Source organism: Nicotiana tomentosiformis, chromosome 10 (assembly GCF_000390325.3).
Source record: "Nicotiana tomentosiformis chromosome 10, ASM39032v3, whole genome shotgun sequence".
NCBI lineage: Eukaryota > Viridiplantae > Streptophyta > Magnoliopsida > Solanales > Solanaceae > Nicotiana > Nicotiana tomentosiformis.
In genome coordinates, this window is record NC_090821.1 from 12586637 (window position 1) to 12658725 (window position 72089).

Here is a 72089-nt window from a genome sequence, read left to right on the forward strand (position 1 = left end):
ATCCCACACACCACAACAGACCCTATATATACCCAAATCCTCCCAGAAGGACCTACTCATCAAAAACATGGCGGAGGAACTCAAGAAACTTACTGGCATAGTTCAAAGTGTCGAAGGGAGCAAAGGTCATTGAGGGTTTGAATTATGAAGATTTGTGTATTCAACCAGATGTAGAACTGCCAGAGGTTTACAAACCTCCTAAGTTCGAAATGTTCGACGGGACTGGTGATCCGAAGGTGCATTTGAGAATGTATTGTGACAAGCTTGTAGGGGTTGGCAAGGATGAAAGAATCCGCATGAAGTTGTTCATGAGAAGCCTCACTGGAAATGCCCTGTCTTGGTCCATCGGTCAGAACCCAAAGAAATGGGTTAATTGGGTGAGCATGGCATCAGATTTCATGGATTGGTTCAGGTTTAACACAGAAAACGCACCAGACGTTTTCTACATTTAGAATCTCAAGAAGAAGCCAACGGAAACTTTTCGCGAGTGTGCTACTCGGTGGAGTTCGGAAGCTGCGAAAGTAAGGCCAGTAGTGGAAGAAGAACAGATGAATAAGTTCTTCGTCAGAGCTCAGGATCCGCAATACTATGAAAGACTTATGGTTATTGAAAACCATAAATTTTCTGACATCTTCAAATTGGGAGAGAGAATAGAAGAAGGGATCAAAAGCGGAATGGTGACAAATTTCGAAGCACTCCAAGCCACAAATAAAGCCTTACAGTCAGGAGGTATCTCCAAGAAGAAAGAAGTAGGTGTGGTGATGGTAGCCCAAGGTCCAAACTCTTCTCTTACATACCAAACACCTTCACCCACATATCAGCCTTCACCTCCCAGATACCAACAACCTACCGCCACTCACAATACCTATAACACCTAACCAGCATACTACCACTCACCACTAGCCCGCCAAAACTACCAAAAATCTAGACCAAATTTTGATCGAAGACCACCCAGACAGTACACCCCAATTGCTGAACCTATAGACCAGTTGTATGAGAGACTGAAGGTTGCCGGTTATATCACTCCCATTCCCGTTGTTGCTATGAAAAACTCTTCCCAGTGGATTAACCCAAATAAGACATGTGCCTATCACTCAGGCATGAAAGGTCATACTATTGATGAGTGTCGTACTCTGAAGGATAAGATTCAGACACTAATTGACACCAAAGTTATACAAGTAAAGGAGACTGCACCCAATGTCCGTAACAATCCTCTCCCAGATCATAGGGGCGGAGGGGTAAATGTGATGGAGACCGATGAAGAATGGGACTCAGAGAGATCAATTGGGCTCATTCGAGAAGGGGATAATCCTTCTCTAGTCACTCTCACACCTATCACGGTACAAACTCAAGCACCAATTGAAGTTGAGGTAGCTGCACCATTTCCATTTGAGGTTGAAGTAACAACACCCTTCACCGTGATGGTAGCACCTACGACGTCTTATAAGTCTAATGATAAACCATGGGATTATGTTGTAGAAGCAAGAAGGAAAGGAAAGGCAAAAATGGAAGAAACAGGTGCAGCGCAAGGCATGACCAGAACTGGTAGAATTTATACACCCGAGCATTTGGGAGGAACGAGCAAAGAAGCAGCCTCTAAACCGCCTGTCATTGAGACTATCCCAGATGATCTTTGGAGAAAGGTGCATGAAAAAGAGTATTATGTGGTTGATCATCTGAACAAAACCCCTGCTCAAATATCCATTTTATCACTGCTGCAAAACTCTGAGGCACATAGGAATGCCCTGATGAAGGTGTTGAATGAAGCCTATGCACCCAACAACATCACCAGTGGATAGATGGCCAACATGGTAGGGCAAGTGTTAGAAAGCCACAGGATCACTTTTCATGAAGACGAGCTGCCACCAGAAGGACTAAGTCACAAGAGGGCACTGCATATCACAGTGCAGTTTGAGGACAAGTTCATTGCCAGAGTCCTGATAGATGGGGGCTCGAGTCTTAATATATTGTCCACTAACTACTCTGAAAAGATTGGATAAAGGCCTGCACGAGATACGAGCAGGAAGTATGGATGTGAAAGGATTTGATGGGTCTCAAAGGGCCACAATTGGGAAAACCAACCTTAGCCTACAGATGGGCCCAACTTGGTTTGATGTTGAGTTTCAAGTGTTGGACATATCTGCTACCTACAACCTATTATTAGGACGACCTTGGATACATGTCGCTGGGGCCGTAGCTTCTACTCTACATCAGGTCATGAAGTTTGAGTGGAATCATCAGGAAGTGATCATCCATGGGGATGGAAGTAATCCCATTTACACCAGACAAATTGTTTCGGTCATCGAGAACAGAAGGAAGTTGGGTGGAGAAACATACCATCGCATCAAGTGCGCCAACGCAATTGAAAAGGACAAATAGTGGAGCAGTAAGATAGAAGGCATATTGGCATAGACAGGGTATGGGCCCGACAAAGATCTTGGTAAGAATCTCTAGTGAATCACCAAACTGATACAGCTAAAGCGTCACGGCACAACCTTTTGGCTTGGGTACGAATACACCTGGCACGAGTATCAGAATTGGTCGCCACCATGGCGTGGTCCTTATTACCCTCTAAAGCAACCAGTACCATATTTGAGCCAGTCATTTCATCAAGCCGACATGATATGGGAGTCTGAAGAAGATGAAGTTCTAGCTAGCATAAGGAATCTATTTATGGATGATGAAGACATGGATTGCGACGCGATAGTTGAGGAGAAGGAGGAGGAGGAAGGCCTTATTATTCAGGCCATGGAGAAGGGAGCTATTCTTAAGAACTGGACTGTTGCACCATCAAGGGCCCGTCGAGTTCCTGGGTAGCCTGGCAATTAGCACCATTTATTTTGAAAGCAATTTTATGAGCATCTAAGACATTTTCAGTATTTTGTTTTAAGCATATTTTGTTTTGAAAAAGTTGCTTGAGTCATCGAGCCATACTTGTTTGGCGTTTTCAAGGTTTAGCTAATGCATTGTTATTTTAGTATTTATTACTATTCTTTACATTTTGTCTCTACAACATTATTATTACCTATCCCGATGAACTTATGACTGTGACATGTAATGAGACAACGCAACATAAGAATAATGATTCAGAGGATCTGGAAGAGGATATAATACTCAAGGAAATTGTCAGATAAGTGGAAACTTTGAAAACAAGCCTAAGTTCAATTTTGATGACACTGAAACAGTTAATTTGGGAGACTCTGAAACAGTCAAGGAAATGCGTGTAAGCATTCACCTATCACCGTCAGAGAAGGCAGAGTACGTCCTGTTCTTGAAGGAGTATGAGGATATTTTTGTATGGTCCTATGATGATATACTGGTTTGAGCACGTCCATACTGGCTCATAAACTACCTACCAACCATATGTGTCCGCCTGTAAAGCAGAAGCTCAGAAAGTTTGAACCAGATATGAGTCTGAAAATAAAGGAGGAAGTCACCAAGAAGATCAAAGCCAAGTTTCTCAGAGTGGTTGAATATCCAACCTGGTTGGCTAATATCGTGCCGGTTCCAAAGAAAGATGGGAAAGTTAGAGTGTGTGTCGACTATCGGGACTTAAATAGAGCAAGTCCCAAAGATGATTTCTCATTGCCCAATATACACATACTGATCAACGACTGTGCCAAGCATGAACTCCAATCCTTTGTGGATTGTTTCGCGGGATATCATCAGATCTGGATGGATGAAGAGGATGCTGAAAAGACAGCCTTTATTACACCATGTGGAGTGTATTGCTACAAAATGATGTCGTTTGGCCTAAAGAATGCTAGAGCCACTTATATGAGGGCCATGACAACCATTTTCCAAGACATAATATACAAGGAGATAGAGGTGTACGTGGATGACATCATCATCAAATCCAAAAAAAGTACAGATCATATAGCAGATTTGAGGAAATTCTTTGATCGACTTCGAAGGTACAACCTGAAACTGAACCCCGCAAAGTGTGCCTTCGGGGTCCTCACTGGAAAGCTTCTAGGGTTCATCATCAACCGTCGAGGAATTGAGCTAGACCCGTCAAAGGTCAAGGCTATCCAAGATTTGTCACCTCCGAAGAACAAGAAAGATGTGATGAGTTTCTTGGGGTGTCTCAATTACATCACCCGTTTCATAGCACAATTAACTGTGATTTGTGAACCAATTTTCAAAATGTTAAAGCAAGACGCTGCGACAAGTTGGACTGAAGAATGCCAGAAAGCCTTTGACAAAATCAAGGAATATTTGTCCACACCACCTGTTCTGGTCTCACCAGAACCTGGGAGACCTTTGCTACTCTATTTATCTGTAATGGATGGGGCTTTCGGCTGTGTCTTGGGACAACACGACGAGACGGGAAGAAAGGAACAAGCCATATGCTATCTAAGTAAGAAGTTCACACCCTATGACGCACTGTATTCTTTGCTAGAGCGCACTTGCTGCGCTTTGACGTGGATAGCTCAGAAGTTGAGGCACTATTTCTATGCCTACACCACATATCTCATATCAAGAATGGATCCATTAAAATATATCTTCCAGAAACCCACGCCTATGGGAAAGTTGGAAAAATGGCAGATACTACTGAGTGAGTTCGACATCATTTATGTAACTCAAAAGGCGGTCAAGGGGCAAGCGTTGGCAGATCACTTGGCAGAAAATCCTGTGGGTGGAGAATACGAACCACTGAAAAAATATTTTCCCGATGAAGAGGTATCATTCGTAGAAGAAGATATCACTGAAACCTATGACGGTTGGAGAATGTTCTTCGATGGAGCTGCAAACTTCAAAGGAGTAGGAATTGGAGCAGTTTTAGTTTCAGAACCAGGTCAACACTATCCAGTATCCGCAAAGCTCAGGTTTTCATGTACCAATAATATGGCAGAATATGAGGCCTGCATCTTGGGGCTCAAGTTGGCCATTGACATGAACGTTCAGGAATTTCTAATAATTGGAGATTCAGACCTTTTGGTACATCAGGTTCTAGGAGAATGGGCTACAAAGAATACCAAAATATTTCCATATTTGTACTACGTACAAGAGTTGATGAAGAGGTTCACAAAAATAGATTTCAAACATGTTCCGAGAATCCAGAATGAGTTCGCAGATGCGTTGGCCACTCTATCTTCCATGATACAACATCCAAACAAGAATTTCATCGATCCTATTTTAGTAGGAATACATAATCAGCCAACTTATTGTGCTCATGTTGAAGAAGAAACTGATGGGAATCCATGGTTTCATGGCATCAAAGAATACCTGGCAAAAGGAGAGTACCCGGAGCACGCAAATCATACTCAGAAACGCACACTCCGAAGATTGTCCAACCATTTCTTCCAAAGTGGAGGAAACAGAAGGACTCCAAACCTAGGATTATTACAGTGTGTTGATGCCAAGGAAGCTTCCAAACTGCTCGAAGAGATACATGCCGGAGCTTGCAGACCACACATGAACGGTTTTGTTTTAGCCAAGAAGATATTAAGAGCATGATATTTTTGGACGACTATAGAAACAGACTGCATCAGGTATGTTCAAAGGTGTCATCAGTGCCAAATACATGCAGATATGATACGAGTTCCACCCAATGAACTCAATGCAACAAGTGCACCTTGGCCTTTCTCCGCTTGGGGGATGGATGTCATCGGTCCAATCGAACCCGCCGCTTCAAATGGGCATAGGTTCATTCTAGTGGCCATAGATTATTTCACAAAAATGGGTTGAAGCCACATCTTACAAGGCTATAACTAAAAAGGTCGTCGCAGATTTCGTTAAGGATCGTATTGTTTGTCGATTCGGGGCACTGGAATCAATTATCACCGACAATGCCGCCAACCTTAATAGTGATTTGATGAAATCCATGTATGAAACCTTCAAGATCAAGCATAAGAATTCCACAGCATACAGGCCACAAATGAATGGAACTGTGGAAGCCGCCAATAAGAACATCAAGAAAATATTAAGGAAGATGGTAGATAATCACAAACAATGGCACGAGAAATTACCATTTGACCTACTTGGATATTGTACCACGGTTCGCACATCAATTGGGGAAACTCCTTATTTGCTGGTCTATGGCACTGAAGCCGTCATTCCCGCCAAAGTAGAAATTCCTTCTTTGAGAGTCATATAAGAGGCTGAATTCAGTGATGCAGAATGGATTCGAAGTCGTTATGAACAATTGGCTCTCATTCACGGAAAAAGAATGAACGCAGTATGTCACAGGCAACTTTACCAGAACAGAATGTCCAGAGCTTTCAACAAAAGGGTCAGGCCTAGACAATTCACGTCAGGGCAGTTGGTGCTAAAGCAGATCTTCCTGCATCAAGATGAAGCCAAAGAAAATTTTTCACCCAATTGGCAAGGGCCCTACATGGTTCACAGAGTGCTAACAGGAGGAGCACTCATACTTGCAGAAATGGATGGAGAAAATTTGGCCAAAACCTATCAACTCAAACGCAGTCAAGAGATACTACGTTTAGATTATTTACATTTCTTTATCTGATGTAACTGAACTACGTTGGACCTGATTCCCGTTTAAGAAAGGATACGTAGGCAGCCCTGTGGGTTTGGTCACATCTTAATAAAATCTTCATTTTGCCATGGTCAGAAACTGGGGCAGAATTTTGAGGAGGAGCAAGTCCAGCCAACTTCGTCATACATAGAACAGTTAAAGAATTTCTTTTAAACTGGGGCAGAATTTTGAGGATGACCCTCAAAATTCTAAAGCAAGGAGGTCGCAATGTCTCTAAAATATGTCACGGTCATTGGTTCATCTAACTTAATTGATATTGCATACTAATATATTTAAATAACTACATTCATCAAATGCACGCATTTCTTTCAAAAAACTTTATTTCTATAAACAACCAGATGTTACCCAGGGTTACTCAAATAGGATGTCAAGACAAGAGCACAGGCAAAGCAGAAGACAAAAGCGTGGACCAACCTTCCCCTACAAAAGTCACAATTTTTCTTTGGATGCAGGAATAGTAAAACAATAATATCTGCAGACACATCAGGTCACTACCTTCAAGATAGAAGATTATCTATCCCAAGCATCTCCAACTAAGAAACACTCTACTATCACTCATCATTTTCTTTGCATGAGGCTAAGCCATGCCTCCTAACTGCATAAGACTAAGCATTGCCTTCCTTTGCAAAAAATAACTAAACATTGTCTCCTAATTGCATGAGACTAAGCATTGTCTCTAATTTTGCATGAGGCTAAGCCCTGCCTCCTTAACTGCACAAGGCTAAGCACTGCCTTTTCTTACATCGAGACTAAGCATTGTCTCCTATTTTGAATGAGGCTAAGACTGCCTCCCTAATTGCATAAGGCTAAGCACTGCCTTTCCTTGCATGAGACTATGCATTGTCTCCTTTCTTTGCATCAAGACTAAGCATTGTCTCCTATTTTGCATGAGGCTAAGCCCTGCCTCCCTAATTGCATAAGGCTAAGCACTGTCTTTCCTTGAATGAGACTAAGCATTGTCTCCTTTATTTTCATCGAGACTAAGCATTGTCTCCTATTTGCATGAGGCTAAGCAGTGTCTCCTATTTTGCATGAGGCTAAGCCCTGCCTCCCTAATTGCATAAGGCTAAGCACCGCCTTTCCTTGCATGAGACTAAGCATTGTCTCATTTCTTTGCATTGAGACTAAGCATTGTCTCCTATTTGCATGAGGCTAAGCCCTGCCTCCTTAACTGCACAAGGCTAAGCACTGACTTCCTTTGCAAAAGACTAAGCATTGTCTCCTATTTGCATGAGGCTAAGCCCTGCCTCCTTAAGCGCATAAGGCTAAGCACTGCCTTCTTTGCATGAGACTAATCATTATCTCCTATTTTTCATGAGGCTAAGCCCTGCCTCCCCTTTTTGCATAAGGCTAAGCACTGCCTTTTCCTCATGACTAAATGCTATCTTCATTACGCCATCTAAAACCTAGCATTATCCTCTACTCACCCAGGGCTAAGCACTGCCCTCGCCTTACCCAAGACTAAACTTTGTCTTGTCGTATCTTCGCATATGACCAAACATCGTGTCTTTGCATTCCATGGGCTGAAACATTGCCATTTTGTCCAAAAGTGTCATAGTCCGAAGGCATCATCCTCATAGCCGGAAGACACCATTCCATGGCCCGAGGATCTCTCAAAAGTGCATGTCATTATTCAAAGGCGTCATAGTTCAGAGGCATCATTCTCATGGACCGAGGACATCATTTCATGGCCTGCGAATACCTTATCACATGATTCATGGCCCAGGACGTCATGGTCTAAGGAGATCATCCTTACCATCCAAAGACAACTCTCATGGTCCAAAGGGAATTTGCATCATGTTTAAATTCTTGCCATAATCTATATATTTGCATGCAACGTGTTTTAAGTTTTGCAGGTAATCCAGGAGGTAACTGTTCTCCTAACGGGAGCAATCCTCGCTCCGGTTTCCGTTCACAATGTTCACATCATGCAATCATTTCAAACGTAACCAATCACCATCAGTTACACACGTTTACTCGATAACCGTTCAGATATTCATTTTAAGATACATCCATAACGTTTAAGACTCACATTTATGATTTCGTATAAACTCATTTGATACTGTCCTACCCTAAAAGAACCCTTTTCAAAACATACAACAATTCCTATAACAACTCCATCGGTCTCGTTCACCGTTGGATCCAGAACTGCACACGGCCTGATTCCCGTAACACCATGGATGGAAACTCAGGAACCAGGGTCCCCCCCCCCCCCATTGTTTTCCAAATCACATCATCCCTCACTCAATTCGGCCAAAATTGGTCATCATATTCTTTACTCGACAACTCTTTCATCATTCCCGGGTAAAGATGGGCAGCTGTTAATACCCAATTTTGCCCTCATATTTTTCAAAATATATACATGCCTTCAAAATAGCATTTTATGCATCATTATTTAGTTTACATATCTATACAAGCATTTCCTATTATTTTCCATATTTTTAGAGCCCTTAAATTAATTTACTTGCATTTAAATTACATAAATATTTATTAATTTTCCCTTTAAATTATTTTGTGATGACTTAGCTGCCTAAATTATTATTTTGCACCTATAATATATGTCTCAAATATTTTATTTCATTTCATATAGTTACATTAGCATTTTAAAGCTATTTATCTAATTTTGTAATAATGACCTATATTCATACACAATTGCTCTTTATTTTTATATTATTTGTGTCAAAATAACATCTTTATATTTTTATAATACAAAGTTATTATTTTAATAATGTTAGTTCATAAATAATATTTTCATTTATTTATTAAACATTTTTTATAAATTATTTTGATAAATTTTGGGGTATTTAAATAATAGCCCAATTTTAACTTATTTTCGGACCCAAATTAACCTAGCAGCTTAGCCCAATTACCCTAAGTCCAAAACCAAACTACCCTTTAAAATTGATCCGATCGGTACCCGTTTCAATCGACCCGCCTCGTTCATTTTAAATCCCAGCCGTTGATCTTTCAAGATCAACGATCCTCGTTCGTCCCCCCACTTTTAATTACCTCCCCACATAAACCCTAGAGACCCATTTTGTCTCCTTGCAGCCGCCTTCACACCCTCTTCTCCTCTCCATAGAAACCCTAGCCTCTTAATCCCACAAATAATGGGATTCAATCTTTGTTTGTTTACCATATATGGATCCTTTGGGTACTAGTTACGCGACTTTGGTATTACTTAGGTATTTGCCTAATTTTTGTAAATACCACCTCTATATCGGATGAGAATCGACTCAATCTTGAAGATTTGGATTATATCCCATCCATATACACGAAATGAACTGGATTCTTTATACCAGTTGGCCGATTTTGAGTTTAAAACCCTAACTAGGGTTTGGAGTTTGAAACTTTTCCTTTCCTGTTACTCTACTGACTTACATGCAAGATTTTTCACTTTTTTCGTCCATGTTTACTTGATTTCCTTCCTTATCTACGTTCAATCAGTTATTTTCCTTGTTTGTTCATCCAATTTTACTACTATATAAACCCATCGATATTCCCCTTTAAGACAGACTTTGGAGTCACTATAATCTCACTAAAATTTGAGGCTTGTTCTGTTGATTCCTTCATTATCCTGTTCTGTGTTTTGTGTTGACCGGCTGAAAGCCAAGGCCACTAAGAGTCTACTATTCAAACTTTCTATTGGTGCGAGCATTGCCCATGGTTTTTTTTAAGCTCTTGGGAACTTTGACGCATCGATATTTCTAGGTTCTTGTGGATCTTTTGTTCTTTATTGTTGTCCGTTTAACTGGTAAGCTACTTGACTTTGCAATTTCATCCCTATGTGTCTTTGATTCACATGTGTTCTCACCTCTGAAATGCATAGCTTAATGTATTTTTTAGATTATTTTGTGCGCGATTCTGTTAAATCTACTGTATTCTATGTCTCTTTAGAATCTAACCTCCTCCTAATGCTGCTAGTTTTGAGATTGCCTAAGTCTAATTTGGATGATCTGATTCTCTTAAGTTCGTTTAACCAGTGTATTGTTGCCTGAACATTCCATAAAACTTACATACTTGTCTTGTCCTTAATCTCTATAATGAATGCTTCACACTTGTGCCAGAACTTCCTATGTTAATTATAACATGTTCCCCTGCTATTGTGTCACTCAACATGAGCTCCTACCTCATTAGTGATTGACTAGGATCTTGACAGTTATATCAACTTGATATTTCTACCTTGTTTGAACCATTTTTGCTTTATGACATAACTTAGATCTTCTCTAGTAGATTAGTCTATTATATCAATCCCAGAATACCTACATGTGTTTGCTATCACACACTGTCCTGAATCTCTGCAATGTCTGTCTTACATGTACAATGTGTTGCAATTTGTATTAAAACCATTTCTATCGACTATGATCTTGCTTCCATGCTAATATGTTTTTCAGTCTGTCTTTTATTCATTTGATACCTTGTTTCTTCCAGTGTCTAAATACTGATTAATATGACCCTAAGATGCATGTTTAGCTTAATCCGAACCCTTTAGGTCTCAATTGGTTTAATGTCATGAATGATAATCTATGTACATCTTGCAAACCTATTTCTTCCCCAATTTCTTTCAATATGAGGCTATCTATGTAGTGCTTTGCTGTCTTGTTGAACCTACTGGCCTGCTTGATTAGTTTTTATGTATGCTCAACTTGGTGTAGTACTTAATTCCTGTCCCTCAATCACTATCCACTCTTCTTACTCGTTACTCATACTATTCTGAATTCTCATTCTTAGCCGGCTGAAAGCCAAGACTATCTAGGTTCTATTGTTGGCCTATCTAGTGTGAGCACTGCTCGGGGTCCAATTGAGACCCTTGTGAACTCTGACACACTAGGGCTTGGTCCTTAGTCACTCTCTAAATCTAAAAATTGTCCTTATTCTCTCTACTTCCCCTATTATGCGTTGTGTACCTGAATTGGTTGGTTCAAGTGATGCAACACTTGGTGTTGTGGCTCATTGAATTGGTATGCGCTCTTCTATGGACCCGTGATCATGTATTGAACGTGGCTCTTTGTTGAAGACCCAGTAAGGCTGGGTGTTTAGTTATTTTATTCGGGCCTACTGTGGGCCTGTTCACTGTTATGTAATATTATTATTTTACTCATTATTGGGCCGTAATAATTTTTGTATAAACAATTGGGGTTATTAGTAAAAAAGGAATGGGTAGAATTCAATATCTACATGCAAAGTGGGTAGATAACATGCCTATAGGACTTGACAATGTGTTTGCTATGTGTTGTTCGATTACATGAGCACTGTAGAAACCATGATATTAGGAGAAGCACACACATAGACACTACTTGTTTACTATTAATCATGAGTTCAGATGCTACGTTTACTGTTGCGTGTTTATACCATGCCTATAGGAAGTAATCACCTTGCATGACTACTTTCAAAATGCATTAGAAGCATGCCTATAGGAAGCGAGCACTCCTTCAATTTGCATGACTAATTTCAAATGCATTAGAAACCTGCCTATAGGAATAAATGGTAACCAGCTTTCTTTCAATTCATTTCAGTTATTCACTAGAAATCATGCCTATAGGATTTTGATCACTTCATTCATTATTGTATCGCATTGATCACTAGAAATCATGTTTATAGGACTAAGTATAAAAACAAATGAGTTCTAATCATCAACTATTAGAGATCCTGCCTATAGGAAACAATTGCTTGTTAATTGGTTAATATTAGACAACTTAAACATTGTTCCTAAGCGACACTGTTAGGAAAATCTGGATAATTCTGGGACTCTCCCCAACAGGTTCTGTTATACCCAACTGCGTAGACCACTTAGGTATCACACATTTAGGATTGGTAACTTAAAACTTTCAATAACCGGCACGTCATACCAGCATAATTCCGTTTCTAAACTATATCCCGTGTCTGAAATTTACCTGCATATCTTGATCGCCTAGAAAGCATGTCTATAGGATTCTGCAGATTCCTAGTTGGCATATGTGTTTGCGTGCATTTACTACTTAAGTGCGGAGGCAAACTTGGGCCCTTAATTGCCATATTTGAAGTCCAATATGTTTTGTATGTCGCTTAGTTTTAATATTTCTGAGCAGCCTAAGTGAGGTCTAGAACCACCCAAAATAGAGGTCCAATACCTCCTGGACCATAGGTATGGGACGGGTAATGCACGCATAAGGTATGACTTATAATTGAATTAGTGCGCTTTAGGTAATAACTTAAAGATAGTAATCGGGTAGTAGGAGATGATAGTCTGTGCCCGCTGAATAATACGAGTAACACCCCATCTTGAGGGAGTTACGAAGTATTATTTACGTTGCACGGGATGATCTTTTAGGCTAAAAAACTTAGGACCCCCCATCTTATTCCCTTTTTATATTTGAATCAAGTGTTTGTATTTCCTCAAAGTATTTTAATAATAAAATTTCTCAAACTTCTTGCTTCTAGGTCTTTGTTTATCCGACTAATTCATATAATTCAAGTTCAGTCGAGACCCACAATTGTGGACCTCGAAGAGTGCCTAACACCTTCTCTTCGAGGTAATTTCGAGCCCTTACCCGATCTCTGGTGATGTAAACTAGTCAAACCTGAGTCATATGCAAATAGGTGCCCTAACGCACCTTAAACCATTAGGTGGCGACTCTCCTCTTTTAATACACATTCCTTTAAAAGAGTTGCCACACGTCTAGGCTCAATTTTTGCGAGAAAAAATGGGACGCGACAATGCTAACTATTTTTAACAATGTAGTTGAGCAGACATCCGGATAAATCACCCTCCTAGTGTTAGCCGATGACATGACTTTGAAAATGACATTTCACATCATGGACCAAGACACCGCATATAACGCCATAGTGGGACGACCATGGATACACCCCATGTAGGTTGTCACATCCAGCTTATACCAAGTCGTCAAATTTCTAACTCCATGGGGAGTGATCAGCATACGAGGAGATAAGCGTACGTCCCGGAAGTGCTACCGCATTTCATTAGACAGCACCACCACTCAACAAAGGAAGGACAAGGAAAAAGAGGCATAACAATCAACAAGATCGAGGTCAAGGCACTACGAGATCAAGGAAGGCATCAAAGAGCCCGACATAGTTGAGGCTGCAGGATCGACCATAGAAGACCTCGGCCCCGTTCATTTATATCCCCGCGACTGTAGAAAAAAGGCTTATATCGGTTGCAAACTCCAGGACCTAGGTAAAATCAGTCAATTCTTAAAAGCTAACGCGGATTTGTTTCCTTTTACCCATGCAGATATGTCGGGCATCCCAAAGGAAATCACCACGTTCAAATTAAACGTCAACCCTTTCCACGCCCCGGTGAGGCAAGTCAGACGTAAATTCAACGATGCAGTACGCGAAGAAGTGGAAAAACTACAGGAAAATGATTCCATAAGGGAGTCAAAGTACCCCAAATGGGTTGTCAATAAAATAATAGTTAAAAAGAAGAATAAGAAATGGCGGATGTGCGTGGACTTCAGATACTTGAACAAAGCACATCTAAAGGACTCGTTCCCGCTGCCTCACATCGACCAACTCATCGACGAACGACCGGACATGAACTGCTAAGCTTTTTAGATGCTTACTCAGGCTATAATCAGATCATCATGGAAGAGGAAGATCAGGAAAAAACCACCTCCATCACCAACCAAGGAACATACTGCTACAGGGTCATGCCCTTTGGACTATAGAACGCGGGGGTGACTTATCAAAGGTTGGTAATGCGGATGTTCAAGGGTCAGCTCGGTAAGACAATAGAAGTATATATAGATGACATGCTGGTCAACTCCAAAAGGGGAGAATATTACATCGATCACTTAAAAGAAGCTGTCGACATACTCAAACGGTATGGAATGAAACTGAACCCAGAGAAGTGTGTGTTCGGTGTGGCCTCGTGAAAGTTTCTAGGTTACCTCGTATCACAACGAGGGATCGAGGTCAACCCTGACCAAATCAAAGCTATTGGGGGGTTTCCAAACTCCTGACCGCTAAAAACATAGGTCCAAAGGTTGATTGGCCGTATCGCCGCCCTATCAAGGTTCATCGTCAGATAGGTGCCATAATTCTTTGGCGTACTTCAGAAAGATAACAGCCTCTAATGGACTTCGGAGTGCGTCCAAGTTCTGAGGGAACTAAAGGCATACCTGTCGTTTCCACCCTTGCTTTCTAAACTAGAGCCGGGGAGCGTCTCCTCGTATATCTATCTGTATCCGAGGTAGGAGTGAGCTCAATCCTAATTTGAGAAAACAAAGGTACGCAATCTCTCATCTATTACATTAGAAAAACACTAGTCTATGTCAAGAGCAGGTACCCGTACTTCGAGAAATCGCTTTTGGCCTTAGTCGTAGCTTCACGGAAGCTTAGACCGTATTTCCAATGTCACCCCATTTCGTCGTCACGACTTTCCCCCTAAGAAGCATTTTACATAAACCCGAGCTTTCGGGAAGGCTGTCCAAATAGGTCTTCGAGCTAAGCGAGCACGATATTACGTACCAGCCGCGAATAGCAATAAAGTCACAAGTGCTTGCTGACTTCGTCGTCGTGTTCAGCGAAAAAATAATGCCTGAAGTCGAAAGGGAAGCCGTCCAAACTTCCCCTCAAACACAAGACCTCTTGGACCTAAACACCAACGGTGCGTCCAACGCATCGGGGTCCGGACTGGGACTCGTACTCGAAGTCCCAACAGGCGAAGTAATTCGCTAGTCCATAAGGTGCCCGGACATGACTAACAACGAGGCTAAGTATGAGGCTATCATTGCAGGTTTGAGACTAGCGCTCAAGTATGGGGCAAAATGGTTAAAACTATACTATGATTCCCAGCTCATAGTCAACCAAGTTATAGGGACTTTCCAAATCAAGGAACAAAGATTGCAAAAATACCAGACCGAAATATGCAAGTTGCTACCCGAGTTCGACGAATGTTAGCTTGACCAAATTCTACGAGTACAGAATGCCGAGGCAGATGGCCTCGCTAAACTAGTCGTAGCCTCCAAAAGTATCACAACAAGAGACAAAAAAGGTGTCCATATCCTCAACTTATCGCTAGACCAAGTCGAGGTAAGAACCATTAACTTAACTTGGGATTGGCGCAATCGTATTATCGCATACTTTCAGGACGACACACTCCCAGGCGATAAAGAAGAAGCCAAGAAACTGAGAATGCAAGCGGCCAGATACAGAATCCTCCACAATGACCTGTACAAAAGAACTTATGGCATCCCTTTAGCAAAGTGCTTGGGCCCAAACCAAACTCGGCGCGTCCTTGAAGAAATCCATGAAGGCCATTGCGGGGTGCATTCCGGGAACCGAGCACTAGTCTGATGCCTCATATGGGAGGGATATTGTTGGCCCACCATGAAAAATAAAGCCACAGATTTCATGAAAATATACGAACAATGCCATAGGTACGCCCCAATGATTCACCAGGCGGTCGAACACCTCTACTCGGTCACCTCACCTTGGCCATTCATCAAATGGGGAATGGACATCGTAGGCCCCCTCCCGGCAGGACGAGGTAATGTACGATTTATTTTTGTTTTAACTGACTATTTCTCTAAGTAGGTGGAAGCAGAAGTCTTCTCCCAAATATGGGAACAGGAAGTAATCACCTTTATATGGAGAAATATCATATGTCGGTTCGGCCTTCCCAAAGAAATCAGTTGTGATAACAGACCCCAATTCACGGGAAAGAAAACCGCCAAATTTTCGAGCAATGGCATATCAAAAGAATGATCTCAACCCCGTAGCACCCTGCGTGCAATGGGCAAGCAGAGTCCTACAACAAATTGATACTAAAAATCATGAAAAAGAAGCTTGGGGACGCCAAGGGACTGTGGTCGGAAGTCCTACCAGAAGTATTGTGGGCATACCGAACAACTCCAAAAATGAGCACAGGAGAGATGCCCTACTCTTTGGTCTATGGGACTGAGGCGGTAATACCAGTCAAGGTCGCAGCCTTAGTGTGACAATCTAGAACAGCATGACATAGAGACAACCAATCCATACTCAATATCACATCAAAATCGACCATTCTGAGAAGCAAAAGATCCAATCTGGTCTCCAGACCCCCAATAGTCACCACACATGACCGATATATGCGTTCCACAATAATAGTATGGCCCACAGGAGTAGATACATGAACAGATGAAACTAAAGACTCACAGTGCATATCCAAAAAATGAGCGAAATACGAGAAAACATATGAATAAGTGGAACCATGGTCAAATAATACTGAGGCATTTATGTGGAAAACTTTTGCAATACCGGGGTTGCTGAGGGTTGAGTGGAGTGGTTCAATAGACTATATTCCCAGTAGAGTGATTTCACACTTGAAGGCTCAGTGGATGGTTGAGAAGGGTTGTCTATCCTATTTGGCTTTTGTGAGGGATGTTAGTGCAGAGACTCCTGCCATTGATTCTATTCCGGTGGTGCGTGATTTTCCGGATGTGTTTCCTGCAGACCTACCGGGCATGCTGCCTGACAGGGATATCGACTTCAGTATTGAATTAGTGCCAGGCACTCAGCCCATTTCTATTCCACTGTATCGTATGGCACCGACGGAGTTGAAGGAGTTAAAGGAGCAGCTTCGGGAACTCCTTGATAAGGGGTTTATTCGGCCTAGCGTGTCACCTTGGGGTGCACTAGTTCTATTTGTGAAGAAGAAGGATGGTACTATGAGAATGTGAATTGATTACAGACAGTTGAACAAGGTCACATTCAAGAACAAGTATCCTTTGTCACGTATCGATGATCTATTTGACCAGCTTCAGGGGGCGAGGGTATTCTCCAAGATCAATTTAAGGTCAGGATATCACCAGCTGAAGATTCGGGATTCAGATATTCTTAAGACGGCTTTCAAAACCTGATATGGCCATTATGAGTTCCTTGTGATGTCTTTTGGGTTGACTAACACCCCAGCAGCGTTCATGCATTTGATGAACAATGTGTTTCAACCTTATTTGGACTCGTTCGTTATTGTATTCATTGATGATATCCTGGTGTACTCTCGTAGCCAGGAGGAGTATGCCCAATATTTGAGGATTGTGTTATAGAGATTGAGGGAGGAGAAGTTTTATGCAAAGTTCTCCAAGTGTGAGTTTTGGCTCGGTTCAATGGTGTTCTTGGGGCACATGGTGTCCAGAGAGGGTATTCAGGTGGATCCGAAGAAGATAGAGGTGGTGCAGAGTTGGCTCAAACCGTCTTCAGCCACGGAGATTGGGAGCTTTTTTGGTTTGGCGGGCTATTACTATCGTTTTGTGGAGGGTTTTTCATCTATTGCATCGCCATTGACCAAATTGACCCAAAAGGGTGCTCCCTTCAGGTGGTCGGATGAGTGCGAGGAGAGCTTTCAGAAACTCAAGACTGCTTTGACCACAACTCCAGTTCTAGTTCTGACATTAGCTTCTGGTTCTTACATAGTGTATTATGATGCCTCACGGATCGGTATTGGGTGTGTTATGATACAGTAGGGTAGAGTGATTGCTTATGCTTCGGGCCAATTGAAGACCCATGCGAAGAACTATCATGTCCATGACCTTGAGTTACCAGCTATTGTTCACACCTTGAAGATTTTGCGGCACTATTTGTACGGTGTCCATTGTGAGATTTACACTAATCATCGGAGGTTGCAGCATCTGTTCAAACAGAAGGATCTTAACTTGTGACAGCGGAGGTGGTTGGAGCTTCTTAAGGACTACGATATCACTATTTTGTACCATCTCGGGAAGGCTAATGTAGTGGATGATGCCTGGACTCACCGGACGAAGAGTTTGGGGAGTTTAGCATATCTTCCAGCAGCAGAGAGACTCTTGGCATTGGATGTTCAGGCCTTAGCTAGCCAGCTTGTCAGATTGGATATTTCGGAGCCTAGTCGGGTATTGGCTTGTGTGGTCTCTAGGTCTTCTCTTTATGATCGTATTAGGGAGCGTCAGTATGATGACCCCCATCTGCTCGTCTTCCAGGACAGGGTTCATCGAGGTGATACTAGAGATGTGACTATTGGTGATCATGGCGTGTTGATGATGCAGGGCCAAATATGTGTGCCCAACGTAGATGGGCTTCGGGAGTTGATTCTTGAGGAGGCCCATAGCTCGCGGTATTCCATTCATCCGGGTGCCGCGAAGATGTACCAGGAGAGCCCAGTCTAAGCTACTCCCACAAGAGCAGCACAAGCAACGATGAGGGCCGAAGGCAGGAACCCGACGAAGTTGACGAACAAAGAAATATGGCTTATGTAATAATGATCGCCCAAAAGCAGCAAGTAGAGCGCTATTATAACAAGAAAGCAAAGGTCAGGCCGCTCAAAGTCGAGGACTATATACTGAAAGCTAAAACCCAAGCGAACAAAGATCCCAGGGAAGGTAAGCTGGGAACAAATTGGGATGGTCCATACAAAATCACAGCAAAAATAAATAATGAATCATTTCAACTAGAAACAATGGAAGGAAAGCTACTACCAAACAACTAGAATATCAGGCACCTCAAATACTTCAACATCTAAAAGAAAAAGTGTCCCCCAAGTCGTACTCTTTTTTCCCTCACTTGAGTTTTGTCCCAGTTGGTTTTCTCAAGGAGGTTTTTAACGAGGCGACTAAGGGAACACTCCAAGTCAAAGTATGCAAAGGCGAGGCCCTGGTTACTATTCCATTGCTCGACCTCTCACTACTCTCCATATCGACCAATGAAGGGACAAGATAGATCGGGACTGGAACACTAGCTAACACCCAAAGTCTATAAATTTCTCCAAATATGTAACAAATGCAACAATGTCAAGGCAATAAACTTTACACTTACCAACACATTTCTCTTAAATTCAGGTTATGTTCGACCTTGTTCGAACTAACACCTACCGGCCCTCGACCACGATTAAATTCAGGTTATGTTCGACCTCGTTCGAACTAACACCTACCGGCGCTCGGCCACGATTAAATTCAGGTTATGTTCGACCTCGCTCGAACTAACACCTACCGGCCCTCAGCCATAATTAAATACAGGTTATGTTCGACCTTGCTCGAACTAACACCTACCGGCCCTCTACTATAATTAAATGCAGGTTATGTTCGACCTTGCTAGAACTAACACCTACCGATCCTCGGCCATAAGTAAATATAGGTTATGCTCGATCTTGCTCGAACTAACATATACCGTTCCTTGGCCATAATTAAATGCAGGTTATGTTCGACCTTGCTCGAACTAACACCTACCAGCCCTCGACCATAATTAAATACAGTCTATGTTCGACCTTGCTCGAACTAACACCTATGGGCCCTTGGCCGCAATATTAAACGAAAAGTTATGTTCAATCTCGTTTGAATAAACACATACCAGCCCTCGGGCGCAATCTAAAGAAAGATCACAACCAAACAAGTCGACGACCTCGGCTACGTTCCGATGCACAAGCAACAGAAGAAAAAAAACATACAAGTACAAAAAGAAAACCACAAGAAAAGAAACAGATGCAGAGAACAAATTTGGAATTTCATACTTAAAATATTTCTTACAAAGGCTCATGAAGATGCCTCCAAAAATGCAAAAAATCTTACAAAAAAGAGAAAGAGAAAAGACTACTGAGCACCACCACCATGATCCTCTGCTCCGTCACCGCCTTGGCCACAAACACCCTTGCCACCGTCGCCTTCGCCCTCCGGGTATGCGGTATCGTACCATGCAACCTCCTTAAGTTGATCCACACCTTTGTCATCACCGTCGCCGACCTCAGGTGTTGCAGGATCATACCCAAAAGCAAGCCGGGCCTCGCGAGCCTTCACACAAATGCCTTCAAGGACCTCATTAGAAATGGACCTCGCCGCATGCAGATCTTAAAAGATATCTAACTGGGCCTCAGCGTGAATCCACTCATCATATAAGTCCTGAGGAATGTTGGAAAAATCTGAGATACGAGAAGAGGACGGTTGTGCCAGCAATTGGGCATTCTCGGCCTCCAAGGAGACCACTCGGTCGTTAAGAACATAGTCCTCTTTTTCCAACTCCCCCACCCTTTCATCGAGCCGTTCTTCCTTAAGCCTGGTCCTCACTAGGTCATTATCCCGCTCAGAACGGAGAGTTAGAATCACCACCTCAAGGGACTCCGCCTTATTCAGAGCCTCTGACCGCGCCGCCTCAGCTTTCTCCAACTCTCTCACTTTCTCAGTGATTTCTCCAGTAAGGAACTCCACCTAAAGCCGACAATCCTCTAATTGCCTACGCAGCTCGACCACTTGCGTCTGAAGGTCGCCACATTGGGCCTCTATGGATCTGCTGACTTCGAGCTCTTCTTCCCTACTTCTCAACGTCCTCTCAAGGGCACTACACTTCTCGATGACTCTCACCAGCTCGTCATCCTACTCCTTCAATTCATCACGATGGGCCTGCAAATTGCCTCCCTCACCAAACCGCCTGTGAAACTCCCGGTATTTGCCGCGGTACTCGAAATATTTGCGTTTCAACCTTAAAATATTTCCTTACGGTTCTCCTCCCTTCGGGCACTTTCAATCTCCAAAATCATGGTCTGCAGTAACAAAAAGAAAAAGAAGGAAAGCAGAAATGAGAATGCCTCTACTTACAAAGGCAAAACACTAAACACAAAAAACAGACAGAAAGACGAAGCCATAAAATACTCACCCTGAGAGCAAGGCCGACTATGATCCTCGACAAGGTAACATCGTCCAGCTCTTTGAGGGTTTCACCCTCTATGTCGGAGCAAAGAGGGCCGAGGGCAGGAATTATGTTCTCCGTATTTTTCAACAGATCACGATCCATGGGGATAGCAATGGTCCTCGTAGACCCCTCCAGCTTCACCTCGAGCTGGGTAAACCCTTCCTCCATCATATTCAGGTCAGCAACATCAATGTTTTAACCCGTCTCATAGCCTTCTTTGGCAACGCTTTTGCCTCTCCCATTGGCCGGCAAAGAAGTATCATCAGATGGCTGCTATTTCGACAACTCCTCTTGCCGTGAAGTGTCAGAAGCCCTAGTGGTCGGCCCTTCAACTGCCGTCATCGTAGAAGGGAGAGACACACCCTCGTCGGCCTCTGCCGACCTCGGAATCTCAGACTACGGCCCTACATCAACTTCATTGATAATAGTCGCTGTCTCACGAAGTGTAAAATCACCCATCACCGAGCCAACGGCCCGGGCAACCCCGTCGCCAACGTCCTCTGATCTCCTTTTATGGGGCATCAAGTCCCCATCACTGGAAATGACTCCTCTTTCTCATCTATGAGACGGTGCAAGGGAGAAGTCGAAGACTCCGCAACCGAAGTCTCCGTAGATAAAGAAGGAATTGATGCTGAAGCAATAGCGGGCGGGACCGAGGAGAGAGCAGAATAAGTCGCGGTCATAGAAAGGGTAGGAGTCGAAGAGGCAGCTGCTTTCCTCCTACGGAATGTAGGTGCGGGAGCCCTTGACCTCCTCGAGGACCCCCTAGCTCAAATTAAGATAAGTACAAAGGGATAAGAAAGTCAGCCAAAACAAACCACAAAAGAGAAATAACTAACATGACAAAGACGAGAGTAACTTACCAGTCAAGGGGGGAGCCGGCCCAAATCTCTTAAAGAAGCCCAGCCAATCACGAATTCCTGCGATGTGAGGGAGAAGCCGACCGACCCAACCATAAATGTCCTTGACCAAAGGAGGAGGCGCGGTCTTGGCTGCGTAAGAAAAGAACGAGAGGTTAGAATCCACAAATAAGTAAAATAAACCAAGTACCTACACGCAAGGGAGTGAGGTGCTTACGAGTGCAATTCCATGGTTCAGGGAAGCCATTGACGTTGGCCACCACGTCCTTAGTTCTAACGAAGCAAAAAGTTGAGCAAGAACTGGCGATTAGCCTTGTCGTCCATCTTCACCACTAGGCACGTGCCTCCTTGGTGGCGAAGGTTGAATATCGCTCCCTTATACAAGCTAGGGGTGAACAGGTGCATCAGGTGTCGAATTGTGATCTCGACCCCGGCTAACTCCGCAAACTTGGTAAGCATCCTTATGAGCTTGTAGACATACGTTGCGAGTTGAGCCGATAAAATGCCGTAGAAGCGACAGAATTCTTCCGCAGTGGGAGGAGAAGAGGAGTGTAGCCGACGTGAAAGGAATAGGCGTAGAATGCGCAATACCCAAGACGGTGGTACTGCACTGCATCCCACCTGGTAGGGATCAATTCGATGTGATCAGGAAGGCCGTATTTCACCTTGAGCTCTAACAAATCATCTTCCTTCATCGCCGACTTAAAGGTGCCGGGTTCGGCTTCAGGCGGTTTCGAAAAATCAGACCTAACATCGGGGTTATGAGGAACTATCTCTTCCAAAGTCGAAAAGCTTCCGTCCTCAACAACAGTGGGAACGTTCTCAGCATGAGAAGGAAGAAGAATCGCTAGAGGGACCTGGTCACTTCCCTCATTGGACCTAAAAGGTACCTTAGACATATTTTTAGTGAAAGAGGGGAAGGAATCAAACAACGGGGTGTTAAAAACGATAAGAATTGCGGGAACAAAACGAAAAGATGCACAACAATGGAAAAGGAAGAAGCAGATATAGGGTTTCGATATACAGGAAAGTTATAAAATTTGGGATTACACCCTCACATCCCTATTTATAAGAATTCGGGCATCAAAATTGAGAAATTGGCTCATCATTACATGGCATCGAAATCGAAGCGGTAGGACCAATTAGGAGACCCACGCAAAATAATGCGACGCATCGGGAATACGCGTCATGATGACGCATGAGGTCGTGACGTCACCTTGATTCATGAACGGCACAACTCTAAATTTTGCGGCTCATGAAGGGCCATGTTGCCAGCTCGCCTTAGTCATCACGACCTGATCAACTCGTCCAATTGTTTTGGCCGCAATGAACATAATCCGCTCATCAAGCCCGCCTAAGGCCGACCTCAATAAGCGGAGGGACTAACTATATGGGTCAAAATCTGCCCTAAAATATTTAAGATAAGATAACGCTAAAGAAAGAATTCGCGAGCCGTCGTTAGTCGAGGTAGACCAGGAAGCAACGAGACTCATAGTCGAAGAGTTGACGAGAGCCGTGGTTGAAATGTCAATAGTGGTCGAGGTCGAGCACCATTGATGAAGCTATAACGGCTAGTTTTCGAAATAGGATATTAAAGAGAATATTCTAGTAAATATTCTATGCACTTGTACTATTAGGGTTTATTAGAAAAATGTCTCATGTAAATAGAAAAAGAGACAATGATACGGGTCATGCGATACTCATTTGTAAGAACCGACTTTGACAAAAGATTCTCTCTCTTGCTAAGATACTAACACTACATTTTAATCAAGATTCCTGTCTATATTATTCCATACTTTCCATCATATTCGAGAAGAATTCGAACATTAAAAGTTTTGTCTGTCACTCATCATTGTTAGGAGGAACAACCATCTAGCTCATCCTTTATTGGGTAAATCACTCCTCATATTTACTTAAATGTCATTTATTATTATTAAATAATACATTATAGCTCATACTTTTTGGAATAGTTATTGCATACTGTTATAATTTTTCTACCAGATCTATTCGATGCTAATCACGCTTTCGGAAGTCACATCTAGAAATATTATTATTAACTAGGTTTAAACTATTATCACATAAATTTAATTATTTAAACCAAAAGTTATATTTTTTGGTCTAACATGTGTCACGTTCCTTTGTCAATCTTCCATATAATTCTATTTTCCGTGCCGAGAAAATCTCAGTACAGTCACCCAAACCCGCAAACAAACCAAGATGGGATCATATTTGAAATCTGAATCATATTGTTAATTAATTGCTGATGTATTGAAGATAGAGAGAAAATGTTTGTAGTGAATGACGGATGAATTGGTATTGGAGTATGACTTTTTTAGTTTTGTGTCTTGAGGCTGTTGATTCTCTTTTTAACCTTTATCTTGAATTACAATCATAATTTATCGTTATACTGTAAGGTGGTGAAACAAATTATTACTGCCTCATCTCGATACAAATTATCAAAAGGGGGTTCTTCATTTGTTGCAATTGATGATAAACTAGAAGTTGAAAGATGTCATGGTTTCAGAAATTTGAAATATTACATTTCACAAATGATCTCAAGCGTGGTCACAGACCTTATTACAAGCAGAATCCACACGACTGACGCTGTGGCTGGGAATTATTTAGAATAGTATTTAATTGAACTGCGGTTACCACTAACACGCAGTTGGTGCAGATTCAATAATTCTCACTATTCCCCTCCCCCTATGTAACAATAAAAAAAACAGTAGACATGTTTCACAAGTATTTCTTCCAGAAAATCAGTAGCTCAGCGGGTGGTGGATTTTAAGGCATTTTGCCTATAGATTTTGAGCTTTGACACAAGCATATCATGAGGAGAACAAATTTGTTTCACCAGTGTCAACTCGTTTAAACTTGTGACACATGAATAAAGTAGTGGGGTGTTTTCTGGAACCAAAATCTTCACACCAAGGACCTCTTCATATGCTTTATGAGATCCAAATGTTGTAACCAGCAAGATTTGTAAGATCCCCAATTCATTTCCATGGATTTCAGGATTTCCCTCTTCCACAATTCTTATTTTTTCCAACACTTCCTCTTGAGCCTTCTCTTGTTCTTCTCCACTTGACTTCCACAGCTTAGCCGTGCTGGCTATAAGATGCTGTATATATTAGAGCAAAGTTAGGAAACAAATTGTATGTATCTGTAAGTATGAAGTGGTCAAATAGTTCAACATGACTAACCTGATCAATGTAATTAGCCCAGAAACGAACTATGGCTCTTTCATAGGGATCTTCTGGCAAGATTCTAGGTCCGGTCTTCCAGGTTTCATCGATGTATTCAAGAATGACGAGCGACTCTGAAACAGGTTTACCATTGTGAACAAGTACAGGGACCTTCTTGAGAACAGGATTGTACTTGAGCAGCTGGGGACTCTTGTTGCTCAAATCTTCTTCAACATACTCATAAGGTATGCCTTTGATTTTGAGAGCCAGTTCTACTCTCTTAACAAAAAGGCTACCCCATGTTCCATGTAGAATTACTTTGTTTTCCTCAGCCATTTTTCTTAATATTATTATTCATTCAGCTGTTAATTTTCTGCTTGTAGTTGGTCCTTTAAGTAGAGTCCCAACTCCCAAGTAAACTTTATGTTAATTAAGACTTTTCTTGCATCAGCAGATATCGAACATCGGAGTTTCCACACTTTCCATCCCAATTTCAAGAGTCAAAAGAATTTTTTTTTAATTGCAATTTGATCGTATGCCTTTTAAATATTTTAAATTGTTAAATTTGGAGTATAATTTATAGTACTTGTTGTGTAGTATTTTTTTTTTTTTCCAAAAAATATAAAGATTTTATGTCTGTATTTACGGTCAAAATTAAAAAGTTTGGCTCTTGAAATTCGAATACGGCCGCAGAAATTTGGACACGGGGAGTATATTACAAAAGTAAAGTTTAGTTATCTTTAGAATTCAAACAGAAAAATGATTAGTAGGTGGCACATTTCGACGCCATTTCTTGGGGCTCAAGAGTCAAGATCCCTTTACTTTTTAATTCCTTGTGCGCCCACCAAAGCCATTACAGTCAAGAAGTTACAAATTTAAAATGGAGTAGGTTCGGAATCAACAGCAACGGAATAATAAATTACTAACTACTTGTTTAGGCGTCGCTTTCTTGGAGATAAAAGTAGGATTTAGTTGGTCTACACCTGAAGAGAGGCACGTTAAAATTGCAGAAGTACATGAAGTTACTTCTGGTATTTTAAATGGTTTCAACGTCAAGTAAGTGGCCGTCAATCCGGGGAGGAGCTAGAGCTTTGTTAATAGATTCGGCCGAACCTAGTAGCATTAGTGCAAACTGTATATTTATCTTAAAAAATTCATTGAATACGTATAAATTTTTACTTTGAAACCCAATAACATAAAAGACTAGAATATCGAACCCTAATAACTTTAAATATTGGCACCACCTCTGTTGTCAAATAGCTAAAATGACAATGTTGTGAACTAAGACTGAGAATTCCAATAGAAGCAGCACTTGGTGAATTAATCATTTTTCTAATCTTTGACGGGCAAAGTTACCTGACGTCCAATGTTGATACGACGTAGTATGCTCGTAAATTAATTGACATGCGGCTTGTTAGAGCAATAGCTGACCTAGATGACATCATTATAGAGAGAAAAAAATGAATTTAAGCAAATTACTAAATTCTAATTAGTCAAGTATCCGGTGACCACAAAAACATAATTTAAACTAATAGAAATTTGCACTAAAAATTAGTGATTAAAGAATGATCACGTCCAACTCTAGTTCTAAAAAGCATAAGCGGTCGCTGCAAATATAATCCGGTCTAAAAGTCCGGAATCGAATCCCACAGAGAACTAAGATTTTATTATAATTGTTCAATATCACTAAAAAGACAAGTTCAAACAATTTCAAAGTTATAAATATTAAGATTCTTATGTCTAACTAATTAACTAACAAATTAAAGTACTAAATTAATAAATATGGATATTAAGAGTTGGAGACAAAATTGGGAAAGCCGAGAGTTATGATTTTCCCAATTGTCGGAATCCTTCCCGCTACATCTCCTACAATTTCGCCTAAGTATTCTCTACTGATCATGAGCACTCGACTTATCGTAATTCTCTCTCGAGCAACTACAATAATTTACTAGTCATATTCTCTCGAATTACGCTAGCTCGTACTTTGTCACCGCTCACTTTGATCACGTCAATATTTTGTTATCTCTAATCCAGCTTTTAAACTCGCTGTATTGATCTCTCATATACCTTGGGAATGATGTTGTTCGACAATAACCTAAATATGCACTCTTTCTCAAGCAATACATAATAAATAGACATAGTCAATTGATGGACATTCAATCAACAACGATAAACACGTAGTTGAACAAGTAGGGATATTCAAAGGCAAAATTATATTAAAACTTAACAAGAATTCATCATTCAATAGGTTCCATTAAACACTACATTAGAGAGTTTAGCTACTCATAATTGTATAAACAATCATAGTAATATTCAAAAGCATTAAACTACAAATTAAAGAAGAACGGAGAGAAAAACTCTTGTGATTCGTGCTCCAGAGTATTCAGTAGTCTTTTGCCTCTCCAATAATGCCTTACCCTAGAAAAACTAACTTTAAGAGGTATTTATAGGGTTGGGGAAGAACTATACATGTCCAAAAATAGTGAGGAAATATAATTGGCTCGGATAGCAGTGTCAGCGCGAGGCACTGTCAGAGGCACCAATGTTTCTGCGCGGGGCACTGTCTGGGGCGCCAATGTTTCTGCGCGAGGCACTGTGTGGGGTGCCAATGATAGTGCCCTGGACAATGTCTTGCACTATCTATGGCCATGACTTTTCATCGCTTTGCACGTCTTCTTTTATTACTCCATTTTGAGGCTCTGAGGTACCATTTCGTGCAACTTTCCTCCAATTCATGTCCAAACATTCCTACACGTGAAATAAGCTTTATTAAGCTCAATTGCCGCACAAATTAGCATCCAAACAATAAGAAAGTAGGGCAAATAACGTCTAAATATATGAAATTATAGCACGACATCAACACCCCACACTTAAAATGTTGCTCGCCCTCGAGTCAACCAACTAAACACTTCCTCTTCAAGGACCCAACAACCCACACATTCATAACACACTACACCTATGACCATGGTTGATAGCAACAATTAAACTTTAGCATATGCATTCAAAATACACTTTCCGTACTTATGCCCAATTTCAAAATGTCAAACATAGGAACAACATGGCTATAACAATCCTACCATCGATAACTAACTCAATGTCACAATGCAACCAAGGCTTGAATACTTAATATAATAGAGAAGTCTAATAATGTTACCTATCCTTTGTGAAACCATGTGCCCTCACACTAAAACAAATGAATAAGCAGTTCACACATCCAAATCACATGATCAAATATAATTTAAGGACTCACACATATGAAGAAAAAGAACTCACTTTCTCAAAGAAGTGATAGCATCAAGGACAAGGATAGAGTTTTGGAAGCTCAAAGGCCATTTACAATATCTCAAGCTAAAGAGTTGCAGACTAAGATTGCCAGACTTCAATGGAAAATAAACAAACTTTTAATTGTAGAGGAAGAGCTCAAGCCCAAAGTAGGTGAATTATCCAAGTTTTACAATTATTTGGTGATCCAAATTGAAGTTCAAGAGGAGGAAGATTGGGCCACCAAATTAGCCCTTGAAGTCTACCAAAGGGGCTCAAAATGAGCTTAAAAGAGGTCCAAAAGGGGGTATTTCAAAAGGATCCCAATTAGAGTCCAAACCAATGGCTCAAACTAGTAGTTTTAAGGTCCAAATCTGTCCCAAAGGGATTTGGCCACCCCTAGCTAATTTTAATGACTTTTCTTACTTCTTAGCAACCACCCTACCTAATTGTAATGACTTTTTATGCCTTAGCAGCCATCCTACCTAATTTTAAGTACTTTTTATGCCTTAGTACTCCTATAAATAAGGAGTTCTTCTCATTCATTGAGACACTTCATTATTGATTAAGTATATCATACTTTGAGAGTTCTTTTTAACCGTTGTTACTTGTGCTTTGAGATTTATCTTTCAACCTTTACTAGTTCATAGTTCAAGGTAGTAAGATTACTTCCTATTGTGATATCCTTAATTTCTTTGTAGTATTCTTAGAAGGCGATTAATACTAGTTATTAATTGTTGTCTCAAGTTACTCGTAAAGCGGTTAAGATCTGAATCTATTATTTTGATTTGCTTTTAAGTAAAGGCGTTTGAGTTCTTCAATAAATCAAGACGTTGTTGCTTTGATCTTGTCAAGGCTATAGAACTTGCGTTCTTGGAAGTTCTTGAAATTCATTCCTTGAATTTTTCCATATCCTTTATTCTCTGCCCTCTAGTTCTAGTTGTTCAATTTCTTATTGTTATTACTTCCGTATTTACTTTTCAAATTCTTACTCTAGTTTGGATTCCCGACCTAGTCGTTATCAAGAAGTCACATATACAAAAAGGTACCATAAGCTTGCCCATTACGTAAACCTCTACTAATGTAGACCCGCTCGATCCGAAATCAACTAGGACTTTCTATGATTGTAATATGGGCTAAGGGACAGGTAGGATATATTTGGGATATAGTAGCTAACCCTCCTAAGCACTTTAATACATGGCGTATTCAATTTTAAGCGTAATTCATTCAATCCACTTCAATCATCACAAGATAGCTCACCCCAGAATATTTTTCCTTCTTCTTTACGTACTACTTCATATCACATCCACTAGCAAAAATAAGAAACCTTTATTTATTCAATTCTTCTTCTTTTGTTTTTCTTTTTTTTGTTTGTATTTTTGCCTTGCCGCTAGTGGATTTTATTTTAAGCACAAGTGCATATTTCTTCCTTCTATTGGTTCTACTCAAAAGCTACCCCAAGTTTCCTCATTACTTCTTTCTAGCGCTTTCTTTGTAATTCAAGTGCTTTAAGAGGTCTAAGGATCAAAATGATTCAATTAAGAATAAAAGGGGATAGACTTGTAATGCGGGTGCCAAAAGAAAGGTTTATAGGCTCAAAAGGGTAACTAGGGGTGATTTTATTTGTGATAAGCAACAAAACTCAAAAAGATCAAGGAAAGCCTAACATCACTTTTCAAACTAAGCAACACCTAGAATTTGGTTTTAATTCATATTTCGCAAGTTCTAGACTCAAATGCAATAACATGGACTATACAAAGAACTCACTTCACACATAGCACATGACACACTAAGGACATTTTCATTTGGACTCTCACTCAAACAAGTATTCACAAAGCCAAGAGATATATTAAGCATAAAGTACAAAGTGAACACAAGTCAAGTAACCGAGACATAGGAGTTATACCACATGCTATTCATTTTTACCAAGGCATCATCATATATTAAAACTAAGGGAACGTGAAACGCATGCCAGAACCTAAGTATGCAACCATCAAACAAGTCAAAGGATGCAAATCACATCAGTTCTTCTCTTTTATTTCCTACATACTACTCTAAAAGTAAAAATAAAAAAAACTACTACCCAGCTCAAGTTACATCCCATGAAAAATAACCGAGGCACTAAGAAAAACCACGGGGGATTATTACTACCTAAGGAAAATAAAAGACATGTTTTTGTATTTTTTTCTAATTTTTTTGTATTTTTTGTTTAGACTTAAATCCCTCAAGAAAACTATCTAAGAGATCCATCGTTGGGAAAAGTCCAAATTATTTTTTTAAAAAAAATTATCAATTAAACTAACACAGCTAAAATAGCATAGAAAGTCACCCAGACAATCTCCTCACCCCACACTTAAAATTGTGCATTGTCCCCAATGCACAATATAAATAATAAGAGGGTAAAAGAAACTTTCTGGTAGGCCAAAGGCTGAGGCACTAGCAGCTCATGGGGTACTCAGACTTCTCCCGAGTATTTTTCTTTGTATGGGCACCCCACACTTAGTTCTAACTATCTAACTTGTTGTTGCATCCTTCCAAAAGCTATATTTCCCATGATCCTAAAAAATCAAAAATGACACTACAAAAGTAATACAATAAGAAAATAATTAAAAAAAAACTAAAAATAAAAGACAACAGTAAAGTTGGGTTACCTCCAAACAAGCGCCTGATTTAACGTCGCGGCACGACATGAACCACTTTCTGCCTCCACCTTGAGCTTATGAATTTAACCTCAAGTTTTGATTGAAGCTTATGATTATACTCCTGGGGTGGTATAAATTCTTGTGAACCAAATATTAAGTAAATTCTCATGCACCTTTTGGCTCTCGACCAAGGAGTGTCACCTTGCCTACATGACCTTGAATATTTCAAAATACAAGGCTCATATACCTCTTCCCGTGACTCCTTTTTATGCTCATAAGGATCAATTCTCATTTCACCATCCGAACATAATGTAGAGAAGTGTTTGGAATGAGGTCTGACGCGCTCAAATACCTGAACTTTAAGATTTTTAGCCTTCTCAACATAAATTATACTAGAGTCAACTAAATTTGTATCATCAATGTCCTTACCTGACTCTAGTATTATTTCTTCAACATTGACATCATCAAATTCTAGTTGGTTAAAGTGTTGGTGTTCTACTCTGGACTCCTCCATTGGCACCTCCATTTCTGTCTCTAATGCACACTACTCCTGGCTACTATCCATACTATTAACTTGTTGAGCATTAAAAGCTTCAACTATTTGACTCACTTGAGCCTCCAAGTTGCGAATAGTTGCCTCTTGCCTTTGTATCTGCAGTTGTATCTCATTATTATTTTCCACAAGGTACCTTAGCATATCCTTGATCTCCTTCAGGTCATCATCCCCGGGTCCTTTGTTCCTATTTACTTCACAAGAAAAAGTAGAACCATCATAGTAAGGGGTTGGGGGAGGATAAGAAATATAAGCACAACCATGAAAGTAATCATTTTGACCACCACACACATCACACACATTCCATAAATAAAATTGAGTTGGTGCACATAACTCGCTTTCAGGAACGTTTTGAAAATTTTGCCACAAGTGATTTCTTTTACAATATGTATACGGATCAAAAGTAAAATTACCAACACCTAAACTTCCATAATTCCAAGATGTCATATTTCTCAAATCAACAAGTAAAATAAAATAAAATTAAAAAAATAAAACAAACAAAATAAAATAAAAGTTCAAACTTGAAACCTAGCAATATATATATAGCAACAACTACACCGTTAGTTCCCCGGCAATGGCACCAAAATTTGATCACGTCCAACTCTAGTCTTAAAAAGGATAAGCAGTCGCTGCAAATATAATCCGGTCTAAAAGTCCGGAGTCAAATCCCACAGAGAACTAAGATTTCACTATAATTGTTCAATATTACTAAAAAGATAAGTTCGAACAATTTCAAAGTTATAAATTTTAAGATTCTTATGTCTAACTAATTAACTAACAAATTAAAGTAGTAAATTAATAAATATGGATATTAAGGGTTGGAGACAAAATTGAAAAAGCCTAGAGTTATGATTTCCCCAATTGTCGGAATCCTTACCGCGACGTCTCCTACAATTTCACCTAAGTATTCTCTACTGATCATGAGCACTCGACTTATCGTAATTCTCTCTCGAGCAACTACAATAATTTACTAAGTCATATCCTCTCGAATTACGCTAGCTCGCACTTTGTCACCGCTCACTTTGATTACGTCAAAGCTTTGTTATCTCTAATCCCGCTTTTAAACCCGTCGTATTGATCTCTCATATACCTTGGGAGTGACGTTGTTCAACAACAACCTAAATATGCACTCTTTCTCAAGAAATACATAATAAATAAGCATAGTCAATTGATGGTCATTCAATCAACAACAATATATACGTAGTTGAACAAGTAGGGATACTCAAAGGCAAAATTATATTAAAACGTAACAAGAATTCATCGTTCAATAGGTTCCATCAAACCCTAGATTAGAGAGTTTAGCTACTCATAATTGTATAAACAATCATAATAATATTCAAAAGCATTAAACTATAGATTAAAGAAGAACGGAGAGAAAAACTCTTGTGATTCGTGCTCCAGGGTATTTCGTAGTCTTTTGCCTCTCCAATAATGTCTTACCCTAGAAAAACTAACTTTAAGAGGTATTTATAGAGTTGGGGCAGAAGTATACATGTCCAAAAATAGTGAGGAAATAACATTGGCTTGGATAGCAGCGTCAGCGCGAGACACTGTCAGAGGCACCAATGTTTCTGTGCGAGGCACTGTTTGGGGCACCAATGTTTCTGTGCGAGGCATTGTCTGGTGCGCCAATGACAGTGCCCTGGACAATGTCTTGCACTGTCTATGGCCATGACTTTTCATTGCCTTGCACGTCTTCTTTTATTGCTCCATTTTGAGGCTCTGAGGTACCATTTCGTTCAACTTTTCTCCAATTCATGTTCAATCATTCCTACACGTGAAATAAGCTCTATTAAGCTCAATTGTCGCACAAATTAGCATCCAAACAACAAGCAAGTAGGATAAATAATGTAAAAATATATGGAAATATAGCACGACATCAAAGTATACGGTGACAACTTATTTGCATCCACATATACCAACACATTTTACAAAATTAATTACTAGCTCTGTGGGTAATTTGAAGCCACTTTGTCTGAAGACGTTTGTTAAGAAACATAACCATCATAAGGAGGAACTTCTTTCAACACCGGCAACTCTGTTAAAAATTAAAATTGTTACCCGCAAATGAATAGAAGTTACTAACTTTTAGCCAATAAATGCTGCATACTTTTTATGGAGAAATTCAACTTGATAATTGAACTATAATGACAACCTAATCTGATAAGTAACACGGCCCCCAATTAAGTTCCAGCTCTTCAGATTCATTTCTCTCAAAAAATAAATAGAGCACTATATTTTCATAAAGCACTATATTTTGGAACCTAATTACCACACGTAACTATAATTTGTCTAATTATTATTTGTAGCTAATGCATTAATATCCTGTATCAACGCATACAATCGCACAATTTGTGTCAACTGTATATGTTCGCGCATATGGTTGTATCAATGAATACAATTTTAATGGAAAAGTTGTATCAACCTATATTCATTCGCGCATAATGGTTGTGTCAATGAATATAGTTGTGATGAAAAAGCTATATCAACTATATTTTTCAGGCATAATGGATATATCATTGAATACAGTCGCGCTTAATGACTGTATCAGTGAAGCTAAAAATGGAATTTGAGGAAGAATAAGGTGTAGTAATGGCTAATGATTTCTTTTGGTCATACACAGATGAGCCTCATGCTTCTCATAGAAGGCAAATCCTCTCTCAGTATCCTCAAATTGTTGTATTGATGGTGTTGCTTAATGGGTCGTTTTAGATATGGATTATAAATCTGGGCTCCAAATGCTTGAATCTTTTTAATCATTTTGGTGCGAATTTTATTCAAGAATCTTTTGTTGAAATATTGGGGTTTTATTATAAGAAATATCAAATTATGGTGGATGTCTACTCTTCCTCTATGATATTCATCTCAAATGCTTAATGACATATTCAATGATATATTTTTTATGTTTAATGACATATTCAATGACATATTTTCTTCACTTTTCATGCCTATATAAAGGCCTTATAATAGATAGGAAAATACACACAATTGAAGAAGAAATAAGAATCTCTCCTCTCTTTCTCTCTATATCCCTTAGCTTATTTTTTCTTGTTTCATATTGTTACTTTGAGTTATATTTTATAAAACGTTATCAGCACGAGACTCTACCGTCTCAAGAAGCGCTTTGAGAAGACTATGGTATAACTTTTCTCCTCTTTTAATTATGACTGATATTATGAAAAGAAAGTTCGTTGCCCTTGAAATTTCGGGCAAGAACTATATGACATGGGTGTTGGATGCTGAAATCCATTTAGATGCAATGGGTCTTGGAGACGCCATTAAAGACAAAAATAAAGCATTTACCCAAGACTGTGCTAAGACCTTGATCGCCATCACCTTGATGAAGGGTTGAAGATAAAATATCTCACAGTCAAAGATCCACTTGTTTTGTGGAATGGATTAAAGGAAAGATATGACAACTTAAAGTTGGTCACTCTTCCACAAGCACGATATGATTGGGCTCATCTGAGGCTCCAAGACTTTAAGTCTGTTTCTAAATATAATTTTACGATGTTCAGAATTACTTCTAAATTGAAACTTTATGGAGATACTATCACTGACTATGATATGCTTGAAAAAACGTTCACAATGTTTCATGCCTCCAATATGGTCTTGCAACAGCAGTACCGAGAGAAAGGTTTCAAGAAGTATTCTGAGTTGATTTCTCTTCTCCTTGTGGCTGAACGAAACAATGATTTGCTCATGAGAAATTACGAAAATCGACCCATTGGGTCTACACCATTGCCTGAAGTGAATGAGGTGTATTCCCATTATTCTAAGCGTGGAAAAGGTCGTGGTCGTGGCCAAGGAAGAAATTTTTCTGGTGTTAATCACCCCCCAAAGAAAAATAACCACCAAAAGTGGAAAAGGCCAAAGGCAAATGGTTCAGAAACTAAATGTTATCGTTGCGGTGGAAAAGGGCATTGGGCAAATATTTGTCGCATACCAAAATATTTGGTTGAGCTTTATCAAGCATCTCTAAAGAATAACGCCTTGAAGCTAATTTTATCTATGACAATAAATTTTACATCACCCACTTGGATGTGGCAGATGTTTTTGAGCACCCTGATGGAAAAATAAACCACTCGATCGGTGATGGATCTGTGGTTAAAGATGATTGAGTAATTTGATTTTTATGTTTTCCTATTCGTAATATCTAATGAATAAACATCTTGTAATTTTTATTGCACTTAATAATACTTATTATGTAGTTCTTAAAAATATATTTATTTCCGAAATTTCATAAATTTTACAAACAAGGAGTAATATCTAAGTAATTAGTGTCTTAGTCTCAGTGATCTTTTAACGCCTTTTGATTTTCCTTTACGTTACTTTAATTCTCTTTAAGAAAATATTTACAAGCACCCTGGAACAACTTTTGTTACTTCACCCTCAATATTTTTTCATGTACATGGATGAAATATTATGAATAAAAACAAAAAGCAGCTTAGTATGTTCTTTTTCTTATACGGATCAATTGTTTTTCATACAATGTGTAGGAAAATTCAAATAACTTATACATGTAAATAAATTTATTGTAGTTGTATTAATTATATGCGTAATGTACTTATAATTGTATTATTTTTGTTGCGTAATTATTTGTATAATAATTAGAATTTGCCAGAAAATGCATTAAAATGTCACTATTGAATTATTGGTTTAACTTTATTTCTTTTCCTTTTTCTCTAAATATACTAATATTTATTCATATACTTCTTTTGTATGTCAAACCATGGGAAGAAAATATGGATATCTTTCAAAGCAAACTTGGATCAAAGTTCAATTGTAAAAATATTTGCTTAATTGATTCATGTACAACACATACAATATTCAAAGAGAAGAAATATTTCTCTCATTTAAGTATGTGTAAGACAGATATTACTACAATTTCTGGTAGTAGTAATCTAATTGAAGGCTCTGGAAGAGCTAATATAACTTTGCCTAAGGAAATAATACTTATCATAGAGAATGCAATGTTCTCCTCCAAGTCCAAGAGGAACTTGTTGAGTTTTAAAGATATCCGTCGAAATGGATTTCATATTGAGACAATAGATGAGAATAATCTCGAATATCTCATCGTTACCAAGAATGTCTCTGGCCAGAAAAGGGTTATTGAGAAGTTCTCATCTTTATCTTGTGGCCTGTATTAGACAAGAATTAGCGCAATTGAGGCACATTCTATCGTAAATCAAAAGGTTTCTAATTCCAATACTTTTGTGCTTTGGCATGATCGATTGGGACATCCTGGATCAATTATGATGAGACAAATTATAGAGAACTCAAATGGGCATCCATTAAATAATTTAAAGATTCTTTTAAATAATGAGTTTTCTTGCACTTCTTGTTATCAAGGCAAGTTGATTATTAGACCATCACCAACAAAGGTTGGGATTGAGTCCCCTACGTTTTTGGAACGTATACAAGGGGATATTTATGGACCTATTCACCCACCTAGTGGGTTGTTTAGATATTTTACGATCTTAATATATGCATCTTCTAGATGGTCTCATGTGTGCCTATTGTCATCTCGCAACCTGGCGTTTGCAAAATTAATGGCACAAATAATTCAATTACGGGCACAGTTTCCCGATAATCCAATTAAGTCTGTTCGACTTGATAATGCTGCTGAGTTTTTATCCCAAGCATTTAATAATTATTGCTTATCAATTGGGATATAAGTAGAACATCTTGTAGCTCATATTCACACTCAAAATGGTCTTGCAAAGTCTTTGATTAAACATCTGCAATTGATAGTAAGACCGCTACTCATAAAAACAAAATTATCCACTTCTGTTTGGGGCCATGCCATTTTGCATGCAGCAATGCTAATTCGTCTCAGACCGATAAATTATCATAAATATTTTCCGTTGTAATTAGTTTTGGGTCATGAACCTAATATATCCCATCTAAGAATTTTTGGATGCGCTGTATATATGCCTGCAGCACTGCCATATCGCACCAAGATGGGTCCCCAAAGAAGGTTTGGAATATATGTTGGGTTTGAATCGCCCTCCATTATTCGCTATCTCGAAACATTAACGGGAGATTTATTCACTGCTCGATTTGCAGATTGTCGATTCGATGAGGCATTTTCCCCAAAATTAGGGGGAGAAATTGGTGAAATCAAACGGAAAATTTTGTGAAAAAATCCATCATTGTCTCATCTTGATCCACGTGCCTCTATTTGTGAAAAAAGGTGCAAAAGATTATCCATTTATAGAAAATAGCAAATCAAATGCCGGATGCATTTACAGATCTGAAAAGGATAACGAAATCACATATCCCTGCAGAGAATGTTCCAATCCGTATTGATGTCCCTGTTGGACAATCTTCTAGTGTCATAGCTAATGAGTCAAAAGCACGCCTAAAGCGTGGCAGACCATTGGGTTCTAAGAATCGAAATCTTAGAAAAAGGAAAATAAATGATCAAGATGACACTACGAAAGAGTCTCATAAAGAAACCTATGATTTAACCAATCCTGAGATTCATAAGGATATCGATGAGCCTGAGACTCAAGAAAATAAGGAGCTATCAATAAATCCAATCGATATTGAGACAAATTTAAATCGATTGAATATAGTGGTGGATTATGTCTTTGCATACAATGTTTCATCTAGCATTATGCAAGATAATGAGGATCTTGAACCTCAATTTGTTGGAGAATGTTGACAAAGACGTGATTGGCCAAAATGGCAAGAAGCAATCCAATCTGAGTTGGATTCACTTGCGAAACATGAAGTTTTTGGGTCTATAGTCTAAACACCTAATGGTGTTAAACTTGTTGGCTATAAATGGGTCTTTGTACGTAAAAGGAATGAGAAAAATGAGGTACAAAGATATAAGGCATGCCTTGTTGCACAAAGATTTTCATAAAGGCCTGATGTCGATTATAAAGAGACGTATTCTCTTGTTATGGATGTTATAACGTTCCGTTATCTCATTAGTCTTGCTGTCCATGAAAAGCTTGACATGCATTTAATGGATGTGGTTACAGCCTACCTTTACGGCTCACATGATAATGAGATATACATGAAAATCCCAAGGGATTTAAAATGCATGACGCACATAATTCAAAGTCTAGGGAAATGTTTTCAATTAAATTGCAAAGATCTTTGTATGGTCTAAAGAAATCAGGAAGAATGTGGTATAACCACCTTAGTGAATATTTATTAAAATGAAGGTTATATAAATAATTTCATTTGTCCATGTATTTTTATAAAGAAAACAACATCGGAGTTTGTTTTACTTGCCGTATATGTTGATGACATAAACCTTATTGGAACTCTTACAGAATTTCAAAAGGCAATTGATTATTTAAAGAAGGAATTCGAGATGAAAGATCTCGGAAAGACAAAATTATATCTCGGTTTGCAAATTGAACATTTGGCAAACGGAATTTTTGTTCATCAATCTGCCTACATAGAAAAGGTATTGAAACGGTTTTACATGGATGGAGCACATCCATTAAGTACTCTGATAGCTGTTCGATCACTTGATGTGAATAAGAACTCGTTCCGACCTCAAGAAAAGAATGAAAAGTTTCTTGGTCCTGAAATACGATATCTTAGTGCAATTGGTGCACTAATGTATCTTGCTAACACGACAAGGCCTGACATAAATTTTTCAGTTAATGTCTTAGCAAGATATAACTCTGCTTCTACAAGGAGACATTGGAATGTAATCAAACACATATTGCGGTATCTAAAAGGGACTACCGATATGGGCTTATTTTATGGAATTGATTGCAGTCCCGATCTTGTTGGTTATGCCGATGATGGGTATTTATCTGACTCACACAAAGTTCGATCTCAAACAGGCTATGTGTTTACATGTGGAGGCACTGCAATTTCTTGGCGATCGACTAAGCAATCAATCGTGGCTACTTCATCTAATCATGTTGAGATAATTGATATTCATGAAGCAAGTCGAGAATGTGTATAGTTGAGGTCTGTAATACACCTTATTCGAGACAAATGTGGTTTGAAGTGTGATAAACTACCCACAATATTGAATGAGGACAATGCAACATGCATAGCTCAATTGAAGGGAGGATTCATAAAACAAGATAGAACAAAGCACATTTCACCAAAGTTATTTTTCACACATGATCTTCAAAAGAATGGTGATATCAGTGTGCAACAGATCCGTTCAAGTGATAATATGGCTGATTTGTTCATCAAATCTCTACCGACATCAACGTTCAAGAAACTAGTGTACAAGATTGGGATGTGAAGACTGAAGGATGTGAATTGATGCTCTTATCAGGGGGAGTTAATACGCGATGTACTCTTTTTCCCTTACAAGGTTTTGTCCCACTCGGTTTTCCTTGCAAGGTTTTTAATGAGGCAACCAAAAGGCGTATTCCTAAACCTGTGTACTCTTTTTTCTTCACTAGGATTTTTTTTTCTAATAAGGTTTTAATGAGGCACATTATCTATGGACATCCAAGGGGGAGTATTATAAGAAATATCAAATTATGGTGGATATCTACTCTTCCTCCATGATCTTCATCTCAAATGCTTAATGACATATTCAATGACATATTTTCTATGTTTAATGACATATTCAATGACATATTTTCTTCACTTTTCATGCCTATATAAAGGCCTTGTAATAGATAGGAAAATACACACAATTGAAGAAGAAATAAGAATCTCTCCTCTCTTTCTCTCTATATCTCTTAGCTTGTTTTTTCTTGTTCCATATTGTTACTTTGAGTTATATTTTATAACAGTTTTTCATCTTTCAGAATTTTCTTAATAAAGAAGGGGACAACTGCACAGAGGTGAGAAGGGGAGAGATTGCGGCTAGGGTTAGAAATTCCCATAGAGAAGGTATTTGTTATAAAACCCAAAGTGTAGCTTTGTATTATAGTTATTTTAAAGCGTATTTATTTATTTATTGTAAATATAGTATATAAGTTAGTTATACCCTGTAATCTTTTCAAAAAAAAAAAATATATGAGATGATAAAGGTAAATAAACAAAAAAGGATAGACTGAAAACCCAGAGTCAAAGATCGTCTCAATATTACTATAACTACAGATGTGCCGTAAATCCATAATAAATGGTCTGTGATTGTTATGAAAGAAATTTTTTGAAAATAAGTGATTTTCTTACTTACTAGTATTTATAAGTAAACATAAAATATTATTCTAATAACATTTTTATATAGTCTAGACAAATACTAGGAAAAATAGTCATATTTATCTTTCTACTTTCGAATATTGTCTATATTTACCCTCTATTATACTATGCAGCTAAATTTATCCCTACCATTATACTATCCAGTCATATTTACCCTTACTTCTAGCAAACTTTTAAAATTATCCCGAGTCCTGACGGTTATCCACAAAATCCAACAATTCTTTTATTTTAGGCATTTATTCTTCTCCTTTATCCATCATTTTTGGAGTAGGAAGAGGAAAAAGAGAAGCAGGAGACGTACTTTATTAAATATATAACCAATATCTTTAGTTATTATAAAAAAGTGAGAGAATCCCAAAATTATAAATCTTCATACTAACTAATCACATCACAATATGTAGTCCCCGGTAATATCGACCAACTTAATTCATATCTCTACATTATGCATTGTCAGATCTTGAACTACTTTATGCATATCAAAATATTATAGACTGTATTTTGATAAACACCTAGGGGAGGATCCACGTGGAGGGGCATGGGACACGTGAACACATGCTCCCTTCCTTAGATTGTGTATTACAGTGATATTTATCGGATAAAGTACTTATAAATTCATGTCGGAACCCATGCTCAAAACAACATTTGGTTTAGTGGTGGCTTCGCGCACCTTTGGCCCCTAGGTCCAGTGTTCGAATCCTGTTCCGTATAACCCCAAAAGCCAGTTTTCTATTTCTTTTTTTCTTTCTTTTCTGTTTCAACTGAAATCCACCCTATCTTTCTTTTCTGTTTCCTTTTTTATCCGTGCGTTCTTCTGTTTTTTGGTTCACTCTATGACATATCTTTTAATTAAATTTTTGATTTTTTTGGGATTCTCTTTCATTTCCTTTTTCTTCTTTTGTGTTTTCTTCATTTTCTTTTTTGGTTCAATCATTGAGTTTCAAAAACTAAAAAAAAATGAATTAATTTGAATCTTTTCAATGTCAAGTTCCCTCTTTTTTCAATTACCATTCTCTTTTTGAATAGTTATTTAATTTTAATATATCGAGCTCAATATTTGTAACTATAAATAATGATGCTATCATTGAGGTAGGGAAACTATTTAGACATTTGTCTATGGAATGATAAATTTTTGTAATAACAATATTGATTGTTATTTACTTGTCAAGTTATTGTCATGGCAAAATTTTAAAGGACCAAATCAAACGGTGATCGAATAGTGGTGCACCAATCCTCCTGAAATCCTCGATCTGTCTCTATAAACACTTATACAAAAGAAACAACCAAAGAATCATATGATTGCTTTTGAAGTTTACTTTGAAAATATTACCTAATTAGTAGTATTTCATAGGGATAGACAATATTATTTGCGAACTTGGATTCTCCCACACTTTCGAGTTGTATATATGCATTTTGGTCTTTCATCTTTGAAATATCAACATTGGTTATGGTCCGCAAGTTTAATAAACGTGCAAAAGATAGAACCTCGTGTATTCAAAGTCAATTATGGTCCATTAGGATGACATTTAGAATTTAATACTGATTTTATGCTCTTTCATCTTTAAAAGATCGAGTATTTTCTTTTATTAGTTTGGCTTCTCTCGATCTCTAACGTTTTATGGAGCTATCAACGTTATACTACTTTTCTTTCAAAAATTAATGAATGAAGGATAACAATAAGTCTTAAATAAAAGAATATGGGAAATTGTAGATAACTTTTAAAAGTTTGCTAGAGTTAGAGGTATATTTAAATATAATTATAGGGATAAATTTGGTTTCGGAGGTTAAATTTAGTTGAATAGTATAATATTCTCTTCACATTCTCATTACCGCGCTTTTCAACATTCTCATTACCCCTCCACTCCCTGCATATTTGCCATGATCCAATTTCACTAATGAACTCTGTCAGCTGCCACCAACTAGAGCAGAAATTCTCAGCTTTTGGGCGCAAATTCATCTCTTCCATTGCCTTAGTTGATGGCACATCTAATTTCTCAGACCAGCACCCTATTCAGCTCCTCAATGCACGCACCAACCCCAGAAATATTGTTCACTCAAAACCCGAAATTGCGCATTCCCATCTCATAAAGACCCAGAATCTTGAATCCAATGTATATGCTGCAAACTCTTTGCTTGATGCTTACCGTAAATCAAGAATGGACAATGCGGCGAAGCTGCTTGATGAAATGCCTAACCCAAATACATTTTCCTGGAATCTTATGATTTCAAATTCTAATAAAGCGTTATTGTACGAGGATGCTTGGAGGTTATTTTGTAGGATGCACATGTTGGGGTTTGATATGAATATGTTTACATATGGTAGTGTTCTCTCTACTTGTGGTGCTTTAACATCTACATTGTGGGGTGAGCAGGTTTATGGGCTTGTGATGAAAAATGGGTTTTTCTCTGATGGATATGTAAGATGTGGGATGATTGAGTTGTTTTCAAGAAGTTGTAGGTTTCGTGATGCTTTAAGGGTGTTTTATGATTGTTTGTGTGATAATGTGGTTTGTTGGAATGCTATTATAGCAGGAGCGATAAAAAATAGGATGTATTGGGTTGGTTTGGATATTTTTAGCCGAATGTGGGGTGGGTTTTTAAAGCCTAACGAATTTACAATTCCTAGTGTATTGAATGCTTGTGTTGCACTCTTGGAACTTCGGCTTGGCAAAACGGTTCATGGAGCGGTGATAAAATGCGGCCTGGAAAAAGATGTTTTCGTGGGGACTGCTATTGTTGATTTGTATGCAAAATGTGGGGTTATGGATGAAGCATTTAAGGAATTCATGCAGATGCCAGTCAGCAATGTTGTTTCTTGGACTGCCATGCTAAATGGTTTCGTCCAGAATGGTGATCCTCTTTCTGCAGTTGGAATCTTTGCGGAAATGAGGAATAAAGAGGTCGAGATAAACAGCTACACTGTCACTAGTGTACTTACTGCATGTGCTAATCCTGCTATGGCAAAGGAAGCAATCCAAATCCATTCTTGGATCTATAAGACTGGGTTTTATCAGGATCCAGTTGTTCAAAATTCTTTGATCAATATGTACTCGAAGATAGGGGAAGTTTCCCTCTCTGAGGCAGTCTTTGCAGAGGCTGAAAATCTGCAGCACCTAGGTTTATGGTCTAACATGATTTCTGTTCTTGCCCAGAATAGTAATTCTGACAAGGTAATTCATCTATTTCAAAGAATATTTCAGGAGGACTTGAAACCTGATAAGTTCTGTTGTTCTAGTGTCTTGGGAGTTGTAGACTGTCTAGACTTGGGTAGACAGATACATAGCTACACTCTTAAATCGGGTTTAATCTCTAATGTTAATGTGAGCAGTTCTCTTTTCACAATGTACTCGAAATGTGGTAATATAGAGGAATCATATATCATATTTGAGCTGATTGAGGATAAGGATATTGTCTCATGGGCCTCAATGATTGCTGGTCTTGTGGAACACGGTTTTTCAGATAAAGCTGTTGAATTGTTCAGAGAGATGTCCGTGGAGGAAGTCACTCCTGACGAAATGACATTAACTGCTATCCTTAACGCATGTAGTTCTCTTCAGACCGTGAAAACTGGCAAAGAAATTCATGGCTTCATTCTTCGGCATGGTGTTGGTGAGCTCGGCATTGCCAATGGTGCCATTGTGAATATGTATACAAAGTGTAGTGATCTAGTTTCGGCGAGAAGGTTCTTTGATATGTTACCCCTTAAAGATAAGTTTTCTTGTACTTCCATTGTCACCGGGTATGCTCAAAGGGGTTATGTGGAAGATACGCTTCAGCTATTCAAGCAAATGCTGATGGCTGATTTAGATATTTGTTCCTTTACAATTTCTTCCATTCTTGGGGTTCTTGCTCTTTCTAACAGATCTGGCATTGGCATCCAAGTGCATGCATATTGTATGAAAATGGGATCACAATCAGAAGCATCGACAGGAGGTTCACTGGTTATGATGTACTCAAAATGTGGAAGTGTTGATGATTGCTGCAAAGCATTTGAAGAAATCTTGGCACCTGATTTGGTGAGCTGGACTGCTATGATTGTAAGCTATGCTCAAAATGGAAAAGGGGGAGATGCTTTGCAAGTTTATGAGTTAATGAGGAATTCAGGAATCACGCCTGATTCAGTGACTTTTATTGGTGTTCTTTCTGCTTGTAGCCATGCTGGTTTGGTTGAAGAAGGGTATTTCTTTCTAACTTCAATGATGAAAGACTACGGAATTGAGCCTGGTTACCGTCATTATGCCTGTATGGTGGATCTTCTCGGTCGCTCTGGTAGATTAACTGAGGCTGAGAGGATCATAAGTGAGATGCCAATGAAACCTGATGCTTTGGTCTGGGGAACACTACTTGCTGCTTGTAAAGTGCATGGCGACGTTGAGCTAGGAAAACTGGCAGCAAAAAAGATCATAGAGTTGGAGCCAAGTGAAGTTGGTGCATATATCTCATTGTCAAATATCTGGGCCAGTGTCGGCCAATGGGAAGAAGTCTTGAAAATAAGAAGTTCAATGCAAGGAACTGGGATAGCGAAGGAGCCCGGATGGAGTTCTTTGTGAAATACATTCAGTACAAATAAGTCTTTGCATGTCGCTCTTTGCTGGTTAGCATATTTTTTGTCAAGGTGGAGAACTTTCAAAATAACTGGGGGAGCTACTGACACAGAAATAAAATGGATGAAGATTTGTACTGTGCATATCCTTAGAGATATAGCATCATATGTACCAATCCTTGGACCTCTTCTACACGGTGTCCCTACCATCCAGTTGGATAATTTACCAAAATTTTGGTCATAGGGTGTCGAACCTTCAGTTTGCCTCTCCTGGAAAGGTTTCCTTACATCATATGCTGTAGTTTAGGAGTTGAGGAAGAAGAAAATGTTTGACCACACTTACCATTGGATATGTGGAGTGCATATCCAATGGTGAGTCGGATATGTGGAGTAACCGACTCCCCCCCAACCCTCCACTTTTTCTTACGTATTCCTCTTTCAATCATGCAAACTCCAGTTCAACCCAAATGGCTATCTTACTGGTGTGCAAGAGCGGAAGGTTGCAGCAAAGAGTAATTGCCCTGCTTCTGGCATAGTCCTAGCTATGAGTTTCTCCTAGAGCTGATACCCTGAGAGACTTTGGTGTTCCGCATGGTCTCTAAACAGCCCTGTTCTCTCCTTTCATCATCTGTCTGCTCGCCCTAAAGTCAAAACCTAAGAAGAGTCTCCATACCAATGGTGAGACAAGTGCCTCCACCCACCCCCTTCCCTCGTGCAAAGAATGTTATTTTCCTTCACATTATGGCGTATCTTCCAGTTGCCTTTCTATTTAGTTTAAGATAGTAGTATATGTTTCATTCCCTGTTCCTTCAATTTTCTTGGTTCCATGGCGTCCCCTGTGATTTATGCCATATCAAGAGATTTATTAACTTCAGGAGAAATTTATGCTGCAGATCACGGAACTGAAGCGATCCTGGACTGGACAATTTACTTTACTCAACTCAGGTTTCATTGCTTGCCTCTCTACTTCTTTTCAGTTTTATCATGGATACTTCATTTTTCATTCTGAACAATTACTGGAGCTTATTTTTCCCTAACGGGGATGGATTCGAGGAGCAATGGGCATTTAAATGCAAGATCAATCTTCAATTTCCTTATCTCGTCTAGAATGTACCTTCTTTTTCCCAATCTTGCCATTTCTCACACCATTCGGTTAGTACTAGCACTAACCGGAAGGTCCAAAACGTTCAGTGGACTGTAATAAACCTGCCTTTCTTGCCTCTTTTACTTAGATCACAGATTGATCATTGAAGAAACCACTGAAAGTATGCTTTAAGTTCTCTCCACGGAGTATCCTTCTTTTTTTCCTTTTTTCTCTTATTTTTTAAGGTGGAGGAATCAAAGTTCAATTTACCAATTATCAGGGAGGAGCCGAAGGAAAACACAAATAATTAAGTTACCCCTGTGCTAGCTCAGAAGCTTGCAAGTATATATTGATTATATCAAATAAAACTTCTGTTTCATTTTGCATCGGTGCTCCAGCACATACATGGAAAGCCAACTTCTCAATCACTTCTTTCTTGTTGCAAAATGAATGAACATAAGGAGATTTAGATTTTAGTTCTGAACAATGTCAAAATTCTTATGATTCTATAATTAGATAGTATACTGAATTTTATGACTTCATACTTTTAAGTATTGAAGGTAACAAGTTTCAGTTAATGAGTGGTCTATACCAACGAATTGTTTTTTTTTTCTTTTTTCAGATGTCGCTCATTAGTTTCTCTTGAGGACAGTACTGACAGAAGTTACAAGAAGAACATTAGGGGATGCCGATCGTGGTAGTCGTTCTTGTGTACACACTCAATTACAAGCAAGCTAGGTTCTGCTATGGGACTCCTCACAGTCCATGTCACTCCATTAAAGCCCGTCTCAGTCCAGTAACTCTTATGTACCCACAGCAGGGGCGGCCCGACGTATTTTGGAGCCTAAAGCCAAACTTTAATAAGGAGTCTTATTGTTTTAATTTTCTTTTTATTATTTGAAGTCAATTTTTCTAGCTTTTTTAGATGCAAAGTTACTAATAATTTTCTTATAATCAATTTCTCCTAATAAATTTTTCTCAATTGACAATATAGCTAACCCATTTAATCTCTCTTGAAACATTGTTGATCTTAGGTAAGATTTTATCAATTTTAATTTTGAAAAGCTTCTTTCCACTGAAGCAACGGTAATTGGAATTGTTAACAATATTCTATAAGCAATATAGGCATTTGGAAAGAATCAAGTCTCTTTATTTGATTGAGTATATCAATTAAACTATTATCTTCTACTTGTACTATTTTCCTTAATACTTTCAACTCAGAAAATAAATCTAAACCATCAATATTGGATTGATTATTATGCTTTAAGAAAAATTCAAGATTAAGGCAATGTGTTTTTAAATTTTCATCATTTAGTGATCTTAGTTTTTTTACCACTAAATCGAAAATCAAAAATATTTTCATATGCTTCAAATTGTTCAAATCTATTTTGAATTGAAAAAATAGCCTTGTCTACTATGTATAAAATGTAATCAACTCTAAAGGATTCTTCAAGAGACTTTGAGATTTCATTATCAACATTCTCATCAAATTTTTTCTTCCTAGATATCACACGTTTCTTACGAAATTCGGGTTCGATATTCATTTCAAATGCAATTTCTTTGGTAGAAATCATAGCAGTTGCAAATCTTTCTTCTCTATATTTGTTTTAAAAAAAAATCAAACCTTTTAATTGATTTATGGCAACATCAATATGCATATCTTTTGACTGCATACTTTTGCTAACTAAATCAACAACAAATAATATACCATACCAAATAGTCATACCCAATAAAAATTCAAAATTTTCGAGTTCATATGTTACTAAGCAATTAGCTTCACTTTTAGTTTTTGGATCATCACTAATTTCTACTAATTTCAATAAAGCATCTCTTATTTGTGGAGTTTGAAATCTTATTGCTTTAATACTTTCAATACGACTTTCCCAACGAGTTTGTGACAATGGTTTAAGAGTTAGACTAGGTACACTATCCTTTAATACTTTCCATCGCGTAGTAGAAGATGAAAATAGTTAATATATATGTTGTACCACTCCAAAAAATGATATAACTTTTGTACAAGAATTAGCCATATCACAAAGTAACAAATTTAGATTATGACAACCACATGGTGTATGAAATGATCTAGGATTTACATCAACAAGTCTTTTTTGCACTCCTTGATATTTTTCCTTCATATTGGATCCATTATCATATCCTTGGCTTCTTAAATTATCAATATCAAGTCCAATATTTTTTATTTCATCTATAATAACTTCAAGAAGACCTTTTTTCGCTTGTATCATCAACTTTTAAAAATTCTAAAAAATATTCATGAATTTTTATTGGAGTTGCTGAAATATCCACACTCCGCAGTATAAAAAATATTTGTTCTTGATGACTTGTATCTGGAGTGCAATCAAGTATGATCGAGAAATGTTTTGCTTCTATAATTTTATTCTTAATTTCACTTGTCAATAAGTTTATCAATTCATTTTATATTCTATGCCCAAGGTAATGACTATGAATTTCATCATGCTTAATTCGTCGAATATGTTCTTGCATGACGAGGTCAAATTCTGCAATCATTTTAATTAAAATTAAAAAAATTCCATTATTCTCTTGATATATCGTTTCATTTTTTCCTCTAAATGCTAAATTATATTTTCCAAGAGTTTTGATCACGACAATAATTCTTGACAATACATTTTTACAATGCTCTCTATCTCTATTGATTTGTTCTTGAACATCTTTATCGATTGTTTTATCTTTTTGCAGTCTTATTTCTAAATCAATCCATGCAGACATGTTAATGATATCTTCATTTGTTGTTTCATGAGTTTTGAGCTTAGTACTAATATTTCTCTAATCATTACTACCTTCGCTAGCTAGTTTACTACTACAAGTTCCGAAACTCGAACTAAACAACTTCCAAAAAAAAAACAAAATACTTTATCTAAGTCTTTAGAATAAACTAACCATCTTCTATCATGTCTTTCACCATTCATCAATTTTTGAATATAATGTGTAGTAGAAAAATGTCTTAAAAATTTATCATTCGGAAAATTTGCGTCAATTATTCTAATCAGCCCCTTTTCTACTAATAGATCTCTCAACTTTGTATCTACATTAGTCCATTGACTAGGATCACACACACACACACACACACATATATATATATATATATATATATATATATATATATATATATATATATATACTTGTTCTTTTTCTACTTGAATATTATTAAATTTAGAATTATCTAACTCAACCGAATTACTAACTTTCTCATCTAGAGAACACTTTCCCAAATTTTCTGATTCAAGATTTTTATTATTCAATAAACATTTGTCAAGAGCAGCTTTTTAAGATTGAATTAGATTTTGAATTCTTCTTCTTTTCTTGAGTTTTTCATAACCAGATTCACACTTTCTATTTGACATACTTATCTTCTAATAGATAATCTAAAAATGCACTAAATAGCAAAATATTAAATTTTATATGCGAAAATAATAAAAAGATTGAATAAATAGCAAAATAATAAATTTTAAATGAGAAAATAATAAAAAGATAGAATGATAGAACCTGGTTCAAGAACGGATAGCTTGATATCAAATTAAATTTTCTGCTCGAGTATACTTGTCGTAAGACTTGAATTATGAAAATAGAACAAACAAAAATCACTCCACTATTTCTTGAATCAATACACTGAACTCTGAAGTCAAGCTCCACAATAATGCTTTGATCTTTGGCTATTGAAGAATGCAGTCATGAATTGATTAATTGATTAACAAAGTATAAAAATATAATATAATGGCATAGTGTTATTAGTGCACACGTTGTCTTCACTTTGCTCGACAAAGTCACGTTGTCTTCACTTTGCTCGACAAAGTCACGTTGTCTTCACTTCAGAAGCTCCACAATAATGTTGACTATTAAAGAATGGAGTAAGAACAAAGTATAAAAATATAATATAGTGGCATAGTGCTATTAGTGCACACATTGTCTTCACTTTGCTCGACAAAGTTTTGTTTGAGAAAGTTGTGGTCCACTATCTCAAATTTGTATTCAAACTTCCCGTTTCACTTTATAATTTTTTTTAAAAAAGTTATTTTATTTTATATATATAATTTAGATATTAACCAAAAAATGGGCCCCATAAATACGGGGCCTAAAGCAATTGCTTTACCGGCTTTATGGACGGGCCGCCCGTGACGCACAGGGTCCGATGTTACTGTATCGCCTTGACTGCATATTAATATTCCTCTTTAGCAATAGGAAAGAAATAGATGAAACACTTAGGAATTGACAAAGCATTTTCTATTTATATAAGTTGGCATAACACTACAGATTCGAGAATATCTGTATTATATTTTGATTCTTTTATCTTAGTTAACGACTATTATTTCACAAAGTTTTTCAACCATTTCCAATATAACTGGTATATAAACCCGTTATATCCAAATTACTGTCATCTCATTTTCTTTCAGATGATACCAAGACATGATTACAATTGGTATATGGTCTAAATCTGGTTTCACATCTAACTTTCATAGATTGTCCGGGTTAGCGTAAAGCGACAATTTTTAACATCTTTTAGGGCAACATTTGTACATTCACCTTTTTGAACGAACATTACATTGACATCTGTTAAAAGATACTAAAAGTTTAACATATTTATTTTTCGAATTGATCCAGATAGTGTATGGGTCGAAATCTGCCTGATAGTATTCGAAATAAGATTATCCAGAAGGAGGGAGTCTCCTCATCATTAGCCGAGGTGGGCCAGGAAGCAGAAATACTCGCAGCCGAAAAGTCGACGGGAGCAATGGTCGAGATGACAACAATGGTCGAGGTCGAGCATCACTGATGAGGCTGTAACGACTAGTTTTAGAAATAAGATATTAAAAGGAATATTCTAGCGAATATTCTCTGCAGTTTGTACTGTTAGGGTTTGTTAGAAATGTCTCATATATATAGGAAGAGGGGCCAATAATGTGGGGCATGTGATATTCATTTGTAAGAACACAGTTTGACAAAAGATTCTCTCTCTCTTACTAAGATACAAACATCACCTTTTCACCAAGATTCTTGTCTATATTATTCCATACTTTCCACCAGATCCGAGGATAATTCGAACATTCAAGGATTTGTCTGTCATTCATCATTGTCAGGAGGAATAACCACCTAGTTCCTCCTTTATTAGGTGAATCACTCCTATTTACTTAAATGTCATTTATTATTGTTCATTGCTATTTAATACTCTATTATTGTTCACATTACTCAGAATGATTGTCGCACGCTATTATTATATTTCTACTAGATCTATCCAGCGTTAGCCACGCTTTCGAAACTCGCATCTAAAAATATTATTATTAACTAAGTACCCCTTAGTACATAAATTTAATTATTTGAGCCAAGAGTTCTACTTTTTGGTCAAACAATTTGGTGTCGTCTGTGGGGATTTCGTAGTTAAATGTTTAGTTTCTTCTAGATCTATCACTAACACGGATTACTAACGTAAAAAAAAAAAAGCAAGAACAAGATCTCATTTCTTTGTGTGCATAAATCCCAACATGACAGGTAATAGGGAAGAAAGGATGGGAATAATAAGTGACCTCCCAACCAACCTCATGAACGTCATCAATGAAAGTTGTGAAACAACAGATGGAAATGCAACGCCCAATGCCTCCCCTAGGCGAGATGGGCCACCTCCTCCTCACTACAGCATCACAAAATCTCTTGGTAAGGGAGCCTCCACATTTGTGGCGGAGGGGACACCCCAAGCTGTAAAACTTCTCCTTGAGGCATAGCTAACTGACACATTAACCAGAATCCTCTATAAGCCCGCTTGGGACACGGGTACAGAAAACGCAAGAACTTGCATTATACAACTAGCAGACGAGCAGCACAACCAACTCTCTCCTCCTCCAATGACAGGTATTACTCACAATGTCGTTAATAATGCAGGTGACGACACTATCGCAGCCATTCTAAAAAGGATGAAGAAAATGGAGAATGAGAATAGAGCACTTCGGGACCAAATGAGAGAACACCAAAAAAAGGTCGATAAGCTACCAGGCGCCCCTAAGCTTTTGCCGAAGAGAGATGCCGGCCGATTCGTCGAGCAGCCTTATAGTGATGATGCTGCCCCATATGCCATACCAAAAACCTTTAAAATGCCGACCTACCCTGAAGATCATGTGACTCACTACGTCAATGCCGTGAAAGGCAATGACCTCGCTAAAGAACAAGTATCTTACATTTTGTTGAAACATTTCGGTGAAACCCTCACAAGAGGAGCGTTAACATGGTATTTGCAACTACCTGCACGTTCCATTAAAACTTTCGAAGAGATGGTCGACAGGTTTGTAATAGCCCATGTTGAGGCCAAGAAGGCCGAGGCATGAGTGAATGACATATTTTCTATTAAACAGTCTCCGGGAGAGGGATTGAGGGACTTCATCGCCTGGTTCAATCGAGTAAGGATGACCTTGCCGAACGTGTCAGAAGGAATGTCGGTCGTAGCCTTCCAAAATGGGCTGAGCAGGGATGGTTCGAGGGCGACTAAAAAGCTATTAAGTCGACTGATGAAGTATCCCCCAACCACTTGGGATGAAATACACAATGCATATTGTGCCGAGGTCCGAGCAAATGAGGACGACCTTAATGGACCAACTCATCGACTGACCTCGATACATGCCGAACCCTTGAATATATCAAAGAAATGATACCATAAGATACCTCGCAGCTCCACGACCTAACAGGGAACGACATCAATCGTATGTCAGAGCGGTCGTTGCTCCCTCCACCTCCCACAAAGAAGGCCCGTCTAGATCAAGGACAGGGAATCACCAGAATGAAAGAGGTATGCCCCCTTTATTAGCTCTCACAAACTTTTGTGTGTCACCTACAAAGATAGTTTATGTCCTGGAGAAGCTCAGACCAAAGGTGAAATGGCCATAAAAGATGAGGTCATATCCGAGTACCAGAAAGTCTGATGCCTTCTGTGAGTTCCACCAAGAACGAGGGCACAAAACTGAAAATTGCATTGCCCTAAGGAAGGAGGTCGTAAAGATTTTACGACAAGGACACCTCAAAGAGTTGCTGAGCGACCGGGGAAGGACCAAATTTGCCAGAGGGCATGAACAACATCAAGGACCTCCCTCACCAACTCGCACCATTCACATGATCATCGGTGGTGGCGACGATGCTTCCATCAACAACGTGAAGTTCACCACTACCCACAAGCTCAAATGACCAATCATCCGCGAATGGTATGACGAACTCGAAAAGAGTATCATCTTCGATAAGTCGGGTACAAACGGTTTGGCTTTCCCCCACTATGATGCCCTTGTTATTAGTTTACGAATTTGAGATACCGATATGAGACGCATTATGGTAGACGATGTGAGTGGTGCGTGCATTATCCATCCTCGAGTACTTGCACAAATGAAACTCGAAGATAAGATAGTGTCGCATTGCATCATGCTAATAGGTTTTAACAATGCAGTCGAGCGAACGTCTGATGAAATCACACTCCTCGTTCTGGCCGATGGCGTCACTCTGGAAACCACAATTCCACATCATGGACCAAGACACAGCGTACAACGCTATAATAGGGCGACCATGGATACACACCATGAGGGCCATCCCTTCTAGCTTACATCAGGTCATTAATTTCCTGACTTCATGGGGAATACGCAGAATACGAGGAGAACAACGCACATCCCAGGAATGCTACCGCATCGCCCTAGATAGCACGATCACTCAACAAATGAAGGATAATGAAAAAGAGGCATATCAATCAACAAGGTCGAGGTCGATATGTGACGATAGCGATGACATCATCTGAGACCCTAATATGGTCGAAGTTGCAGGATCGACCATAGAAGACCTCGACCCCGTTTAATTAGACCTCAATGACCACAGAAAGAAATCTTACATCGACTGCAAACTTCATGAACCAAGTAAATTCTGCCAATTCTTAACTACTAACAGCCGTGCAAATATGCCGGGTATCCCAAAGGAAATCGACACGCACAAACTGAACCTCGACTCATTCCACCCCCGGTAAGATAGGTCAGACATAAGTTTAACTCTACAGTCACGTAGTACATGAAGAGGTGGAAAAACAATTGGAGAATGGCTCCATCAGGGAGTCAAAGTACCCCAGTGGGTCGCCAACGTAGTCATGGTTAAGAAGAAGAATGGGAAACGGCGGATGTGCGTGGATTTCACAAATTTAAACAAAGCATGCCCAAAGGATTCATTCCCATTACCTCACATCGACCAACTCATTGATGCAACAGCCGGGCACGAACTACTGAGCTTTTTGGACACTTATTCAAGTTATAATCAAATCCTCATAGAAGAAGAGGACTAGGAGAAAAACCACTTTCATCACCCATCAAGGGACGTACTTCTACAGGGTTATGCTCTTCGGGTTAAAGAACGTGGGGGCGACTTACCAATGGTTGGTGACGAGGATGTTCAAGGACCAACTCGGTAAGACGATAGAAGTCTATATAGGGGACATGCTGGTCAAGTCCAAAAGGAAAGAAGATCACATCAACCATCTAAGAAAACTTTTGACATACTCAGGCGATACGGAATGAAGCAGAACCCCGAAAAGTGTGCGTTTGGCATGGCCTCAGGAAAGTTTCTAGGTTTTCTGGTATCACAGAGGGGGATCGAAGTCAATCCTGACCAAATCAAAGCCATCGAGGGGATACCGGAACACTTGACCACTAAAACGTAAGTTCAAAGGTTGGTTGGCCGGATCGCCGCCCTGTCAAGGTTCATTTCACGATCGTCGGATAGATGTCACAAATTCTTTGTCGTACTCAAGAGGGATAACGGCCTCCAATGGACTTCAGAGTGCGTCCATGCCCTGAAGGAATTAAAAGCATACTTGTCGTCGCCACTACTGTTTTCAAAACCAGAGCTTGGAGAACGTCTCCTCGTGTATCTCGCTGTATCCGAAGTAGTTATGAGCGCAATCCTGGTTCGAGAAAACAAATGTATTGAATCCCCCATCTATTATATTAGCAAAACATTAGTCGACGCCGAAATGAGGTATCCTCACCTCGAAAAGCTGGTTATGGCCTTAGTTGTATCTTCGCGAATGCTTAGACCGTATTTCCAGTGCTACCTCGCCTCGCTCGTCACGACCTTCCCCCTGAGAAGCATCTTGCATAAACCCGAGTTATCGGTAAGGCTGGCAAAATGGGACATCGAGCTGAGCGAGCATGATATCACGCACCTTCCGCGAACAGCGATAAAGTTACAAGTGCTCGCTGACTTCGTCGCCGACTTCAGCGCAAAATTAATTCCGAAAGTTGAGAGAGAAGCCTATCAAACTTCCCCCTAAACACAAAACCTCTGGGTACTATACACCAATGGTGCATCACGCGTCAGGGGTCAGTTTTGACTCGTACTCGAAGTTGTAACAGGCGAAGTGATTCGCCTGTCCATAAGGTTCCTGGATATGACTAACAACGAGACCGAGTATGAGGCCATAATCGCAGGTTTGAGACTAGCACTCAAGTACGGGGAAAGACGGTTAAAACTACACTGTGATTCCCAACTCATAGTCAACCAATTCATAGGGACTTACCAAATCAAAGAACAAAGATTGCAAAAATATCAAACTGAAATCTGCAAGTTGCTGCCTGAGTTCGACGAATACCAGTTCGACCAAATTCCCTGAGTATAGAACGCTGAGGCAAGAATGTAGTCCACCTCCTCTACTCATCGCTTGATCAAATTAAGGTAAGAACGGTAAGCTTAACTTGGGACTGGCGCAATCATATTATTACATATTTGTAGGATGACACACTTCCAGATAATAAAGAAGAAGCCAAGAAACTGAGAATGCAAGCGGGCAGGTACAATATCATCCACAACGACCTGTATAAGAGGACTTACGATGACCATCTGGAAAAATGCTTGGGCCCAAACCAGACGTGGCGCGTCCTTGAAGAGGTCCACGGGTGCCATTGTGGAGCTTACTCCGGCAAAAGGGCTCTGGTCAGATGCCTCATACGGGCAGGATACTACTGGCCCACCATGAAAAAGAGGCCGCAGACTTTGTGAAAAAATTCGAGAAATGCCAATAGTATGCCCCAATGATTCACCAAGCGGGCAAACACCTCCACTCGGTCACCTCACCTGGGTCGTTCATCAAATGGGGAATGGACATCGTGGCCCCCCTCTCGGTAGGGCGAGGTTACATACGATTCTTTTTGGTTTTAACTAACTATTTCTCTAAGTGGGTGGAAGCAGGAGCATTCGCCCAAATACGTGAACAGTAAGTGATTACCTTTATATGGAAAAACATCATATGCCGGTTCGGCCTCCCTAAAGAGATCAGCTACGACAACGGACCCCAGTTCACGGGAAAGAAGACCGTCGAGTTTTTTGAGAAATGGCATATCGAAAGGATACTCTCGACACCATATCACCCGTGGGCAACGGGAAAGCAGAGTCCTCCAACAAGTCGATACTGAACATCATGAAGAAAAATCTTGAAGACGCCAAGGGACTGTGGCCAAAAATATTACCAGAAGTATTATGGGCCTATCGAACAACGCCAAAGACGAGCACATGAGAGACGCCCTACTCTTTGGTCTATGGGACCGATGTATTAATACCAGTCGAGGTCTAGGAGCCCAGCCTAAGGTACTCCCATGAGAGCGGACCAAGGAACGACGAATGCAGAAGGCAAGAGCTCGACGAACGTGAGGAACGAAGAGACATGGCCTACATAAGGATGATTGCCCAAAAACAACAAGTAGAATGCTATTATAACAAGAGGGCAAACGTCAGACCGCTTAAGTCGGGGACTACATGCTTAAAGCTAAAACACAAGCGAGCAAAGACCCACGGGAAGGCAAACTAGCAATAAATTGAGACGACTCATACAAAATCACGGCAAAAGCGAACAAAGGGTCATTCCAACTAGAAACAATGGAAGAAAAGCTACTAGCAAACAACTGGAATATTACCTACCTCAAGTACTTCAACTTTTAAGAGATAAAGTGTCCCCCAAGTCGTACTCTTTTTTTCCTCACTTGAGTTTTGTCCCAATTGGGTTTTCTCAATGAGGTTTTTAACGAGGCGACGAAGGGAACACTTCAAGTCGAAGTTCACAAAGATGGGGCCAGGACAGCTAGTTCATTGCTTGACCTCTCAAGCACTCTGCAGGTCAACCAATGAAAGGACTAGATAGACTGGGACTGGAAATCCAGACAACGCCCGAAAATTTGTAAATTTCTCCAAATGTATTACTAAAGCAACAATGGTTAAAGTTTATGGTTTCGACAAACTTTGCACTTATTGGAACACCGACCGGCCCACGGCTATAATTAAACTTAGGTTATGTTCGACCTTGTTCAAAATAACATCTACCGGCCCTCGGCCATAATTAAACTTAGGTTATGTTTGACCTTGTTCGAACTGACACCTACTGGCCCTCGACCATAATTAAACTTAGATTATGTTCGACCTTGTTCGAACTAACATCTACCAGCCCTCGGCCATAATTAAACTTAGGTTATGTTTGACCTTGTTCGAACTAACACCTACCGGCCCTCGGCCATAATTAAATTTAGGTTATGTTCGATCTTGTTCGAACTGATACCTACCGGCCCTCGGCCATAATTAAACTTAGGTTATGTTTGACCTTGTTCGAACTGACACCTACCGGCCCCCGGCCATAATTAAATTTAGGTTATGTTCAACCTTGTACGAACTGACACCTACCGTCTCTCGGCCAAAATTAAACTTAGGTTATGTTCGACCTTGTTCATACTAACACCTACCGGCCCTCGGCCATAATTAAAACCTTGTTTGAACAAACGCCCACCAACCTCTAACCATCATTCGCCATTAAGTGATCACAGTCAGAAAATCAAGGCAACCAAGCGACAGAACTAAAAAACATACAAATGCAAAAACGAACCACAGGAAGAGAATCAAATGCAAATAACGAAGTTGGCATTTCATACTTGAAATATTTTTTACAACGTCTCATGAAGACGCCACCAACTACACGCAAAAATATACAAAAATCAAAAGAGAAAACTACTGGCCACCACCATCACGGCCCTCGACATCCCCACCGACTTCGTCCTCAACAGTGTTGCCCCTTTGACCTTCAACGCCCTCGCTATCGCCACCTTCGCCCTCAGGATATGCAACGTCATACCAGGCATTCTGCTTGAGCCGGTTTACACCTTCGTCCCCCTCATCCTCGCCGGCCTCTGGCGTAGCGGGGTCATACCCGCAAGTAACTCGAGCTTCGCGATCCTTAACACGAGCATCTTCGAGGGCGACTTCGAAAACGGATCCCGCCGCATGCAAATCTCGAAAGACATCTAACTAGGCCTCGCCAAGAATCCACTCCTCATACAACTCTCGAGGAACATTAGGAAAATCTGAAGTATAGGAAGAGGACGGTTGCACTAGTAATCGGGATTTCTCGGCCTCAAGAGAAGCAACTCGGTCGTATAGGCTAGAAGTCTCTTTCTCTAACTATCCAATCCTCTCATCAAGTCGCTCTTCTTTAAGCGTCGCCGTTTCCAAGTCATTTTCTCGCTCAGAACGAAGAGTCCGGATCACCACCTCAAGAGCCTCTGCCTTCCTCAAAGCCTCCTCGGCCGAGCAAACTCTGCCTTCTCAAGATCCTCTGCCTTCTCGGCGACCTCGCCACTTAGAACATCCGCTCCGAATTGACACTCCTCAAGCTGGGCACGTAGCGAAACCACCTGAGTGTGGAGATCGTTGCACTAGGCTTTGACCCCTTTGCTGACTTCGAGCTCTTCCTCCTTACCTCTCAACGTCCCTTCAAGTACACTACACTTCTCGATGACACTCACCAGCTCGTCATCCTTCTCCTTCAACTCATCATGAAGGGCCTGCAACTTACCGCCCTCGCCAAAATGCATGTGAATCTCCCAGTACTTGCCGCGGTACTCAAAGTACTTGTGCTCCAACTTCTCAAATATTTTCTTACGCTTCTCCTCCCTTCGAGCGCTCTCAATCTCCAATATCATGGTCTGCAATCATAAGAAAAAAAGGAAAGCAAAAGTGAGAACGTCTCCGCTAGCAAGAGCAAAACACTATAACAAAAAAACACTACAATAAGAAAAACGAAGCCCTAAAATACTCACCCTGAGGGCAAGGCCGACCATACTCCTCGACAGAGTAACATCGTCCAGTTTTTTGAAGGTTTCACCTTCTACATCGGAGCAAAGAGGGCTAAGGGAAGGGACTACGTTCTCCGTATTCTTTAACACATCGTGATCCATGGGGATCGCAATGGTCCTCGTAGACCTCTCCAAACTCACCTCGAGTTGGGTAAACCCTCCCTTCATCATCCTCAGGTCAGCGACATCAACGTCTGAACCCATCTCATAACCATCTTCGGCAACGCCTTTGTCTCTTCCATTGGCCAGCAAAGAAGTATCATCGGCTGGCTGTGAAGTCGATGGCCCCTCTTGCCGCAAAGGATCATAAACTCTAGCGGTCGGCCCTTCGGCCTCCCTCATCACAAAGGGGAGAGACATACCTTAGTCGGCCTCTGCCAATTATGGAACCTCATACGCCAATCCTACATCGTCCTCAAGGACAATGGTCGCCGTCTCATGAAGAGTAAAGTCATCCATCATAGAGTCCACGGCACGGGCAACCCCATCGCCAATATCCACTGATCTCCTCTTGCGGGGCATCAGGTCTTCGTCACCTGGCAGCGACTCCTCCTCTTCATCCAAAAGAAGGTACAAAGAGAAAGTTGAAGGTTCCACTACCGAAGTATCCGCAGTTAAAGGAGATATTGATGCTGAAGCAGTGGGTGGGATCGAGGAGCGAGCAGAATCAGCCGCGATCATAGAAGTGGCAAAAGCCGACGAGGCAACAAATTTCCTCTTGCGGAATGCAGGTGGGGGAGCTCTCGGCCTCCTCGAAGACTATCAGGCTGGAGTTAAGAGAAGTACAAAAAAAAGTTCAACCAGAGTAAACTACAAAAGGTAAGCGACTAAGAGGCCAAAACAAAGAAACTCACGGGTTAAGGAGGGAACAGGCCCAAACTTCTAGAAAAAGGTCGGCCACTCACGAATTCCCGCGATGTGAAGGAGGAGCCAGCCGACCCAATCAGAAATGTCTCCTACCAAAGGAGGGAGCATAGTCTTGGCTGCATAAGAAAGGAGCAGGAGATCAGAACCCATGACTAAGCGAAGTAAATCAAATGCCTCAACGAAGAGAGGTTAGATGCTTACGAGTATAATTCCAAGTTTCAGGGAAGCCGTCTGCATCAGCCACCACGTCCTCGGTTCTAACGAAGAAAAAATTGTGCCAGAACTGACGGTTAGCCTTGTCATCTATCTTCACCACCAGGTACTTGCCCCCTCGGTGGAGAAGGTTTAACATCGTCCCCTATAGAAACAAGGGGCGAAAGGATGCATCAAATGCCAAAGTGTGATCTCAATTCCAGCCAATTCCGCAAACTTAGTAAGCATCCTTATGAGATTATAGATATACAGTGCGAGCTGAGCTGGGCAAATGCCATAGAAACAGCAAAACTCCTCTACTAGTGGAAGAAGGGGAAGAGTGTAGCCGACATGAAAGGGGTAAGCGTAGAATGCATAGTACCCGGGGCGGTGGACTTGTACCACATCCCGCCCGACAGGGACCAACTCGATGCAAGCGGGAATGCCAAATTTAGCCCTAAGCTCTAATAAATCGGCCTCCTTCATCGCCGACTCAGAGATTCCGGGCTCAGCTTTAGGCGCCTTTGTAAAATCATACCTGACTTTCTCACCACGAGGAACTATCTCCTCCATCGTAGGGAAGTTCGCGTCCTCAACGACAACAGAGATGCCCTCCGAGTGAGGAGGGAAAACCACTACTAAGGGAACCGAGTAACTTTCCTCGCTGGGACCAGAAGATATGTTAGATATAGTTCTAACAAAAGAGAGGGTATTCAAAATAAATGGGATTTAAAAAAATGTGGATCGCTAGGTCAGGGAAAGAAGATGCATAACAATGGAATAAGAAGAAGAAGGCACAAAGTTTCGATATGGGAAATTTGTAAAACTTGAATGTGTGTCTTCACATCCCTATTTATAAGAGCGCAGGCATCGAAACCGAGAAATTAGGTCATCATTACCTAGCAACACTATCGAAGCGACAGATCCAACCAACAGACACACGCGAAACGACGCAACGCATCGTGAAAACGCACCAAAATGACGTATGACGTCATGACGTCACTTTGATCCAGGAACATGAAAGGCCACGTTGCCAACTCGTCTCAAACATCGCAACCCCACCCACTCGTCCAATCAATTTGACCGCAATGAATAGAATCCACTCATCAAGCCCGCCTGAGGCCAGCCTCAATAAGCGGAGGGACTAACTATATAGGTCAAAATCTGCCTGATAGTATTCGAAATAAGATTACCCAGAAAGAGGGAGTCTCGAGTCGTTATTAGCCGAGGTGGGCCAGGAAGCAGAAATACTCGTAGCCGAAAAGTCTACGGGAGCCGTGTTCGAAATGACGACAATGGTCGAGGTCGAGCATCATTGATGAAGTTGTAACGACTAGTTTTCGAAATAAGATATTAAAGGGAATATTCTAGCGAATAATCTCTGCAGTTTGTACTGTTAGGGTTTGTTAGAAATATGTCTCATATATATTGGAAGAGAGGCCAATAATGTGGGGCATGTGATATTCATTTGTAAGAACACAACTTGACAAAAGATTTTTTCTCTCTCTCTTACTAAGATACAAACATCGTCTTTTCACCAAGATTCTTGTCTTTTTTATTCCATACTTTCCACCAGATTTGAGGATAATTCGAACATTCAAGTATTTATCTATCATTCATCATTGTCAGGAGAAATAACCACTCAGTTCCTCCTTTATTGGGTGAATCACTCCTTCTATTTACTTAAATGTCATTTATTATTGTTCGTTGCTATTTAATCCTCTATTATTGCTCACTTTACTCGGAATGATTGTCGCACACCATTATTATATTTCTACTAGATCTCTCCAACGTTTGTTACGCTTTCAGAACTCGCATATAGAAATATTATTGTTAACTAGGTTTAACCCCTTAGTACATAAATTTAATTATTTGAGCCAAGGGTTATACTTTTTGGTCAAACGGATTATTGCAAAACAACAAATATAAACCTTCCGAATGCGCAATGAGAGTACAAAGCTGACCGATAATCTCAAATTATTAATTAACCCCATCTTTGGAGTAACTAAGACAGACAAAAGTATAAAGATTGAATCCAAGAGATTGAAATTCTTGTTATCCGTCATAGTTATCCACTGTAGTTTTTGCTACTACCACGAGACAAAAAAATAGAAGACACTGGTTGTATTAGCAATGCATAACCTAGAGATGGATTCAACATTTTGAAGGCTGATCTATTCAAGTTTCTCACTTAGGCCAGCTAATATTTGAGCTTGAAGATTCCATTTACAGCTCTAAATAGTGGTAGCAAATGAAACGGGAAGGACGGGTTAAGACTTCCCCGCTATAGTTCCCCTCACCCTGCTCCGTTTTCCTTTAATTTTGTTCTTGTAAGCCGCCGCATTCCCTCAGCCTAAACTTATTTCTCTTCCAATTCTTTGAATCAGATTTCATTGTTCTTTAGTAGTGTATAATTTTTTCGCATTCAAGCACATGAGCTAAATAATGTCAGAACTGCCAACGAGATCAGAGATTTGTGGATTAATGTTATTTTGCAGCCTTACAAAATAATTTTTGTATTACCTATTACGTACTCAAGGGTTTGACCTAGTGGCCAATGAAGTGGGTTACCGAATGCCACCACTGTAAATACATAATCTATAAAGCAAACAGATGTACACAATTCTCTATATTTCTATATAACTCTTTCCTTGGACAAGAAAGAGCTCCAAGTACATGCACCCAGTATGCAACTATACTGAGAAATGAATACCGTTTTGCAGGATACGCTTCTTCTACCCAACTAGGCAACTACAATGCAAAGGAATCAGTAACTGCGCCACAACAGTGGCCAAACAGCACAACATTCCAGTACCAAGTAAAGAAAACTTGACAGCCACTACTAAAGAACTGCACACTGAAAATTCTTCACAACTTTAATTCATTAAGCTACTTGTTAACAGTTATGTGTAAATAGTCCTAGTTCCATAGATAGTAGGAGTAGAATATGTATTATATATAGGGCTCATTGTATAATTGCTAAAAACTAGATTTTTCTCCTGTGCGTTCTCACATTATATCAGAACTTCAGTGAGAAAATTATCGTTGTGCATCACTCCAGCGACATCCGGGAAGAAAGATCTCATCGCCGTGCAATTTTCTGGCAACTTCGTCTTGTTCCTAGGGTTCATCATTGCTACAGTGGTACTGTGCATATACCAGTACCACCATCAGATCTGAAACCCTTGTGCCACCAAACCCCAAAAATTTCAGTCCCATCGGAACAGAAAATCAGTCACCGTGCGTCTTTTCGGTTGACAACTCAAGATTGATTTGTGTTATCTCCTCATCGGTAAGTGTTGTGCAAAAACCAACACTACCATCTTGTTCGAAAAAGTCATGCGACAAAATCCCGGTCAATCGCTCCGGCAGAAAGTCCCTCACGCGCCACCAAAACTAGGATTCTGGCGAGCGCGTGGAGCACTTTCCAGCCAAAATTTTCAAAATTTTCTTTAGGACAGTTGTTTCATGGGGTGATTCCGAGTCCATCGGTACAATATTCTACAGATTCCAAGAACTTTAAAATTTTCCGGCGAGCTACAGTAACTTTTCCGGCGCGTGTGAGCCATTCCGGCCATTTTTTGACAACTTCTTTAGGACAATTTTACTCGTCCAGTGATTCCGAGCCTACCCATATAAATTACATCAAATTTCGACTATGTTTATTTTTTCCGACGTGAACAGTAATCTCCAGAAGAGTTTTTGTTTCCTGATGGTGTTTTATAACCTATTTTGTAGTGTGGAATTCGGCCTAGTCTCCCTATTTTCAAATATTTTCGACACGTTTCGAGCAACTTCTATTTATCAGCAACCACCTTATTTTGTTGCTCAGGGGGAATATAGCGGCCTTATATGTCGAATGATCAGCTTGCGGATATTTTCACCAAATCCCTCACTGGTTCTCGTATTAGTTACATATGCAACAAGCTCGGTACATATAATTTGTATGTACCAGCTTGAGGAGGAGTGTTAAATAATTATGTGTAAATAGTCCTAGTCTCATATGTAGTAGGAGTAGACTATGTCCTAATCTCATATATAGTAGGAGTAGAATATGTCCTAGTCCCATATGTAATAGGAGTAGAATATGTATTATATATAGGACTAGTTGTATCGCTTTTAAAAAATAGATTGTTCTCACGCTACTAAACATTGTTCTCCTATTGGTCATATCACACTACACATGATAAATCCTTGAGCAACTACAAGAGAAAAGCAAAGTACAAACTAAAAAGTAGCCAAGAACAAAAGTTACTCTTTAACTCTTTTTTCTCTCAAGTACTCTATATACATACAGAGGGCGGATTCTGAATTTAAATTTTGTGGGTTCAACTTCTAAAAAAAAATTATTAAACGCATTATATTGTTAAAGTTATGGGTTCATATCTATTTTTTGTTATTATTTTAGATAATTTTTACATATAAATTTATGTTCCGCGTGGAAAGTACTGGATTCAATGGAGCATACGTAAAGGCATCACAATTCACAAAGGATAAATATTAAAGTACAATCTTGCAGCTATGGCCAGTCTTCACCAAAATCAAATGCAAATTAAACTGTCAGGTCTCCTCCACATCAGTTTCAGCATTGCAGCCATCATAAATCACAACCAACAAAACAACAGTACCCTATACACCATGCAGGTCTCGCTCTTCTTCTTCATCAAGCAACGTGGGGGCATGAAACTCTGGAAGATGAACACGGTGTATTCTCTTTGTTTTGAGAGGCCATACTTACCTATAGAAGATAATATGAACACCAAATCATTAAAATGTTGGTGATATAGCAAGACCAGAACAAAAACCAAATCTTTAATATCACAATGTGATCATTGTTAAGCAAGCAATCTTGACCAAGTACACAAACCGAAGACCAAAATACCAAATGAAGTGAAACTAGCTTATGAGGGATAGAGAAATGAGGTGATTAATCTACAGCTTAATGAGATCTGTATATGTTCATTATGTGATGCCAATGACATGGAGACTATCTTACAGAGCCAGCTTCTAAGATTCACTCTTGATATTCAGATCAACTTCTACCATCCACGCGCCCATGCATTTCAGTCATGGCGCTATTTCTCACTAACTTTCCCACACATGCTGCCCATCAAAGACAAAATCAGATTCAAACCTCAGCAGTAAAAAACAACGGAAACAGAGAATCGTAAAATCTACCATTAGAAAGAAACTTGGTTTCAAAGAAAGCTAGATTAAACTTAAAAAGGCATAAAACAAATTCAGAGAAAACAAAGGAAGAACAGAACTCAGGCTTATAAAAAACAATAATACACCCCCCCCCCCCCGGGGGGGGGGGTACTTTTATCATCAAGCATGGCTTTGAGGAAGCAGTAGAGAATGGCAGGACTTGGCAGCAGCATCGCTTCAAATAATGGCTTTCCAAAACAGGATATCCGATAAATCCTCGATGGCCAGCTTACAAAGCCCCACAAGTGTTGGACATTATTTTGGGTTATTTAAAACCTTAAAGATGCATTTAAGTGATTCTGAGGTGTGTCCGGGCATACACGAGGGCAGTGATGTCACTGGGATACGTAAGCATGTCTATGAAACTAGTTGGAAGGGATTGGAAGTGGCAAGGTCTAGCCAAGAGTTGGAAAAAATGGAAAAGGCAAAATCAAAAAATCAAATCTTGATTAGTCATTGTGGGCAGAACGTGTGCTTCAAATATGAATACTCCTTTTGGCAGCATACGTTTGTACAATAAGTAATACTTTGATATGGTAAATATAAAGTAATCAAAGTTGGCTACTCACTTAAAAGCTCTAAGCTAAGTAAGACTCAAAGATTATATAACCATCTTATGTAGTAACCTATGGAGAGATAAGCAAAAAAGGGGACATTTTTCCATTTCTTGATTTCTACCAAAAGGTAGCGAAGAGGGAGCGCCCATCTCCATTTTTGCGAATAACGAGCAGCCAAGTGGAGAAGCTTAGAGCTTGCTTTCACATAGATTTTTCAAATCAAAAGTGGTAACAATCTCAAGAAGTTTTCAAGAATACTTAAATCTTCCGAAGCTAGAAGTTCACTACAAGAAGGTAATTTCACCATTCTCTCTTCAATTATGAAGTCTAAATGATATTATTGAGTGTATTTGGGCATGGAAAATGTGATTGGAACTTACTATTAAAGTAAACCCTATAAAGGCTTTCCATTACATTAAAGACTTGAAAAAAGAAGAAGATGAATAGTATTTGCGGTTAAGAATTGAGTTAATTAATGACTAATAATTCCATTAAGTTGATGTATGCTTTGTAATGGCATTTTGGAGCTAAATTATGAGAGCAATCGGGAAGAAAAGTATTGGATGGCTTGATGCCAATTGTGAATCCGGAAATAGGTTATGATGAATTGATTAAACTTGAATTGATGAAGTTTAATTGTAAGTGTTGTAGATTGATAATTGTTGAACATATTGGACGTGTTCAATGTATCAAGTCCGTTATTGGGATCGAAATAGAGGTAACTTAAGATATACCTTCCTTTAACGAGTTATGCTAAAAGTGCATGAAAGTGAGTTTATGAAAAAGTCTAGAATGTTTGTATAGTTTTGTATGATCGAGCGAGCTATGCATTCCATGTTTGATGAAATAGGCTATCGCATGCTTAGATATCTAGATTGATATGTTGGCTATACTATTGCCTTAAAATAAATGATAGCACCATGATGAGTTTATAACGACTTGAGGAGTATTTATGAGATTAAATGACGAAGTTGAACTAAATCTTCATGTTCACATGTTTCACTTAATTTTTTTAAAAAAAAAAATGTTTTCAAGTTATTATCAAAGTGATTTGTTTTGTAAAATAATGCGTAAAACATCCGGAGGCTAAACAAGCCAAACACTTGACAACTTATGATGATTTTATGAGATTAAATGATGAGATTTGAGCCAAACTTTATGTTCCATATTTAATTTGATTTCAATAATACTCCATCCATTCCCAAAAGATTAGCAATATTTCCTAATTAATCTATTTGAAAAAGATTGGCACATTCCTATATTTTCTTAACGGGAGGTATTTATAACCACACAAATACTTTGACAGATTTAAGACTACAAGTTTCAAAAGTTTTATAGCAAAGCAAATGCTATGGCTCATATCAGAGCACAAATTTCAAAAGTGTGCCAGGTCAAACTACAAAGAACAAAGTGAAATGGAGGGAGTATTAAATTGTCATCAAATTGATGATGAGATTCACATGTTAAAGAATGATGTTTAGAATATTCACGAGCTAAGTATGCCAAACTCTTGATTTTTGAAGGGCCTAAAAATGGTCAAGTAATGATGTTAAATGTTTTTCGTAAAAATTGTATGGGGCGCCCTATTTGGTCACCCTCATTTAACCTATACCCACTTTTTTAAAAAGTTTTAACTTGTACCCACTTTTTAAACAACTTCAGGCCTCTTTCTCCTCCTCCTTCGTTTTCTGAATGCTGAAACTTGAGATATTGTTATGCGTTCTAGCCTGATGATTCATATATATCTGCTTATTCCATTATGTTCAATTTGGTCTTATTCACAATAATTTAACCTCTTAGATATTTTAGCTTTACAGGCACATTGGTTTTTGGTTCTAATTTATCTGTAGTAACTTGTTTTCATGTCGAAAATATTTTTCATTCTTTAATCTTTGAAATGAACAGCATCAATCGCTGCTAATCATGATCTATTAAATTCATTGTTGTTTAGTACTATTTCGCTTATGTACAATATGTTCTTTTGTTGAATTCTTTTTTTGAAAGATTATCTTCCTCATTTTCGTGTGCAAACTTAAAACTTCAGCTCTAAGAATGCTGAAGTTCAGCAAATATAAACAAAAACTTCAGCTCCTATAATACTGAAGTTCAGCAAATACAAAACAAACTTCAGCCCTAGAATGCCGAAATTCAGCAATTACAAAACAAACTTCAGCTCCTAGAATGCTGAAGCTCAGCAATTACAAAACAAACTTCAGCTCCTAGAATGCTGAAGCTCAGCAATTACAAAACAAACTTCAGCTCCTAGAATGCTGAAGTTCAACAATTACAAAACAACTTCAGCTCCTAGAATGCTGAAGTTCAACAATTACAAAACAAAAACTTCAGCCAAAATATATTGTAGTTTTATTGAGCTGAAGTTTGCCATCGCACTATGAACTGAAGTTTGCGTGATTGCCTTTGTAAGTCAGGCCAAACTTCAGGCAAAAATATCTGAAGTTTTGCTATACTTCATGCAAAACATTCTGAAGTTCAAACTTCATATATAATTTCTTGCTACTTCAGGCCCGTATATCTGAAGTTACCCGAAAAGTGAGTACGCTTGCAAATTTTTTTTACAAAGCAGGTATAAGTTAAAAGTTGACCCAAAAACTGGGTATAGATGTAAATGCCCGAAGAACTTTAAGACCGAGAGGGCATTCATTTCCAAAAGTTGAAATATGTTTCTAGAAAACTAATGTGCCGATATAGGATGGTAGTTAACCTAAAATGGTTACTACTCGTAGAAAAACCTCAAAGAAAGGGTACACTTAGGGTGCCAGCCCCCATAGTGTTAATCTACGCGCATATGTGATGAGACCACCTTGGCGATTGGGTGAAAATCGTCCGTCATGATATTATACATGACATAGTGATGACAATGATGATGATAACGATCTCTAGAGAATTCCCTAACTTAAATAAGAAATTGCTAAAATTATGCTTTGACTTAAATTATGTCATTTTTTCACATAAATTGCATTTCATTGTTTAAAGCTTTACTAAATGCATTGTCATAAAATGTCACGATATATTTTTTACCTTTCTCAAAAAAAAAAAAAGGTCATGATATACTATTTTATCATGTATCCCGGGGTTTCAAAGCCAGTGCTCAAAAATCTTTTCGGGAGGAGTTAATGATACTTATTTCTTTTTCTTTCTTTTTTTGATGAAATAATTGGCTTCATTAATGTCATCAAGAAGATGCAAAATATTACAAGAAGAAGAAGCATAGAAGCTTCAAAAAGCAGAAAAAACCACCTGTTAGCTTACTACATATATGCTATCTTAGATACAAAGAGCTAACAAAGTTCAAAAAGGTTTCAGGAGATTCTACGGGGGAAATATTTGCCCAGCTAAATAAAAGCAGAAGGCATTTAGCTTTTAGGGTGTGGTTAGGAGTTGATAGTCCATCAAAGCATCTTCTATTTCTTTCGTTCCATATGCTCCAACAAATACAAGCAGGTATCATTTTCCATATATTCTTGATGGTGTTATCAACTTTCCAGCTGCCCCAGCTCTGAAGTGCCTCCTTCATGTTGTGAGGCATAACCCAGCTAATACCAAAAACAGAGCAAAACATGCTCCAAAGTGCAGCAACTCTACAATGTAGAAACAAGGGTAGTTGGTTTCTGCATCCCTTTGACACATGTAGCATCTATTAACTATCACGAAGTTCCTTTTAACAAGGTTCTCCTGAGTCAAACATGGCTCATAAAGTGTAGTCCAGCTGAAGCAGAAGACCTTGGGTGGTAGTTTGGTTCTCCGTATTAATTTTCATGGCCAAAGATCGCTAATTCCATTTCTAGCCATAATCAGCATGTACCTTGCCTTCACAGAATATCTTCCATCACTTGCTCATCCCCATCTGAACTTATCTGTGATGTGCTCATTTAGTGTGATGCCATGTAGTGCCTCTAGCACTCGGACATAATCAGATACCTCCCAGTCCTGCAAACTCCTCCTTAGAGTAACATTCCAAATGGGACCATCCTTATTTTGAATGATTGTAGAGTCAGGATCACATGCAATCTGGAACAGGTTAGGATAGTCAATCCTTAGGACTGAATTCTCAAACCCTTTATCCTTCCAAAATTTGATTTGTTGCCCATTCCCAAATGTTAGGTGGTAGTGTTCAGAGAATTCCTCTCATAATCTGCGTATGCACTTCCACCCCATGGGGTGCTCTTGTAAGTTTAGTGCACCAATTGCCTTGAGTTCCATGCTTAGTGTGAGAAAGCACGGGAGAAAAATATATTATTAATTTTTTATTTAATTATAATACATTGAGCCCTATTTATACAATACATATCCTACTCATATTCTATGCGGGACTAGGACTAATTCACGTTATTTACATAACTATCTAACATTCCCCCTCAAACGGTGCATATAAATCATATGTACCGAACTTGTTACATATGTAACTAATACGAGGACCGGTGAGGGATTTGGTGAAAATATCTGCAAGCTGATCATTCGACTTCACAAACTTTGTAGTAATATCTCCGGAGAGTATCTCTTCTCTAACGAAGTGACAGTCAATCTCAATGTGTTTAGTTCTCTCATGGAACACCGGATTTGAGGCAATATGAAGGGCGGTTTGATTATCACACACAAGTTCCATCTTGCTGATCTCACTAAATTTCAACTCCTTGAGCAACTATTTGATCCAAACTAGCTCACATATTGCCATTGCTCGATACTCTTGCTTTTGCACTAGACCGAGCAACTACATTATGTTTTTGCTCTTCCAAGATATCTAATTACCTCCTACTAAAACATAATATCCAAACATAGAATGTCTATCAGAAGGTGATCCTGCCCAACCAGCATCTGAGTATCCAACGATCTGCTCATGGCCTCGATCCTCAAACAATAATTCTTTGTTCGAAGCTGATTTTATATACTGAAGAATGCGGACAACAGCATCCCAATGACTATCACATAGGAGAATCCATAAACTGGCTCACAACACTCACAAGAAAGGAAATGTCAAGGTCTGGTCATTGTGAGGTGATTTAATTTACCAACTAGCCGCCTATATCTTGCACGATCACTAAACGCATCCCCCTGTCCGGGCAGAAGTTTAGAATTCGAATCCATAGGAGTATCAACAGGTCTACAACCTGTCATTCATGTCTCCTCAAGAATGTCCAAATCATACTTCCATTGTGAGATCAATACCTAGAAAATATTTTAATCTACCTAGATCCGTAGTCTAAAAGTGTTGAAAGAGATGGTTTTTCAACCTAGTAATAACAATATCGTCAACATAAACTACTGAATACATACAGAGATTTGGAGCAGAATGCCGATAAAATATAGAGTGATCAGCTTCACTACGAGTCATGCCAAACTCCTTAATTACTGTGCTGAACTTACCAAACCAGACTCGAGGAGACTGCTTTAGACCATAGAGGAACCAGCGCAACTGACATACAAGGCCATTAGACTCCCCCTAAGCAACAAAACCAAGTGGTTGCTCCATATAAACCTCATCCCCAAGATCATCGTGAAGAAAAGCATTCTTAATGTCCAACTGATAGAGAGGCCAATGGCGAACAACAGCCATGGATAGAAAAAGGCGGACTAATGCTATTTTAGCCACGGGAGAGAAAGTATTACTATAATCGAGCCCAAATATCTGAGTATACCTTTTGGCAACAAGACGAGCCTTGAGTTGATCAACCTGGCCATCTGGACCAACTT

At 39.2% G+C, this 72089-nt stretch overlaps 4 protein-coding genes across 4 annotated transcripts in view; 2 read left to right on the forward strand and 2 right to left on the reverse strand.

Annotated features, from left to right (window-relative positions):
* Positions 1-24514: 24514 nt before the first annotated feature.
* On the reverse strand, positions 24515-25629 carry LOC104109351 (glutathione S-transferase U9-like). Its single transcript, XM_009618617.4, has 2 exons — positions 25200-25629; positions 24515-25117 (listed from the first exon to the last, which is right to left on the reverse strand). The coding sequence occupies exons 1-2, from the start codon at positions 25515-25517 to the stop codon at positions 24764-24766; spliced, it is 672 nt and encodes a 223-aa protein (XP_009616912.1). The 5' UTR covers positions 25518-25629; the 3' UTR covers positions 24515-24763.
* An 8600-nt stretch (positions 25630-34229) lies between these two features.
* Positions 34230-35717, forward strand: LOC138899772 (uncharacterized). The gene is made up of 2 exons (XM_070186463.1): positions 34230-34285; positions 35156-35717. Exons 1-2 carry the CDS (start codon positions 34230-34232, stop codon positions 35715-35717), a joined length of 618 nt encoding a protein of 205 aa, XP_070042564.1.
* Positions 35718-42280: 6563 nt separating this feature from the next.
* On the forward strand, positions 42281-47420 carry LOC104109350 (pentatricopeptide repeat-containing protein At1g74600, chloroplastic). Its single transcript, XM_009618615.4, has 3 exons — positions 42281-46002; positions 46218-46269; positions 47031-47420. The coding sequence occupies exon 1, from the start codon at positions 42677-42679 to the stop codon at positions 45329-45331; it is 2655 nt and encodes an 884-aa protein (XP_009616910.1). The 5' UTR covers positions 42281-42676; the 3' UTR covers positions 45332-46002; positions 46218-46269; positions 47031-47420.
* Positions 47421-65043: 17623 nt separating this feature from the next.
* Positions 65044-72089, reverse strand: part of LOC104109349 (putative pentatricopeptide repeat-containing protein At1g74580) — an 18158-nt gene continuing 11112 nt past the window's right edge. Inside the window, exon 4 of the transcript XR_011411499.1 lies at positions 65044-65353. The gene's annotated coding sequence lies outside the window, so the exon portion shown is untranslated. The remainder of the gene's footprint in view (positions 65354-72089) is intronic.

Excerpts from the sequence above, each read along its gene's own strand:
- LOC104109351 (XM_009618617.4), bottom strand. The coding sequence starts at position 25,517 with ATGGCTGAGGAAAACAAAGTAATTCTACATGGAACATGGGGTAGCCTT. Across the intron at positions 25,118-25,199 it reads GGGCTAATTACATTGATCAG|CATCTTATAGCCAGCACGGC; the intron begins GTTAGTCATGTT and ends TAATATATACAG.
- LOC138899772 (XM_070186463.1), top strand. The coding sequence starts at position 34,230 with ATGGCTAATGATTTCTTTTGGTCATACACAGATGAGCCTCATGCTTCT. Across the intron at positions 34,286-35,155 it reads CCTCATGCTTCTCATAGAAG|AATTACTTCTAAATTGAAAC; the intron begins GCAAATCCTCTC and ends TACGATGTTCAG.
- LOC104109350 (XM_009618615.4), top strand. The coding sequence starts at position 42,677 with ATGAACTCTGTCAGCTGCCACCAACTAGAGCAGAAATTCTCAGCTTTT.